The 71993-nt window shown below is 39.1% G+C and overlaps 2 protein-coding genes and 1 pseudogene across 3 annotated transcripts; 2 read left to right on the forward strand and 1 right to left on the reverse strand.

The window, feature by feature from the left end:
• The first annotated feature begins 8107 nt into the window (after positions 1–8107).
• Positions 8108–35229, forward strand: LOC148823629 (uncharacterized protein C1orf87-like). The gene is made up of 8 exons (XM_088927230.1): positions 8108–8163; positions 27983–28151; positions 28542–28604; positions 29999–30244; positions 30658–30806; positions 31041–31107; positions 31474–31654; positions 35069–35229. Exons 1-8 carry the CDS (start codon positions 8108–8110, stop codon positions 35227–35229), a joined length of 1092 nt encoding a protein of 363 aa, XP_088783356.1.
• Positions 35230–50678: 15449 nt separating this feature from the next.
• On the forward strand, positions 50679–56253 carry LOC148823630 (cytochrome P450 2J2-like; annotated as a pseudogene). The gene is made up of 5 exons (XR_016093779.1): positions 50679–50775; positions 52238–52362; positions 53065–53252; positions 54005–54141; positions 54294–56253. The product of XR_016093779.1 is annotated as a cytochrome P450 2J2-like (transcript).
• A 4701-nt stretch (positions 56254–60954) lies between these two features.
• Positions 60955–62786, reverse strand: LOC148823631 (cytochrome P450 2J2-like). Its single transcript, XM_088927417.1, has 3 exons — positions 62599–62786; positions 61502–61640; positions 60955–61130 (listed from the first exon to the last, which is right to left on the reverse strand). The coding sequence occupies exons 1-3, from the start codon at positions 62713–62715 to the stop codon at positions 60955–60957; spliced, it is 432 nt and encodes a 143-aa protein (XP_088783543.1). The 5' UTR covers positions 62716–62786.
• Between the last annotated feature and the right edge of the window lie 9207 nt (positions 62787–71993).

Raw genomic sequence — 71993 nt, forward strand, 5'->3', positions numbered from 1 at the left:
TTCAGCCAATCAATGAGCTGAAGTTCCTCCAGGTAAAAACAGGCAACACAGAGATTCAGTAAGAGATTCAGTAAGATTCTGTGGACTTCTGTGGACTGTTCTAAAGGGAATTCAAAGGAGAATTCCAGGGCAGGACGGCCCAGGAGCAGAAGGCTCCCAAGGGCAGGACATTCTCGCAGCGCGCCTCCTGACCATCCTGAGACTCAGCCCGGACAACCACGGAACGGCCAGTGTGTCCGAGTGCCAGAACTTTCCTTTGTTCTAAGAGTCTAGAGTGGAGGTTGCCAGAGAGTAACCAGCAGCAGGCCTCGTGAACAGGTCGGAACTGTGGAAAGCTGAATCACTATTCAGAACTAGCTCTTCATCAGGAACGAACCGGTCCTCTTCCTGACTTGCTGGGACTCACAGTCATCTTTTCTCCTGTGCACAAACTTTGCTAGTTAAAGCCAACACTAACTAGCCGGTCAGTGAGCATCAGCAGCTCACCGTCGCAAGCCGCACATCACAGCCTGGCACGGAGCCAGAGAGCGCGGATTGGACAGCAACAGCCTGCAGCTGATTGTTTGTGCCTGCAGGAGAGATGAATCCCCAGAGATTGGATGAGTATCCAACTTCAATGCATTACAGCTCGAGAATTCAATTGTTATCCCAACCAGTTGATATCAATTTAATTCCTAAGAGTTCTGTACTTGTTTTGAGTATCTAATGTAGAAGTTATAACCAAGTTCATTTATGAAACGGTCTAAATGAATGATATACTGAACGTATGTCCTCTTGATGTGTAACTCTTTGTAACTGAATGAATATATATCTTTTGTATTCTGATAACCCTCTCGATAAGATCTGTTAGGTTTATATGCATATTCTATGTATTAATAAATGTATCCTCGTGTATTAGTACCTGTGTGTGTGCGTTGTCTGAGTTATGTCGCATGGTTGGATTCTAAAGCCATCGCAAGAATCAATTTTGTGATTTACTGCTACAATTAATAATTGTCACAGTAAATGCCCAAACCCTACAGAACTGGTGCCTTCAGAGAGCCACTACATTTACATTTTGGCCGGCTATGATTACATATTTGGCGTCCCTGAACGGCTATGAAACATTACAGGTCTAATCACAGTCTTGTACATTTTGCACTTTAACTTTCTAGGAATTTTCCTGTCACAGATTATTCCAGTTATTTCTCTCCACTTGTTCCATCCAGCTTTCACTCTTTGTTTTACTGCCTCCAGTGTTTCTCCTCCCCTTACCAGTTTTGATCCAAGGTATTTAAAGCCATCAACCTGTTTCAGTTTTCCTCCATTTGTCTCCTCAACATTGGTCATAGTATCTCCTCTTCTCTTCATTACCATTATTTCAGATTTTTCTGCTTTCATTTTCAGTCCACCCTTTTCCAGACTCCTCTGCCATTTGAACACTTTCTCCTGTAGTTCTACTTCTGAATCTGCCATCAGTGCCACATCATCAGCAAAGATGAGTTCCCAAGGCACTTCTGTTCTTACCTCCTCTGACAGTGTGTCAATAATGTTTATAAAAAGGAAAGGACTTAGTGCTGATCCTTGGTGTACTCCAACTGTGATTTCAAACTCTTTTGTCTCTCCCCGTTGTGTGACCACCTTCGCAGTTGCATCTCTATAGGTTGCTTGAACTAACTTCACCATGCTTTCTGGTACTCCTTTCTTCCTCAAGCACCAATATACCACCTCTCTGGGCACACGGTCATATGCCTTCTCCAAGTCCAGAAAGGCCACATACAGCTTTTTCCCTTTCTCTAGTGTCTTCTCCTGTAACAAAAATGGCATCTGTTGTGCTTTTCCCCGCTGAGAATCCAAATTGTGAGTTGTGGATCCTGACTATCTTCCTGAGTCTCTTGTCCAGAATTTTTTCCAGGATTTTCAATCCATGTTCCAGAAGTTTTATTCCTCTATAGTTTTTACACTCCATTGGGTCTCCTTTCTCCTTGTAGATGGTAACCATACTGCTTTTTGTCCATTCTTCTGGAATTCTCTCTTCCTTTGCAATATTGTTTAGCAATCTCGTCAGCCACTGAATCCCCTCTTCATCGAAGTTCTTAAAGTGTTCTGCTGCTATTCCTGATGGTCCAGTTGCTTTGCCCACTTTCATCTCTTTGATAGCTTCTGTCACTTCCTTTACTGAAATTTCTTGGATTGGTCCACACACTACGTCTGCCTCCACTAGGTTCTCCCTCTCATTTTCTACATTTATCAGATTTTTGAAGTACTCCAGCCATCTATGCTTGATCTGTTCTTCTTTAATCAAGACTCTGCCTTCTCCATCCTTGAGTACTGCCACTTTTTTCTGTCTCGCTCTATGTTTAGCAATCTTGTAGATTTGGTCCTCTCCTTCCTTTGTTTCAAGTTTCTCATACCATTCTTTCCAGGCTCTTTCCTTTGCTCTTGCTACACTTCTTTTTGCTACCTTCTTTAGTCTCTTATATTCTTGTAATTCTCCAGTGCCATCTTTCAGTGCCTTGTATGCTTTTTTCATTTCCTTCAGTGTTTCCTGAACTTCCATATCCCACCACCACTCTTCATTTTCCCTCGGTCTGCCTCCTCTTGTCTTTCCACAAACCCTGGTAGCAGCCTCTTCTAGGATGTGACTCATCTCAGTCCACTCTTCTTCAGCTGAAGGCTCCTCTGTTTCCTCTGTGTTGTTTTTCATTTCTCTCACCAGCCTGTTGAAATCTACTTTGTTTTCTCTCAGTTTCCACACTTTTGTTCCTGCTGGGTGTTTTCTGCTTTATTCTTCGCTCCTTCAATATTGTGATGTCCATCACCAGTAGCCTGTGTTGTCTGGTAACAGCCTCATAGGGCAGGACTTTAGCATCTTGGACTTTCGCTCTATCAATTCTTCTCACTAATATGTAGTCTATTTGGGTATCATGGCCTCCACTCCTGTATGTCACCTTTTGCTCATAATTCTTCGTGAACCCTGTGTTCACTGCAAACAATTCAAGAGCTTGGAGTGTTTCTAGTAGCCTTCCTCCTTCTTCATTTCTCTCTCCTAGCCCTCTCTGACCATGTTCATCTGGATAATCTGGGCATTTCTCTCCTAAATGTGCATTGAAGTCTCCTCCAATTACCACCATTTCATTTCCTGGGATTCTGCTAACCACTTCTTCAAGATCTTCCAAGAAGCTATCCTTTTCCTCCTGTGGTCTTCCTACCTGTGGTGCATATACAGAGATGATATTCCACAACCCGCTCTCAAAAGCCACCTGTACATTGATAATCCTGTCTGAGTGTCTAACCACCCTCACTATCTTGTCTGCTAGGTCTTTGCACACTATCACACCCACTCCATTCATTTTTGTACTCTTTCCAGCATATAGAATCTTGTATCCCTCTCCTAGGTGTCTTGAGCTGTTTCCTTTCCACTTGGTTTCTTGCACACACAAGATCTCCACTTTTCTCCTTGCCATAGTTTCAACCCATTCTCTCCCTCTCCCTGTCATGGTACCAACATTCCAACTCCCCACTCTCATTGACTTAACATTCCTTCCAGGCCCCTTCACCTTGTTTCTTTTCTGTAGTCCCCACTCTACAGTTTTCCCCACAGTAGCATAATTTCCATTAGTACCCTGTTGGGACACAGCACTAATGGCAGCCGTTGTTAACCCGGGCCCCGACCGATCTGGTATGTGCTTTGTGTTCTTTGCAACCATGGTTTTGGCAAGATGGTTTTAAGTCGGATGCCCTTCCTGACGCAACCCTTTTAGTCGCCTCTTACGACAGGCAGGGATACCCAGGAGGTATTCTGATCCCCCTCCCGAGGGAAACAAAAATAAAAATAAATCCAAATAAGCAAGAGGGTTACTTTAGTTGCATGGCAGATTTACAAGTAAAGCAATTATTTACACAAACATGAAAAGTACAGCTCATTTCCCTAAATTTAATCTAAATCTCTTCAGTGCCCAAAACCCGTTAGGTTTCATTTTTAAGGAGGAATGTGTTAGGAATCCCTGGTGGGAAGATCCAAGGATCCTGTGCATTCGCAGGCAGGGGTAGTAGATGAGGCAGGCGAACAATCCAAAACGAGAGGTAAGGTCGTGGTCAATAGGCGTAAAGTAAATCGTAATCCAGGGAGAACACCGGTGGCAAACAGTCTGAGGCGAGAGGTGAGGTCCAAAGTCGAAAAGGCAGAAGGGGAGTCCAATATCCAGAATAAACGAGGTACGGGGAAAAACGCCAGGTAGAGCTCTCAAGGAGTAGACTCAATACTGAGCAGCGGGAAGCAGGTAAAGATGGTATAAATAGTACTGTGCACTGCACGGTGGAGTTGTTTGCAGGTGGTTTAACTCGTGCGGCGGCGTTTGTTAATAATCACCCGCTGCTGGTGCCGATTAGATCGCTTAAGAGTTGGTCTTGACTGCCTGGCTGTCGTGACAGTACCCCCCCCTTCACAGGCGGCTCTTGACACCCGAGACGGCCGATCGGGATAGTCCCTGTGGAAGTCTCTGATTAGCGTAGGGTCCAAAATATCCTTCTCCGGAACCCAAGATCTTTCTTCAGGGCCATAACCCTCCCAGTCGGCCAGATACTGAAGGGTACCGTGGTTCCATCTAGAATCGAGGATCTTGTGGACTGTATACGCCTGGTGCCCCTGAATGCAATGCGGGGGTGGCGGGCGACATTGGGGAGCCTCAAGAGGTGAGTGGTAGAAGGGTTTCAGGAGGGAGACATGGAAAGACGGGTGGATTTTGAGGGTGGGGGGAAGTGCAAGACGGAAGGTAACCGGGGTGATCCGGGAGAGTATCCTGAAGGGGCCGATATACCTAGGCCCGAGCTTCTTGGAAGGCAGGCGTAGAGGTAGGTTCCTTGTTGATAGCCAAACAAACTGTCCTCGGGGGGCTGGTCTGCGGTGTCGGTCTGCGAATTTGGCCTGGCGCTAGGTTGACTTGGCGAGAGCTGTCCTCACCATTCTCCAGGTCCTCCGCAGCTTGGAAATATATTGACGCACCGACGGCACAGCCGTGTCCGGAGGGGTGACAGGGATGAGAGTGGGTTGATAACCTAGTGAACAGAGGAAGGGAGAGAGACCTGTGGAGAAGGGGGTAAGAGAATTATGGGCATACTCTGCCCAGGGAAGTAGTAATGACCAGTCATCCTGCGAGTTGGAGGTGAAGGCTCTCAAAAAGGTAAGGAGGCTTTGGTTGGTCCATTCCACCTGACCATTGGCCTCAGGATGATAACCTGAAGTCAGAGATACATGGGTCCCTAAAGCTTGGCAGAACGCCTTCCAAAAGGCCGAGACAAATTGAGGTCCCCTGTCTGAGACCACATCGTCGGGCAACCCATGTATCCTAAAGACCTGTTGCACAAACAGTGATGCCATTTCCTGGGCTGTGGGCAATGCTGGGAGGGGGACAAAATGGGCTGCCTTGGAAAAACGATCGGAGATCACCAAGATTACCGTATGACCTTGACTGTTAGGAAGGTCCATAATGAAGTCAACAGCTATGTGGGACCAAGGGCGGTGTGAGATCGGAAGAGGGTGAAGGAGACCGGTCTTCTTAGCACATGGAGTCTTGATCCTAGCACAGACCGGGCAAGCTCGGACGTACTCTGCAGCATCTGATCACATGGACGGCCACCAGAAATCCCTGGTGAGTAGGTCCAGAGTGCGTCTGCACCCGGGATGGCCTGCAAACCGTAGAAGTGGTGCCGAACTGAAGAGTTGTTTTAAGCGTAAAAAAGCCTGGTTAGCCTCCGGGTTCCATTTACCCAAGCCTGGTCGATTGCGGGTTAGAGCTGTGATAAGCGCCACGACGGAGCTAAAGTTCCGGATGAAACGTCTATAGAAGTTGGCAAAACCTAGAAATCGTTGAATTTGCTTTAAATTACGAGGAGCTGGCCAGTCATTGATGGCCGCCACCTTAGCAGAGTCCATCTCTACACCAAGGGGGGAAATGATGTAAGCTAGAAAGTGAATCTTAGAGGCGTGAAAAACGCACTTCTCAAGCTTGGCATAGAGTTTGTGGTCAATGAGTCTAGTCAGGACCTCCTGAACGTGGTGGACATGATCCCTAGGGTTGGAAGAAAAGATGAGGATATCATCCAGGTAAACCAAAACAAAATTCCCCAATAATGTCCCTAAAGATGTCATTCATGAATGACTGGAAGACCGCCGGGGCATTAACAAGACCAAAAGGCATCACCTGATATTCATAATGTCCATGGGTGGTCATAAAGGCCATCTTCCACTTGTCCCCCTCACGTGTCCTGATTAGGTTGTAAGCCCCCCGTAAATTTTACTTAGAGAAGATGGAGGCTCCCCGTACAGACTCCAAAGCGGCTGGAATTAAAGGCAGGAGGTAACGATGTTTGACCGTAATGGAGTTCAGTCCTCTGTGATCAATACATGGCCGCAAGGAGCCATCCTTCTTCCAAATAAAGAAAAAACCCTCACAGGCTGGAGAAGAGGAGGGACGAATGAATCCTGACTCCAGAGCCTCCTTAATATAATCTTGTAAAGCCTGATTCTCTGCCTGAGTGAGAGGGTAGATCCATCCTTTGGGTGGAAGGGTTCCAGGGAGCAACTCTATAGCACAGTCACAGGTACGGTGAGGTGGAAGCGAAAGAGCCTTCTGCTTATCAAAGGCTTGTTTCAGGTGCCTGTATTGGGGCGGGATGGTAGAGTGCACCTCCATAGAGGTTACTGCAGCAGCAACCTTAACCGGCTGACGACAACAGTTGACATGACAGGAGTGGCTCCAGGCAATGAGCTCATTCTTGTCCCAGGAGATGTGGGGATCGTGCTTCTTGAGCCAGGGAAGACCCAGGATTATTGGGTAGGCAGGCGAGTCCAGGAGAAGGAGTGAAATTTCCTCAACATGAGTGGCACCAACTGTTAGAGAGAGAGGAACGGTCTGCCAGGTAATCCATCCAGGTGCAATCGGGGATCCATCCAGAGCTTGAATACAGATCGGGGGTGAGACCGGAGCCATGGGAATATCCCACTTCTTAGCAAAAGTGGCGTCTATAAAGTTCCCCGCTGACCCCGAGTCAACAAAGACCAAAAGGGGAAGGTGCAAGTCAGTCCAAGAAATTTCAGCTGGGAATAAAGGGCCAGACGAGGTTTGAGAAAAAACAGCACTACTGACTCTAACAGTCAGCTGCGGAAGGGTTCGAGAGGGATACGGGGGTCTCAAGGGACAAGCAGAGAGAAGGTGATCAGGTGCAGCGGAATAGAGACAGTCCCTCCCGACGGCGCCTTTCCTTTTCCTCCAAGGAAAGGGGTGCATGATGCAGAGTGGGCACCGTGGGGGTAGTACCTTCGGGACAGCCAGGACTGCTTCCAGCATGACTCTCTGCTCTCTGTAGCCGAATGCGGGTGTCCAGTTCAACCACCTGAGCGATCGCTGCCTCAAGAGAGCGGCTGTGACGTGGCGAGAGCACCAGGTGGTCCTTTAGATCATCAGAGAGACCCTTAGAAAAAAGGCAAATCAGGGCTTCAGGGTTCCAGTCGGACTCCGTGGCGAGGGCTTGGAATTCAGCCACATAATCATTCAGAGATCCATCACCCCGACGAAGCGAGGCGAGCCGGAGATGAGTCAGGTCCGGGTTGACTGGAGAAAAACGTGCCTGGAGCTGGTCAGCAAAAAGCTAGAAATCAGCAAACTGAAAGTCTCCCCTAGCAAGAAACACAGCTGCCCAGTCCAGAGCCTTGCCGGTGAGCAAGGAAAGGGCAAAACCGATCTGCTCCCGGGGAGAAAAAAACACTAAGGATGCAACTGGAAAGCCAAGGAGCATTGCGCAATAAAACCCCTACAGCCCGCGGCATTGCAGTCATATCTTTCCGTGAGAACAAACGGTGAGGTTACGGGAGTGTTGGGCGGGGTCACGGGGATCGGAGCAGTGGTTGGTGCTCGAGACGAAGAGACAGGGGAGGGCAGAAGGCTAGCGACGTGGTTGGAGAGAATGAGGAGCAAAGATTGAAGCTGGGTTAGAGCTTGGGAATGGCGATTGAAAAGTGAGCGAAAGGCTTGTGCGTCCGCGGGATCCATCTTAGGCTCGGGATTCTGTTAGGAATCCCTGGTGGGAAGATCCAAGGATCCTGTGCAGACGCAGGCACGGGTAGTAGATGAGGCAGGCGAACAATCCAAAAAGAGAGGCAAGATCGTGGTCAATAGGCGTAAGGTAAATCGTAATCCAGGGAGAACACCGGTGGCAAACAGTCCGAGGCGAGAGACGAGGTCCAAAGTCGAAAAGGCAGAAGGGGAGTCCAATATCCAGAATAAACGAGGTGGGGGGGGGGGAACGCCAGGTAGAGCTCTCAAGGAGTAGCCTCAATACCGAGCAGCGGGAAGCAGGTAAAGATGGTATAAATAGTACTGCGCACCGCACGGTGGAGTGTGTGCAGGTGGTTTAACTCGTGCGGCGGCATTTGTTAATAATCACCCGGTGCTAGTGCTGATTAGATCGCTTAAGAGTTGGTCTTGACTGCCTGGCGGTCGTGATAGAATGCAGTGGTGAAGATTGGTTGAAAAGCTATAATCTGGTCTCTCCTGTTTTGTTGCTTCTCCTTTCCTGCGATATACTGTTTTCTAATCCTCTGTTCCTCTGTGTCTGTCATTTTAAATACAAGGTTCATGACATGGGCTGGTTGGTGAGTAACTAGTGCAATTCAAGCTTCTTACGTTGTGGTGCCATCTTCACTCAGTTGAAATTATTAACAAGTTAGATGTCCCTAGTTTGTGGGATTCTTGAGTCTGAAAACATTTTTTTGTAGGAAAAAAAACAGTTACCATTGCTTTTCTATCTAATAATAGTCTGTGTTGAACTCAATCCATCAGTTGTAAACAATTTGGGATTCTATATCAGGGTTTACTATGATTTGTACAAGAATACCATAAGAGACACTGAAAACAATTAAAAGGATTGTGGTCATTAAACCTTTAGTTCTCAATAGCATTTACATCAAATTTGAAAAATTCCTTTGTTTGAGGTATTCTAACATTTTGATGATCACGTGATCGATTTGATCATCATTGTGTTTTTTATTTGTTGTAAAATATATTTTACCTTATTCAAAATATTGCACTGTCTTGTCTTGTGGATTTTGTAACTACTTTTTCTTGCTGGACAAAGATTCTTAATTTTCTCATTTGCTATTCCACCAACAGTGAATGAACAGTAGATAAAGTTTAAAAATAAGAAAAGGCCATTCAAGAAATTTAGTTGGTTCTGTTTTATTGATGGTTAATCAATGGTATCGGCTTTTGCAACATTTCTAGGTAGCTTGTTCCACACTCCCACAACACCTTGTGTTAATTAGTGACTAGGGAAAGCCATCATATTTCTACGTATTTCTATTTCTTTTAGCTTAGAAAAAAATAATCTACCTATGGTTTAAACAGTTAGAAAATGGCAAAGGATGTAAATGCTACACTTGACGGACAAAGACAATAAAACATTACTTAAAGTTGTTGACAGTTTTCCCCATTATTCTTTGGCTTTAAAAATACCCTTCAATTTTATAACAGTAGAGCTTGAGTGGCATTAGAAAATTAGATTTTATTACATTTTAGAATGTATTTGCATACATTAAAATGATAAAGACAGGATGAATGGTGCAGTACCTATCGTATTTTAGAATAATGACTACTGTATGTCTCAGATATACAGTATACTGGATAATAAGACTTTTTAAAACTCTAGCCTTGTTGAACTTAACCCTCTTTATCATTGCCATCACATCCAACTAGGTAATAAAGTTAAAATTATCCTATAATGTACTGTAATGTAATGTACTGCCTGAAGTGTATCTAAAGTGATTAAGGAGCAATGAATAGGGATTGTTATATAAACATCTCAGTGCGTGAAGCGTTACTTTGCAACTTAAAGTTCAATTTCTTCAGAAAGTCTTACATTAAGAAAAAAAACATATTTTATAGGAAGTTTAAATAGTCTTATTTCTGGATATCCCAGACCTTCAAGTATGGTAAGAGACATCATAATAGCTGTCTTTTCTACATTATTTTGCTTCTGTGAGTTGCAAGATGATCTGTCCACACTGCACTGGACATGGGCATATATTTTTGTGATGTGTGATTTCTGTCTCAGACTAGAATACTGTTAGTAAAAGAACAAAAATAAGAGATTTGCTTTTTTCTTAATGTTTACCATGTCTCTTACTAATATGGCTAAAGAAAAATGTGCTTATATTATTTCAAAAAACATCTCCAATGCAATCTGATTCTATCTGAATATTAAATAAAAACAATTTGTTTTGATACTTTTCATGAACTAAGCATCACATACCAGTAACAATCCAGCAAGCACTATTGCATCAAATTCTGATTATTATATTTAATCCATAGGCCAACTATCCTCATAATTTTATTTATTTAATTATCCAAATAGTGTCTTTCTTCTGTCTATCACCTCATAATCTTCTTTTATCTTATCATGTATCTGTGATCAACTTGATCAATCTGTTAGTAAGTGTTTGCAGTAATTGCTGTGAGCTGGCAATTTTGACAATCTGTGTTTTTACATTGTTTTTCATTCTGACGACATAAATGACTGAAGATCTGATAAGAATAAGATCACGATTAATTAATGATTAATGTCTTCTTAGGGCACATGCCGTCATTTCTTTCAACGAAAATACATTCTGCCCTTGCTAGATCAGTCTTACATCTATGTATCTTTAACACCAGCCCTAATTGCAATCTCTACTCTTCCCACAGAGTTCGTTCTTCGTTCCAGCTACAGCATAGCACTAAACCTAGTTCTAACCCTCGCCCTCACTTCACGACATATACAAACTGTAGGAGCTATGGCTATTTAGACATCCACTGCATATGAACCTGGATATCTTGTCCCAAGAGTTTAAGTGAACATCTCCTCTTGGAACAACATTTCCAGGTAGATCTGCAAAAAGCTAAGCAAGTTCTGACCTCAAAAGATACATATTAACCTCTGACAAGGCCATATACAGTAAGCTTGTAGCAGAAACCTGGGAAGTGTAATGTTTAGATTAAAGACATACCATTGGGAAATTGGAGGCAAGGGGTTGTTGGCTAAGGCGCCGATTTTAAACAATAAGATCACTTTATTAGCCATATGCAATTTCTTGCATTAGGAATTCGTCTTTTCACATACCCCAGCTTGCTCTCCATGAGACACACAGGCAGGGAGAGAGAAGAATGGGGTCAGAGCACAGGGTCAGCCATTTATACAGCACCCCTGGAGCAGTTAGGGTTGAGGGTCTTGCTCAGAGACCAAACAAAGGAGAATTCCTCTGCCAGTCATGGGATTTGAACTGGCAACCTTTGCAGGGGAAGTGCATATCCTTAGCCACAGCACCACCTCTCCACCCAATTGGGTGATATTAACTTTTACTCCTAACATAGAAACCCACCAGACCTTACTTTAGTACAACCATGTAAGCAAGTCCACTCTGTGAAAAGATCATAGGTCTATACAATAATTGCCCACCATAATCACCAGATAATCACAAAGAGGGGAAACTCTTTTATAATATAGACAAAAATAACAATATTCCTGTCAAATGCCTTCAGTACTACTGTGATGTGTTAAGAGTTAAAAGCCTGTGAAAGAGAATTAATTTTTGGTGATGTTTATTTGAAATACAAAAACATAACTGCCACATTATGATGCAAAACATCAATGGGCAGTACTTATACAGTACAAGGTATATTTTACATAAATTATCACTTTGTTTATGACTCAGCCTTATGAAGCAATTTTAACAGCCTACAGTATATTTATAGAGACTGGCATGATCCACATCAAAAAAGAGAGAACAAAACAAACTTCATTGCATTCAGAGAAGATGTCTGATGTCTTTTCAGATCAGAACAATTCTTTCTAAAAAGCTAATTTTTCTTGTGGTTGTTTTTTGTGGATGCTGGAAAGTAGCAGAGGATGATGCTATCATAGAGTAAAATCAGCCAGGCAGGCTTTTGTGTTGGCTGTTCCTTTTAGAAGGGAGGTCACTTTGAACACCACAGGTCTGCCATTCTGCAGACTGGGTCAGGAAAAGCAATTTGCATTTTAAGAGAGGCCTCTTGCAAGAAGAGCTTGCTGGAGATGTGCTTTGTTGTTCTAGCTTAGGGAGTCCCTGAAGGGCACACATTCTCAGAGTCTTTTTGACATTCATTTAATAGAAAAGCATCATTTGAACAGAGCCCAGTGGCTTAGCAAACTGGCTTTACTGTCTGCCATCTGATTATGAGTTTTTCGTTCAGAGGAATCAAAACTGATGAGATGCCGAGATTTAAGCGCTGATCTTTTATTCAAAGGACAAATATTAATTCTCTGATACATTTCTCAAATGATTTGCTACAGCAGTGTCCCCCTGCCATTCTGGTAGAAGTTTGTTCTTCTTGGGTGCCATGAATGTTAGATGCTTGATGTCATGCAATGACATTTCATACACTATTAACTGGAAAATGTTAAAAAGACTGAGAGCAAAGAAGCACACTATGTATAAGATTGCAAAGGAACAAGTAATACTGTAGGTTTATTCCATGCTGAAAAGAGAAGAGAGAAAACACAACGTTGCTCACACCCGAAGAAGTCTTCACAGCCCAAACATTGTGTTTTCTCTCTTCTCTTTCCAGCATGGAATAAACCTATTTGTTCCTTTGTAGACTACACATGCTGACGCAGCTAACCTACTATGTACTGTATAAGATTTCTTGTTTTGTGTCAGAAACCTGTTTTTTAATTTGTTTTACTGATATGATACAGGACTGATATGATTTCATTATCTGAGGAGAGTAACAAGATTGTATCAAATGGTATATCCCATAAGTGTTTTGTTTTAGAATAAGCACAGACTAGTCTTCTGCAAAAAAAATTGCAAGGGAGTTTGAAAACACAACAACATACAAGTTCAACTACATACTGTACATCCACAAGTGGTGGTTTCTGTTCTATAAACATATCATGGGTGTTTTAAGATGATTTTGAAAGCTCTACTGTGCAGCATGAAAAACAAAAAGTATGTATTAGGAACTGTATCATTGTTCATAATGTCTTAACTTTCCCTTTGTAGGACTGTGCACTTGTAGGACTGTTGCTTTTCATGAGATATTATCTTTGACTTTTTTAACTGTGCAACTCCAAGTTAAATGCAATTTCTAAAGTATATGCTAGCAAAAACGTGTCTCCTTAAAATGTAACTCTTTTACAAATAACTAATAATATACTGTATGGATGGAGACTTACTTACCTTTAAAATTAATCATGTAGTTGTTGTGCTTTTCAGAGACAAAAGTTTGGATAGAAAAAAAAAATGTTTTACCTTCCTAAACCAAAAGATACAAAAAAGATGCCTTGAGGGAAAATATATCTTATACCAAATGAACCAACTCCAGTGGGATCTGATTCTATAAGTTCACAGTGAGTTGTGAAGTGTTACTCAATTACAAAATATTTAATTAAAGGTGCAAGGAAATTTATTTTTTGCTTCCCATGAGAAATTAGCTTTGGCTTTTGTGAAAATTGTCACAGCTACCAAGGGACTTTAAAAATGTTTTTTAAAAATGTTGGTTGCTAGCAATATCTCTGCAATTTATCCCAGGGAAGAAAACTCCATATTATATTCATCAGAATAAAACCCCTTACGTGCTGCATATTGCCAGTTTCAGTTCCCTCTGCAGACATATCACCACCCCCTTCACCATCAATTCTTAGTCATATGATTCTACTGCAGTCTATTCTGTGAGCTGCCTGTGGCTATATGCTAAGCAGTGACAGGTGTCATTAGTTATTTAACAAAGTCTGAGTGCATCCTGTTCAATGAAAAAATAATTTATGAAAAGATTAAAAAATATTGTAGGTAAAAACTAATGTGTTTGTAACTTTTATCATCGATAGAAATTATGATTCAGTTTTATTCCAGGTTTGCATTTGTTTAATTTTCAGCTCTTAAATTATTGCATGCTCAGAGTTATTGGTGCAACTAGATGTACTGTAGCTGGAGTCTTTGTAAGATTTTTTAAATCACTTTAAATAGAAATGATAATGGTGGTAAATCAAATAATTGCATGAATTAGGTGAAGACTGAATAAAAAAAACGTAGAAAATGGCGCTCGCTCCCACCGACTGATAGAACATATGTAGCATCTTACTACACACATTGAAGGACCTGAGCCTCCTCAAGAAGTAAAGTCAGCTCTGACCCATCTTGTAGATGGCCTTAGTGTTCTTAGACCATTATATACTCAGTAAAGCAGGTAATCATAGCAAAACAGAAAAAGTGGGAAAAGAATAGCCTCAACAAACCTTTATGGTGTTCCAATTCACTCTATATGGAGTTATAGAATTCAGTTTGTTTTTATCATCTTCTTATAGATGCCATCTACAAGTATGTTTGTTTGTATTTCTATTATAAATGTGTTTTTCATCAGCATTGCTGTGTTTTATAATAGGAGAAAGCTTTATTATTCTGTTTCTCCATACCTGATCATTTATGGTTATCCAGAGGCCTATATAGAAAATAATATATATTAAAATACACTTGTAGAATTCCAAAGGGCTAACTGGCAAATAGCACTTAGCAGAGCTTCTCACTCCCTGTGGCTTCAGCTTTTTATTTTTCTTAATGTAGTGCATTGTAGTGTTTGTGATTACTTAGAAATTTGTTTTCAGATGAATTGCATTTGAAGGAGAACTGGAGGCACTTCTTTAGCCTAAATGTGTGAGTGCGGAAAAAGCCATCCACCTATGTTGTTGAAACTAATACCCTGACTTCTTTCAGGAAAAGGCTGTGTGAGATCCTTGAATCAACTGGCTACTAGCTACCAAACAAGCTAGATGAGTCAATGAGCTCCTCTTGTTTGAACTATTCATGCTCTTAGGATTGTGGAGAGCTTTAGTGAGGCCACCTAACTAGTCTTAAGATGTTTTACTAGACATCACTGCACCTGTAGAATTTCTATCAACTCATGACTTGCCTGTTTGATCAATGTGGCCTGCACTTCAATCTGTCAGGTGATTTACCATTCTTCATGTTGATATCTGTGTATTTAAACATGAACATATATTTTGTATGATGACAAAGGCACTTTATACACTATTGTGCCTTTCCTGCCTGCTGTACATAACCCTGACATGGCCAGACCATATTCTCCCAACTTGAATGTTGCAGACTTGAGTGTTCTGCCTCTGTAATTGCTGAAAGGATATCCTGAATGAGGATGACATTGCCTTTTGGATTAAATGCATGGGCTCTCTCTGATTCTACATCCATTATCTTTCTAGTGCAAACATGATCAAACCCTTCAACAGGCAAATTAGTTATTTAGTAATGGTGCACTCACATTGATGCATCAATTATGTAGTTTTTCCATATCCCCTGTCTCCTGTGCTTAATTGTGTGGCTAATCAATTAGACGCTCGCTTTCATTGCTTTGTGTCCAGCAGCATTAATGAAGTTCAAGAGATCAAGGAATTATTTGACAAATTGGGCATATGCATTTTGTTGAAAAGGTTTAATTAACATATTGAAGCAATAAGAGTCAGACTTCTCATGGCCCTTCAACAGACAGCATGTTTGGCTTTCTGCCCTTAGGGTTAATGAGTCAATCAAATGTCTCATATCAAAGATGATTGTATCCCCATGTGTGTACAACTCAGGGCAGCCCCAAGAGGAAGGACTGGAGGAGAGGGAGACTGATTTTCAAATCAGTAGCAGTTTTTAACAGGAAATGTGCATCTCCTTTACAGCTATGCAATACATAGCAGCATTATTAACCAAACAAAAAAAATACATGGACACAGTCTTTTCACAGCTAACCTGTAACAGACCTAATCTGAGAGTTATGGTTAAAGAAGGATTTGGCATTGCCTGTATCTGTCGCAGTTCAGAGTCTGATACATAGCAAAAAGAAAGTACCTCAGAATTTTGTAAAAACAAGCTGATCTTGGAGGAATATGGAGAAGAAAGCACTATAAACAAATGAGTTGATGTTCCACATCCTAAGCAGACAGAGAAAAGCCGATATAACAAAGTTCTGTGAAATATGTTTGCAGAAACTGCATTTTGCACCTTGAGGGACACAGCATTGCTTATAACTTTTAGTAGGGGTGTTACCCCGGCATCCTGGCCAAAATTCCCATTGGCCCTTACCAATCATGGCCTCCCCATCTATGAACTGGCTTCATCACTCTGTTCTCCCCCCCACTGATAGCTGATGTGTGGTGAGTGTTCTGGCGCACTATGGCTGCCGTCACATCATCCAGGTGGATACTGCACATTGGTGGTGGTGGAGGGGAGTCCCCATTACCTGTAAAACGCTTTGACTGGAGTGTCCAGAAAAGCGCTATATAAATGTAAGGAATTATTATTATAACTTACACCTACAAGAATATAATATATAATAAAGGATATAGGGACTGGAAAAAACATAATTATATGTGGTTAACTGCATTGCACATAGTTTCTATAATTACTGTTGTACTTGGTGTCTGTGTTTGTTCTTCTTGTCTTGTCTCTCTGTGTCTGCTGCAGTGTGGGGAGGGTGAGTGTGGTCACTGTGTGGTCAACACAGATGTCCTTGGATTTGGGCTTGCAGCTGTCAGGAAGCACCCATGAAGGAGATATCTCTCCAGCACACAGAAGCCTCTCTCTTTTCGGGAGTCAATGCCCCTGTTTGGGAAGATAAATATGGAAGGGATTCTCTTCTTTAGTAGTCCAGCTCTTATAGTGGCTGAGTGTGTGTATGTGCCTTGGAATAGATAAAGGAATAGTACAGGACCACTGTACTTCTTAATTTATATCACTGATCGAGATTCTAAGTAAATTTGCAACTGATACCAAAACAGGAGGATTACAAAATATTTTAGAAGCTCCAAAATTAATTCAAAAAGATAGATACAATTTAAAACTGGCAAAATACCTGGCAGATTACATTGAATGGAGATATGGAAGTGCAGAGTACTTCATACTGGCAGAACCATAAAATACAGATACAAAAAGAGAAGCACTGAGTTTAAAAGGTATACAGTAAAACAATATACAGTAAATACTTTAGGTATTTATATTGACACAACATTTACATGTCATAGAAAATGTGGAAAAGCAATAAAAAGATAAACAGACTGCTAGTAGATAAAATACAAAGTGTTTAAGGTAATTTTCTAAAGTTTTAAATTTAAATCAAGGGATTAAAATCCTAAAATGCACTAGTAAAACTTTATTTTGAATATTGTAAATGATTTTGGTCACTGTGTTATAAAAAATACATTTCTGCTCTGGAATCAGAGAAAAAGTTCAGCAGGACAGATTTCCTGTATATACTGACAGACTGAGAAAGTAAAACATATTATTTACCAAAGGGACAAGCTCCCCGTCCTTTTTCAACTACTCTGTCTGTTGTTCTCCTATACCTTATCTTTTGCTAATTTCCCTCTCTCCCTCACACCTGAAGAATACCCCACAGCCGAAACATTCTTTCCAGGCATGTTGTTGAAGCCTATACCCTGGCTTCTTTCAGAAAATGGCAGGATGAGACCTGTAGATCAATTTGCTACTCATTACCAAACAGACTACCTTTGCCAGTTGTCCTCCTTTCATAAGTTGTAAATTATCTTGTGCTTTTATGCTTTTAAACTCCTAAGCATAATATTTCCACAAAATCCCAAAAATGTCTAAAATTTTGTGTGATTGTATTTACAGTTAGGACATCAGTCAATGGCCGACTGTTTTTGTTTATATTACTTTGTTCATTACTTGTATATTAACTGTAAGAAAATAGTTTCACCATGCTCATGTTCGGTTGTTTGGTTAAAACCTAATGACAACAGAGAGACTAAAAACGGAATAAAACTGTGTCATGTATTGCCTAGCTGAGGGAATGCTCCCCAACCTCCCCCTCACTGGTCCAAGGAGTGAGCTAGGGAATTTGCAGCTAGGGTCTAGGTGGGACGTTGGGGTGTAGAAGGGATGCGAGAGAGATATGCAAAGGAAGTCCTGGGTGCAAGAATTATGTCACATAGGCAAGTGGAAGTGTGTGAGATTAGTATCTAAACTTCCACCTGCACTTCTATTGTAAACAGCATTAATCAATTACTACCACTGCAACATATACAATACAATGTTCAAAATACAATGCAAAATACAATGTATTTTTCCCACTTCTAATTGTGTTAATGCTACTTAAATTATATGCTATGTTGTCGTGCTTTGTGCATACTGATTCTGAGAAATTCCTTTCTATCTTTAATCACACAGATCTTGCCTGGGCACAGATGGGGAAAATTAAGTGAGAAGTAACACATGCTAGTAAGAGATCCTCTGATTGTTTTCAGGATTGGAAGTGAGAATTGTAAAAAACAGAGATTAAGGCATGATTCATCAACACCCTGTCACTGGCTTCAGAAATTGTTTCCCACACACAGCCTGGGCCTTGTATTTTTATTAGGATCTCCTCTACACAGAGTGAGGATTACAGATTGGAGGACATGCATCTAATTTTAGTCTGATTTCATGCTTCTCTAATGCACCAAGCTTCCCCTTTGAGGATTTTGGTGTCTGTAATCAACCCAATGCCACCCCTTTTGGAGGCCTTGCATGACATTTTTCCATAGTTTGTTTGATCATTAGAATAAAATGTACTTTTAGACTTTTGCATATTGATCTTATTAGATGCTGTTTTTTTGAGAATTTATATTATATACTACATATAGTATATTTCAGTTATACTTTTATATGCTTTTATGATATATGATATAGTATATATAATAAAAACTAATACTGTATATCAGTTGAATCTTCTTGCATTGCTTATCATATTGGACTTTCTCATATTGGACTCTTGTATTGCAAGCATGTGATAGGTTAAGAAATACTAACTAATGCATTTTTACAAATAAGGCAAAGTTTTTATCTGTCTGCACAATGGTTGGTGGTTGTTAGTGAGAGAATTTGTTGAGGAAAGGAAATCTGGTTTAGAATTTCATTCATATTGCATGCAGTGCATTTGAAAAAATACTCTAGGTTTGTACTGTATATATGAAATTGCTACAGTAGCAGTAAAAATGCTAATTTGTTGAGCTATAACGAATATTACTTCCAATGCAGGTTGTTGATCCTTCTGTTTAAAAATTCCATATTTACAATACCCATTGTTCACAGATCTTTCCCAACTGCACTTTAAATTCATGGTTTGAGTTAGTATTATAGTTAAGCTTGGGCTAACATTACAATTAGGGAATGAAGACTTCGGTAAGGGTGGGGACAAGGACTTGAGGATGTTTATAGACATACTGTATGTACTGTAGATATCAAAGAGCTGAATATAGTGTTCTCAAATAACTCTCAAATTATCTATAGATACAGTAGAGCAATGTTCTTTCAATACAGTGGAGAAAGTACCCCTAGATAATCTTTTCTAAATCTTCAGAATGGATTTAATGTGTACATACTGTATCAATAAAGCAAAAGTTCAATCAGAAGTAATTAACTTTAACCACTTTATCTATTCTTGGCCCAGGGTTTCTTATCAAGGAAAATAAATTAAATGAAAAGGATTTAAATTAAATAAATGATGTTATAAAAGTATAAAGTTAATTCTAATAAGTTTGATATACTGTATACCTTAGGTTCTGTTTACATCGAATCATGCTTTTACACTGCCACCTTAAGGAGATCCTACATTACTGTAGAAGCAAAAGGCCTAACCCATCCATTATAAAAAAAATTGCTAGGGATCGCAACAAGTCAGCGTTTATCCAAATACATCATGGTACTGCACTCTGGATGAATGCCAATCCATCACAACAAAGAAAAAATTACTGATGCTAGTAGTTTATATTACAACCTATTCCAATTCCTGTATGTTTCCTTTTTGTTTTAATCCGTTTTGCCTTAGTTTTGAATCAAGTGCATTTCCAGTTCTTTTTGTTACAGAATTTTACTTAAAAGATGGTCACCATGCCAATGAACCATATACAGTAGGTGACTCTAAAAGATCATGAGTATGTGTAATATATTGATCAATTAAAACAAGCAATTTGTTCAATTAAGGGAAGTCTGGTTCTTCAGGGCTAAAGGGTATTCTGATTTTTGTGCAAAATGTCCAAATGATCTCTAAATCAGTTAATTTAGAAGTTCACCTTTCCATTCACAACTGAGTTGTTCCTAGTGTTTAGAAATGGATATTTTAGAAGTTACCTAGAAAACATCTAGGACCATAGCTGGAAACTGCTATACTCAAAGGCACACTTGAGTACCTTTGCTAAATATTCATGTACAGTACAGTATATACAATAACATCTACTGTATACAGTAAGAGGAGGATTACTAGGTACTGATTATATTAATTTTTATGCAATCTGTACTTGCAGATTTGACCACATTTTCTGTAGCTTCTCAACAATTACATACTTAGAACACTTTATATTATGTGGAATTCTCTACTTTGTGTTCTAGTCTACCCTGTATAACGTTTACACAAATATTGCACAGTTTAGTCAGTTTTTTTTTCAATCTAAATTGCCCTGGATAAAGGCACTGTCACGATCGTAAACCCCTCCTCTTAAGGACGCTTCAGCCCTTCCTGGTTTATTCTTTATCTCCTGCACCTGCCTCCGCTTCCAACCCCGTCCTATAAAAGCCAGACATTCCTGCCAATCTGGGCTCAGCTTTGGAAGATGGAAGCCCACCTACCCGCGAGTCCGGGAGCGACTCGATGGCATAGGCTTCACAACGGCATCCTGACCATCTGGGTTCGCGACTGGGAGCGTCTGGTCTCGTTATCCCCCTTTTATTCCCCCGACCCTTTGCTGGATCCTGCTCCGGCTTTTAACCTTGCTTGTCTGTGTCAGGATGGATCACCTGGCTTTGGACATTGGCTTTCCCTGGATAATCTTACGGACTCCCGTGGACTTGTTTGCCCTGAACCCCCCCGAACACCAGTGCACCTTGGACACACCCCTGTTCTTCTTCCAGCCCCTAATCTAGTCTTTTTTCCCTGTGTTTGTCTCACTCCCTTCCGGATTGTGCTGTCTGAATAGGGTTCTGAAAGACGCTTCGTGGCAGGCATTCGCCAAATAATAAATTGCATGTAATTCTCACTTTAAAGTACTTAACCAAATTGATAATTATTTTTTTAGTAGTGAACACTTTAAAATGGTATGGTCAAAGACATGAATTGGGTGATATCACACTCAAATGGTAGAAAAACCACTCCATAATACAAAGGAGTGTCTGTTTGATTGATCCCTCCTCAGAATTGCTCTCTGTCACATCTGTCCAGTTATGCCATTTAATGTACAGTTTACCTACTTCATTGTATTATAATTGCATTGCCACTAGAAGGACAAAAAGCTACTGTTATGGTCAAGTTTATTTAAGCACATGATTACCTCTTGTGGGCAAATAAGGAATTACTACAGCATGTCACAGGCAGCTCTAAATGTTACAAAACCATCATGTTTCAAGTGGTACCAACAAAATGGTATTACAAAATACAGCCATTGAAGATTGTACAGAACTACCATATTTCAATATGTTAATTGTGTTATTGCTAAAAGGATAACTATCAGGTTCGGATTTAACCAGCCAAGCAGTCCTTCAACAGCTGCAGTTTGCATTGGATGCCACATTTCATCAAGCAGTTAATGACCTGCTGTGGACAAAATAAATACCACAACAAGGACTGTGGTCCAAATCAAAATAAACTTTTAGTCATTCCAAAACTCAATCAATGTAGTGGACAATAAAGAATAACAATGGCAGTCTAGTGACCAGCTTGGTTTATGCAGGTACCCCACAGTCATTTGTGGTCATCCTGCTGGTAGTAGTTACTCATGGAATTACTCAAGAACAGATCTTGAGCAGAAGCAATTCAGTTTATGTTTCTTAAAACTGTGTGTAACCTATTGTGGTCATGTACATTAGCCTAGCAGCTTTTCAGGTGTAAAGTTTACCATTCAATGCTTTACTTCCTGAAGTCTGGAAAGAGTTTATTCCATTCAAGGAGGGTTTCATAAAGTAATAAATTTGATAGTGTTTTTGAGTACATAGATCAGACTGCCATCCTGATGGGCCATTCCATTTTGTCTCTGTCCCTGTATACCAGGCCTGGAAGTCTAATGGTGTTATTAAACACAAGTTTGAGAAGAGATCAAATTCTCATTTTGCACTTGTGCTCCCCTACATATACTGTATATAAATACTCCTTGGTTGCCCACAGCTCTATAGGCATCTTTTCTAGCTCCCCTCCCTCCAACCCAAGCTTCACCATAGTAGCTGCCTCCCTGGGTCATTCCTTATAAGTAACAGGGGTTTGACAGCAACGATATATAGCCAGCACTATTATTTCCTCATCCAGGTGAGTTAATGCAAAAGTATTAAGTACCCTTTAAATTTGTTGTCTCATGTCATTATTAGAATTTGTCTAACCTATTGAAAAAAAGCATGCATGCAGAATGGATAAAATAATGACTAGCTGGCTAACATAAAGTGTCCTTTTCTGTTTATGAAATATTTTAGGCATAGCACCCTTACCCATAAAGAGTTGTGTTGAGTGTAAATTTAGAAATTTGATATTGAGTGCTGCTAAAATTAGGTACTGTATACAGCATGTCTAGCATTGCAAGGGAAGTCTGTTCAAATGTTTAACATTCGGAACCTATTGTTATAACTGCTAACAGGTAGTTTTTTTAATTTATTACGAAGTGGAAGAAAACTTTTGGTTACTTGTTTTAAAAATTACAGGTCAGCTGTAAAATTGGTACAAAAAGTTTGTGTACTCTTTTTCTTCCAGCACTTGCTCTGATACTATATTTTTTATTTCATTTTGAGTTCACTTGTCTTGGTGGTGAAGTATCAGTCACAGTTAGTTCTCTGTATTCTTAAATGCCATGGTTACTTCAGTCATTAACAGGACAGAAATGTATATATCAAACTAATTCTCTGACAGGAAATACACAGCTCCAACTAGACATCTTCTCTAGCTGCAAATGCAGTACTCTATCGTTGGGTAATTCACTAGGGCAGGTTTAATCAGGGTAACCATGGTGCAGAGAGAGTACACAGGGACGCGCTTTCATTAATTGGTCTACAGATATTTTTTCTCATCACCTCACAGAAACACTTCCACTGAAGCTGCTAAACATTTGATGTTCATTTTGTTTTCTATTATTTTTCTCATTGTACAGCACCTTGTTCTCTTTGGGTGGTTCTCTTGCACACGTAAGTACAACAAAGAATGAGGACCTGAAAGTATTTGTTTTAAGATTTCATGTTAGACCATTGTTTCTGTTGATTTAATTGAATGCAGGATTTTGCTTTGTCGGTCTCATTACTTACAGTACATGTAAAAAATCCTGCAAGTGCCTTGTATTATTTAGATAATACACTGGTGTATTACAACCATAACTTTAAAAACTCATTGTTCATTTGATATTTAGGTGGTAGATGTGTCAGAGACAGGAAGGCTAGCTGGGTATAAGAGTAACGTAACCTCTAATGAACCACCATTTAAGATTTCAGAAATGTGACAATGACAAAGCAAGTCAATGCTTCAATTATCTGCAGTTTTGTACCTAAAATTTGAATATTTGATTAATTTGACCTCAAAATTAACTTTTCTTTTTTTATTACTTAAGCTGCATACATAAAATAAGACACCTATTTAGACACCTGTAGACACCTACACCTATTAGCTAACTGCTGATTTTAGAGAATGGAACTAATAATACAAGTGCAAAATCTTAACTCTTTGGTATATACCCCAATTGGTCAGGCTTTGAAGACCTGACATGTATTCAGATAAGTAAAACAAACTTTCATTTTGTTAGTGAAACAATATCATGCCTAAAACATTTTTTCCCCAGACAACCGCTTCATTTGGAGAAAAAAGAAATGGCAGCAAGGAATGCTCCTTTTGGAACTGATTCAACCCCAGAATTAGTTGTGAAGATTGTCGGCAGCAAGCATGTCAAGTATTTTGTTGACAGGCCAAATAAGTAAGGTGGAATTTTTTTCTTAAAATAAATAAAACAAATAAAAAAGGATGTTAAATGAGCAGAAGCTTACCATTTCATTTTTCTCCTGAGTTACAAAGACATTCTCTTTTACCTACTGTATATTAGCATATCATGCTGATAGATATCTAAACATGTTCTCACATGACAGGCTGCACCCAGCTTAACCTCAAAGTAACACAAATCGGAAGATATGTAAATAATGACACAGAATGGTGTTTATGCTACATGGACCATTATTAACTTCTTCCTTCCACAGCAATTTTAGACTGCCTAGCGTCTGCTAACAGGAAAGACCCTTGATAAGACCTACTCTCATTTTCCAGTGTTTTCTCTAAGACATGTGCTGACATGCCTGGAGGCACGGCTCAGCTTGTTTTTCACTGAGTTGAAAAGCAAGAGGTCTGCAAACAGCTTGCAGCCTTTGGCAATGGGTTCACATATACTTCCTATGTATGTACAACAAACACTTCACTTCAGACACTTCACTTAATTCACTAGGAATAACAACACCAAAGAATTAGCTTATTGAAAGATATATAGAGTGTTTCAGTCAGGATAAATTTGACGTTATCTGCCTGGCTAAGGGCCGACCACTTGGCTATAGGATGAGGCTATGACCCTCATGCAGAGTGAAGAGTGACCAAGGGGGAGCTGCAAAGGTGAAGATGGGGTGGAGGAGGGATGCAAAATTCATATGCAAGGGAGAGAATAGAATTACATATAGTTTTTAGATTTTTTATGTAAGGAACTGAGTCAAGAATGATCACAAACCACTGATTGAGGCTCACTGTTGTTAATCCCTCCCAAATTTTCATTATAAACTTCATTACACTGTTTTCTCCTGGTAAGACAGGGAATCCTTTAGCTTATAGGTTTTAAACATCATGTTTAATGATTTGCTTTCAGCAAATGGTGATCTCTGACTACCCTTTAACACAGTTGTAAAGATGAAAGCTTAAAGTTTGAAGCTACTGCTAGTAATGCAAAGTGAATGCTTATTGGAGTTGGCAATTTCACACTAAATACAGTGAACTGTAGTAAATCATTGTTATAAAATGTCAAAAGTTAAACAATGCTTTTATTGTAGAAACACTACAGTACATGTGTTTATTTTGCATTATCTACAGTATATGCAGGTTTTACATTCAATAAAATCCTTGTTTAAATTATAATACATCACAATGAACCATCCACGTAAGAGTTCATGTGCAATTTTATTGCAGCAATTCTTTAGATTCATTATGTACTTAAATATATTAGTATTTCAGGTGGGTAGTTGCGTCAGCATGCACAGGCTGCAAAGGAACAAGTAATAGGTTTATTCCATGCTGACAAGAGAAGAAAGAAAACAGAACGTTTAGGCTGTGGAGCTTTCTTTGGGTGAGGCTCCACAGCCGAAACGTTGTTTTCTTTCTTCTCTTTTCACCATGGAATAAACCTATTACTTGTTCCTTAAATATAATATTTGCCTCAATTGTAATTCTATTCAGGAGAATAAATTATTTATTCAAATATTTTACTGAACAATGAGAACCCAGGCAGACATTAAAATGTTTTTTGTTCAATCTAAATTTCTTCATTAAAACCATTAAAAAAGAACTATTAAAGATTTCTTTCCCACCTTTTCTTTAAAATTATTTTCTAATTTACAAGATTTGACATTTTCAGCAGTTTACATTTTTACTAGTATTAATCAGCTTTGGATAGAATACAGATGAGAAGAGGCAGGCCTTTTGTTTCCTATTATCTTATTGATTTGACAATCACATCAGCTCATTTTAAAGGATTCTAAATTTGCTTGAACAGCATGGCTAGGTAGCTTGTTCCAGACATTATCAATCCTTTGTGTCATGACTGGTTTACAGTTCATTTAGGACCAAAAACGTCTGATATTCCATTTAGCTCATGAAGTGGGTCTCCAGGTTGGCCTTATCAATATCTCTGATACTTTTTGGAACCTTAAATATGTCCAGTCATACTCTCTTCTTATCATGATTCACAAAATTCTGTTCTTCTAATCTGCCTGAGTATGACATTTCTTTACAACGAGGAATTCACCTGGTCACTTCTCCTTGAATTGATTCCAGAGCAGCAATAGTGTTAATCAAAATTGTACACAATATTATAAAATATATTGGTAAGACATCACTTATAATGTTAATTTAATAGAGAAGAAGAGCTTGCAAGAAAATATAACACTGTAAAATAAATATGAAATGATGATGGACTGCTCTTGGAATGTAAGAAATCATTCCATCAATTTCTGATTATCAAGCAAAACATATGCATCTCATCATGTGGCAAATTCTTATGGTTTCTCAATAACAGTACAGTACCAGTCAAAAGTTTGAGTACTGTTGTACTGCAGGGCAGCAATTAGCAAGGGATTGACCCTATGCGGGCAGGATGTAATAAGACACTGAAGTAACAGGGAAATCCAAGGTCATGGTCAAAGACTAGCAAAAGGGTCAAGCAGCCAAAATACTAGGAGAAACGTAGCAAAAGGATTCCAAGACAAATATCAAAAATCATGGTCAAAAGGGTAGCCAAAAGTCCCAAACAAACCAAGAAGGATTCCAGAGAAGGTATTGCCATAGACAATCTGTAGCTCATAAAGTTTGAACCAATGCTGAGCACTGAATGAACAGGGAACAAGGTTTAAATAGGCTGGAGGGGAGGCGTGGTGATGAATTAATGAGGCGTGGCTAACCGACGCCTACGCAGAGGGGATGAAGTACTAGCTCTTAGTTGGGATGTCCTCTGGTAGTGGGATGTTGGAAGTGTAACAAGTACACCTGCTTAAAACCAGGTTTTTCATGATTATCTGTGCTTTAAACTGTATAAATTGTCTATAAACACTTAATATTCAATTACATGATATGTGTACTTATAATCTTATATAAACTTATATAAACTGCATTAAAAATGTTAATTTTTCATTTTCAATTAAATGAACACCCAGAGCAAGCGGATTTCAGTCTGAAGTCCAGGTTAGTTAAAAGTCAGAAATGTGTATGACGTGGTGTTAAAACACTAAATGAATTGTCCCAGATATAAAAGCTTAGCTCAATGCAACTAGAAGTACAGATGTTTCAACATCAAATGTTCAGAGGAGGTTACGTGAAGCTGGCCTACCAGAAAGAATTGCTGCAAAGAAACCATTGTTAAGAGTGCAGAATGAGAGGAAGAGACTTGCCTAGGCCAAAAAACACAGAAACTGGACCTTTGAGGCCAGCTTCACTTCCTCTGAACAGTTGATGTTGAAACATCTGTACTTCTAGTTGCTTCTGGTTTCGCAGACTTGTGACTCTAATGAACGTATTCACTGATTCTGAGGTCACCTTTGGCCTGCCTGACCTTTTTCGGTCCTTATGAGTGCCAGTTTCTTCATATCTTTTGATAGTCTTGGCCACAGCTCTTACTGACACTTGCAAAGTCCTTGCAATTTGCAATTTGTCTTAAAGATTGACCTTCATTTCCTTAAAGTAATTATAGACTGTCTTTTTTCCTTGCTTGCTGAGCAAATTTTGCCACGTTCATTCAGGAATTACAAACTTTTGCCCATGCTCCCTATATTTATAGTAATCGTGGACCCTCACCTGTTTATCAATTATTGGTGACAAAAGGTAAATGAGGTAACATGCAAGTTAACTGTGAGAAAATCAAATCTAACAACGACAATTTTAAACTTCTTTTAATGTTATAACACCATGTTATACACATTTCTGACTTTTAACTAACCTGGACTTCAGACTGAAATCTGCTTGCTTTGGGTGTTCATTTAATTGAAAATGAAAAATTAACATTTTTAATGCAGTTCACTTAAGATTATAAGTACACATATCATGTAATTAAATATTAAGTGTTTGTAGACAGGTTTATACAGTTTAAAGCACAGGTAATCATGAAAAACCTGGCTTCAAGCAGGTGTACTCAAACTTTTGACTGGTACTGTGCATACTGTACATATTTCCCATGGCTGTAGGGCTAAAGCTGTCAACAGCAACTCTCAGCAGCTGGTGTCTGAATTCCTACAGTACAGTGAAAGCGAAGTGACAAAGGTACCTCCAGATAAGCCTGTCCCAGCATTTCACCTGCTCACAGAACATATGGAGGCCCAGGAACTAATTCCCCAGCAAACAAAGAAAAAGCAGGTAAACAGTGAGACAAACTGTGTCTTTCATTATGTTTGGGAGAACTGAAGTGTATTATTTCAGAAGAAAATCAAAGTAGCACAAAATCTGTAAATGTAGTGTTCATGCTTAGATTTCTGAAATTGGGCTTAATTGATTTAATTTCAAAATTGTGACAATTATTAATCAGTAGTCAAGGTGGAGTTCTACAAAGATAAAATGAGGGTGATACTGTATTCCAGGAAAACAATTGCTATTGGTATTTGTTTTACAAACCTGCCTAAGGTGTTTTTTTTAGGAATGTAAATGTGTGAATCCATAGGCTTTGGACAGACTGGATGTTCACTTGACATAAGACAAGGTGTGACAGTCCCATCAGGGGATCACACCTTGTCTTATATTCATTGTCAGAAAGCAGGTATGCAGAGGAGCACTGGCCAGACTTCAGAGGAGGGTCACTCACATGAATTCCAGGTAAGTAGAGGAGACTTCCCAAGACACAGGTGTTTCCAGTTCAAGCTTGGATAGTGAACAGGCAACACTCAGCATTGCAGTAATATGAAGCACTCAGAGATTTTGTTTTCAGTGATAATGCAACATCATTTTTATAAAAAATACTGTATGAAAAAATCCATAAATGCACATATGAGAATGGATAATGTTTCAGTCATTCAGTTGTACTACATTACAGCGGTGATAAATTCGCAATGTATGTAAAAACGCATCATTATTCCCAGCATTTACTGTATTGCTGGGGAAGCTGCAAAGTTGTCGGAGCCTGAGGAACTGTGAAAAAGGGAGAGAATGTTTAATATGTGTTCCTCAGGTGCTGACGACTTTGCAGTGATGACATGGATTTCCAAAACCAAGCCCTGAAAATACACTCTTTTTTCATCAACAGAGGATACCCCACCCATATTATTGACAGGGCCCTCACCCGAGACAAAAACATCCCTCGGATCATCAACTCAATCAGGAACTCCTGGCCTTACAACTGCATTCTGTTGGTGCTTCCCTACCACCCTTACACACTTTTTATCCCCAGGACCATTAACGACAACTTCCCCATCTTACAGGATGATCCCTCCACTGGTACCCTTTTTTCTGACCGCCCCATCATCTCATATCACTGACCACCTAATCTGCGTAACCTTCTTGTTCACAGCTCCCTTGACTGCCCTCAGCAATCATCCACACCAGGCACCTTCCCCTGCAACAGAACTCGCTGAATATACAGTATATCTAATACCACACTCATTCAATGCCCCACTGGACAATTCCGGTTCACTCAGATGACATCTTGTACCTCCAACAACCTTGTTTACTGCATCTCTTGCAGAAAATGCTCAGCTATCTACAGTACATTGGGGAAACAGGAAGGAGACTGGGAAACCACTTCAGGGAACATGTCAGGGCTGTGATGATCAAAGATCTCTCCAAGCCCATAGTTTCTCATTTCACCTCTAAAGGCCATGATCACATTGATCTCTCTGTCTTCGTTCTCAAAGAAGGGTTTCTCAACTCCCATTGCAGAAAGATATCCGTAACCAAAATTATCCTGAAACTAGGATCACACCACCCTCCTTCTCTCAACGACAGACTCATTTCCTTCTAGTCCTCTCTATTCATTTGCAGGTCTCCACTTCACACCTATCTTTACCACACCACTACTGAGTGCCTGCTCTGCTTCTGTCCTGCTCCCACCTACTCTCCGCTCCCAGCTTTTGTTCTCCCATGCTTTATCAGCTGCTGACTTTCCTCTATTTCTCAAACCTGAAGAAGTCTCCACAGCTGAAATGTTGTGTTTCTTTTCTTCTCTTTTCAGCATGGAATAAACTTTTACTTTTCCTTTGCATATCTAACTTTAGTCTGCTATGGGAGTGCTCAGGGACCCAGGACCGCTCTCCACCATTGTGAGAAAGGAATTGCAGAGCTGGACATCAGTTGGCTTGGAGAGTGTAGAGGAGGAACTTAAACAGCTAGATCCAACATACTCTGGAATTGTCCACCAATCTCAGCTCCTTCTGGCCTTCTTACGGCAAGAAGCTCCGCTCCTGTTGTCAACGATGAGACTTCTCCTCAAGACCTTTGCTGACCCAACCAATCCAGAGCAGGTAAAAACTCAATGATGATGATAACAATCATTACTATAATTAAGAATAATATGAAATTGTATCTTAATTTTCAAAACTTTAAAATATTTACAATATTTAATAAAATATTTATTTTTAACTCTTTTGTCAGGTAATTTAATTTTTCATATAGGCTTTATTTGATAATATGTGTGATAAATCTCATCTGTGGAAATCACACATGCAGTAGCAGTAGTTCTTGTCAAGATTCTTCTGAAGTGATTTATTCTATTTCTCTAAACTATTTAAACATTAAATACAAGTGGCATGGAAATGTGAATCGAATACATGCATATACTATACACATCCAAAAGAAAACAGATATTGTATTGTCCTGCCTAAATATACAAATTCTGATGTGTAAATTGGTCATTTTTTCACAACACATACTGTAGGTGCACTATAGGCAGCTACTAGATCTGATTGCTGGAGCTGTGAAGACCGAAGGACAGAAAGTAAATATAGAGACACATCCTTCAAGAACTAGTGATGACAAAGTACTGTCAGCAGCTGTAACTCCAACTGAAATATCTGACATTGCAAGGTACGTGTATGTTTATTATTTTGTTTGTTACACATTTAACAGAAATTTTGGATTTTTTAATTTAAAAAATATATAATCCTACTTTTAAGGGGAAGTCTTGAACACCCCAAATCTTCTTTCCTATAAAATTAAGTAGTGCCTTTTAACAAGATTGGCAACTTCTGTAATAGATAAAATTGGTCAGACTCTACTGTTGAGCATATACTAAGTATACATTTTCTTGTTTTTATTAAGCAGAACAACTATAAAAAATGGGGAAGGCACACAATCAGTTTATCAACAAGTAACAAAGGATTATCAGGTAAACTTGGATGCAGTAAGATATGTTTCAAAAGAATCCCACACAAACTTGGCATGCACCCAGCACACATTGGACATAGTGTATTTTTTGTGTGTTTGACTAAGAATGATTAAATTAATCCCTTCATAGGTGAAACCCAGTTCTGACTGAAGATGTATTTTTTATTTCAAAAGTGTGCATTATTAGTAAATTATTAAAAAAAAACTTTACTGTTGTGATTTAATGGAAAGTAAGGATTCATTTGAAATGGTACAATTTTAAGAATACACTAGAATTGGGAAACACAAAGATTATTCAATCCAAAGACTTATGATTCAGGTATGTTAGTGCAATAATATTATCTCTTGTTTGTTTCTGGTTTTGCAGACCAATGATGAACAAGTATATGCAAAGAACAAGATTGTAAGGCCACAGATCCAGAGGTTTTCCAAGTCTACAGGCAGTGAGAGGCAGGGAGAGATGCAGCTCCCCACAGATGGAGAAACCTGGCTGCAAAGGTTCCAACGAATGGAAAAAGCCTTGCACATGTGCGACTACAAAAACACAGGTACTAAAAGACCAGAGTTCCAAACTAAGGTTTTTATACTAAAACTGATTTTCGGGCACCTATAAATATTTTATCATGCTCACCATTGCTATAAAGCATTTCAGAAAATTAAAACAGAAACTTTTCTCATCAACAAAAAAAGTTTTAAATATCACGAGCAATGAATCAGTGGATTAAAGATTTTGTTGCATTCTTCATTTATTTTCACGTGATGCTCAGTTCAGCATGATTCCTAGACTTAAAAACACACATTGTTGCACCACTGCTGCAAAGCTAGTTATAGCAGTTTACAATACGTCACTGACTCCAGCCACAAGCTCCATGACTGCTGTAAGTGATTGCAGCTGGGGAGCTGTATAACAAATACCACTCAACAGCAAGAGTCAATGGACTCACACGACACATAACAAGGATCATTCTGCAAGCTTTTTTGAAAAACTCTTGCTGAGATACTATTTATGTATATACTGTAGTATATACTGTACTGTACAGTATATCTTCTAAAACAGAGTCATAATGCTCCACATTAATGAATGAATGCTCAAGAGCATTAAATCCTGAGTCTGAGGCAGGTTATATATAAGAAAGAATGTTTAAAGCTTAGTAAAAATGTCTAAGATTTTACAACTCTTTGTTTTGATTGTTCTATGCTTAACCATGTGTATCTATGCCTATTTGTCTGGGTTTTGTCTTTCTTGTCAGGCAAGTGAAGTGAACTTGTATAGTAAGCATAGATTGCATTCTATGCTCAAGAAATTTCAGGAAAAATTTAATTAAATTAATAATTAAATTAAAACTTTTGAGCTTAAAAATAAAATGCTGTACAACAGCATAGGAAATTATTCTTTTCACCATTTAGCTGCAACATATACATTTGACCACATTCTTCCAGGGCACTGAGGTATCAGGTACAATCAGAGGTGTGACACAAAACCCAGTAAACTGTTTTAGAGGAATTCCAAGAAAATATTCATAGTTTGAAATCCATGCTTTCCTACACACATAATTCCTACTGCATATTTGTGTAACAGTGCCAGACAAATGAAACAAATTCCAGGTTTCATAAATATTTTATTGACTTGTTCAACAATAGGCAACCTTGACTTTTCCATTCTATTAATTGCAAGTCATTGTTGCAGATACAGTGGTGTGAAAAAGTGTTTGCCCCCTTCCTGATTTCTTATTTTTTTGCATGTTTGTCACACTGAAATGTTTCAGATCATCAAACAAATTGAAATATTAGACAAAGATAACACAAGTAAACACAAAATGCAGTTTTTAAATGAAGGTTTTTATTATTAAGGGAAAAAAAAATCCAAACCTACATGGCCCTGTGTGAAAAAGTGATTGACCCCTAAACCTAATAACTGGTTGGGCCACCCTTAGCAGCAACAACTGCAATCAAGGGTTTGCGATAACTGGCAATGAGTCTTTTACAGCGCTGTAAATTTTGGCCCACTCATCTTTGCAGAATTGTTGTAATTCAGCCACATTAGAGGGTTTTCGAGCCTTAACCGCTTTTTTAAGGTCATGCCACAACATCTCAATCGGATTCAGGTCAGGACTTTGACTAGGCCACTCCAAAGTCTTCATTTTAATTTTCTTAAGCCATTCAGAGGTGGACTTGCTGGTGTGTTTTGGATCATTGTCCTGCTGCAGAACCCAAGTGCGCTTCAGCTTGAGGTCACGAACAGATGGCCGGACATTCTCCTTCAGGATTTTTTGGTAGACAGCAGAATTCATGGTTCCATTTACCACAGCAAGTCTTCCAGGTCCTGAAGCAGCAAAACAGCCCCAGACCATCACACTACCACCACCATATTTTACTGTTGGTATGATGTTCCTTTTCTGAAATGCTGTGTTACTTTTACGCCAGATGTAATGGGACACACACCTTCCAAAAAGTTCAACTTTTGTCTCATCAGTCCACAGAGTATTTTCCCAAAAGTCTTGGGGATCATCAGGATGTTTTCTGGCAAAACTGAGCATGCCTTTATGTTTTTTTTGCTCAGCAGTGGTTTTCGTCTTGGAACTCTGCCATGCAGGCCATTTTTGCCCAGTCTCTTTCGTATGGTGGAGTCATGAACACTGACCTTAACTGAGGCAAGTGAAGCCTGCAGTTCTTTGGATGTTGTTGTGAGGTTTTTTCTGACCTCTTGGATGAGTCGTCGCTGTGCTCTTGGGGTAATTTTGGTCGGCCGGCCACTCCTGGGAAGGTTCACCACTGTTCCATGTTTTCGCCATTTGTGGATAATGGCTCTCACTGTGGTTCGCTGGAGTCCCAAAGCTTTAAAAATGGCTTTATAACCTTTGCCAGACTGATAAATCTCAATTACTCTGTTTCTCATTCGTTCCTGAATTTCTTTGGATCGCAGCATGATGTCTAGCTTTTGAGGATCTTTTGGTCTACTTCACTTTGTCAGGCAGGTCCTATTTAAGTGATTTCTTGATTGAGAACAGGTGTGGCAGTAATCAGGCCTGGGTGTGGCTAGAGAAATTGAACTCAGCTTTCCAAAGATGTGATAAACCACTGTTGATTTATGTTTTAACAGGGGGGGCAATCACTTTTTCACACAGCGCCATGTAGGTTTGGATTTTTTTTCCCTTAATAATAAAAACCTCCATTTAAAAACTGCATTTTGTGTTTACTTATGTTATCTTTGTCTAATATTTCAATTTGTTTGATGATCTGAAACATTTCAGTGTGACAAACATGCAAAAAAATAAGAAATCAGGAAGGGGGCAAACACTTTTTCACACCACTGTAGTCCTTAATTATGAAAGTGCTCTTTAGTACCTGGATCAACTAAAGAATGAGTATATTGGAAGGTTGAAAGTCCTGTAATGGCATGAAATAGAGGAGACATTCCAAGGGCCAAGAGATGAATGGAGCAATTCCTGGAGGGCCAAGTGTTGTCTGGGTTTTGTTCCATTCGCTTTCTCAGTTACATAGTAGGTCTAATAATTTAATTAGCTGCAAAACTGCTATCCTAACCAGGCTCCATGAAGATTTATAACTCTGTACCCTTAATGAAGTGAATGTCTTGTGTAATCAGCTTAGAGGACATAATGAAAAAATCTATGCATGTTTGAGAAAAGTACATTGATTGTTTGCCTGCCCAGGTGGGAACAAAATCTAGAAGGCCTTCCTAGAACTGTGTTTGTGGCTGTTGGAATGGAGAATTGACCAATTCTCAAAAAACAAAGGAGCCATGACATAACTACTACATAATCGAAGCACATCTGATCTACATTTGTAATTGTATTCAGATCACAATGCATAGCACAAATTATTCATCTGAATCGAATCGTTTCAAAAGTTCTCATACAGTACATTGGGTGATTTCCCAATTCATTTGGTAAATTATTATGCTTTATAACTCAATAATTTGAGGACTTTGCTTATGTTTACAGGCTACCTTGAGAAGGATGAAGCAAAACGTCTCATCCACAATTACAATCTCATTTTCAACTTGAATTTGAGTCCCTTGAAAATTAGTGAGGGACTTCATACTTTTCAATCTGAAGGGGGAGTCAACTTGGATTCATTGCTGCATTATCTTAAAGAATTGTAACACTTGTTGTGAACATACATAGAGCCACATTGTATATGATGAGTGGATTTTATTTATTTTTAAAAAACTCAAAGCTACAAGTTGTTGTACTTAGACTGGAGCTGATTATGTTTCTTAAAATATTATGAATCTCATTTCTGAAATCTGTTTTTAATCTATGTGCAGAGTAAACTGACACTGGGGTTACACCCCTACTCTTTTCAAGAAACACCCTGGAATTTTTAACAACCCCAGAAAGTAAAGACCTCAGTTTTACATCTCATCTGAAGAATGGAGCCTTTTACAGTATAGTATAGTCACTCTATTGGGGCATCAGGACCCACACAGACTCCAGAGACTACAGGGTGAGCACCCCCTACTAGCCCCACTAACACCTCTTCCAGCAGCAACCTTAGTTTTTCCCAGGAGGTCTCCCATCCAAGTACTGATCAGGCTTACACCTTTTTAGCTTCAGTGGGTTGCCAGTTGTGAATTGCAGGGTGATATGGCTGCTGGCTATTATTATCTGAATTATCTGAATTTGATGTTGATGTTTGCTCTAAATTCATGTTTAGTCAGTTAATAAATACAGCAAATACAGCAAAGAAATGTGATGGCTTTGTGAATAGTGTAAATCATCAAGTGTTATAAAAAGGTTTGGAAAAATCTACAAATCCAGCTTTTGAAGCTTACAATTATGCTGAAGATATGTAATTATATTTATAAATTTGTGGATGATCTGCCAATTAATATAGTAATGTTTATGTTGCGCCCTCGCCTGGTGTTGCGGCCGAAGAGCGCCCGGTTGGGGTGCACGGCAGGGGCAGGACGGGAGTAGTAGTGGCCAGGGCGGGGACTAGGAGCGGGGACAGTCGCGAGATCACCCGGACTCATGTACTGTAAATAGTTTCCCTGGTTTTGCACCCCTTTTATACATGTACCCAATTACCACCCTATACCTGTGTAAGCGTGTGTTATACCGTGTTTGTCTCTTTTTCTCACTCGCCTCCTATTGTGGTGGTTGTGTGTTAAACATACAGAAGAAGAGACTTCTTTTTCAGGTGAATGCTGCACATTGGTGGTGGTGGAGAGTCCACATCAACTATAAAGCGCTTTGAGTGGAGTGTCCAGAAAAGCCCTATATAAGTGTAAGAGATTATTATTATTATTATTATTATTATTGTAACGCTTACGGCCGTCAGTGGTGTGTAAGAACCAGTTTACCAGAGCGGTGACGTCACCCCCCCTTCCCTGTAGTAGAAGGACTACAGCTAGTGGGCTGTACCAAGATCTCTCTTTAGCTTAACAAGCTGGGTCCCTGTTGATTGACGCGAGAGTCTCGGGTTCGAGCCCCCGATGGTACGGGGCCGACCTAATGCGGCAAGGGTGCCCACCTGAACCCCGTTGCGTTACATTCTTATTATTATGCAAATAGTCGTGAAATTATGGAGCAAACTAACCGTTTTTTAAAGAAACAAATGGACAAAATTCTGGGATAAATTTCCTACAATAGTACAAATGAAATATTATATAGTTTTGCTAAACAGCTTCTACCGGGGTAAAGTTAGCTTGAAGTTCGAAAACGATTTTGGCACGCCTGTAGCGCTTTCACGAAATCTCTTAGAGTTACAAAAACACTTGCTTTGTGTATAAAATACATTGTGGATGATTTCTCAGCCTTTACTTTTTCGGTTTTATGACATTTTTTTGACCAAGCACGAATATTCTTTTGTCCATATCTCCGCAATGGAAGCACAGAACGCCTTCAAACCAAAAGCATTTTAAAGACCACGACTTGTGGATATTTCCACACCCTTTACATCAAACTATCAGTGAGCTAATTATCTTTTTTTAAACCTCCGGTTTTTCATCGATGCGTAATTACGCACGAACTGGAACCCGGGGGACCGCTGTGTGCACACGTTCACAACGCGAGAAATACTGTTCAATACGGCTTCATGCGAAAAACCCGTATATGACCATAGGAAGCAGAACAGCGCAGTCTCCCATTACCCAGACTGTAAGCACGGGAATAAAGCTTTGTTTGTTTTCTGAAACCCTTCCTTTACATCCTGTTTTCATTCAGGTAAGGGTCAACTATATTCACAATACTACTGACAGCAGGAAGATTAAAATATTCTTTTCTCAGCAGCTTATTAAAAACAGCTCCCATGATGTTCAAACCGACGTTTTACACAGAACACTGACACAGCTTTGTGTTCTGAATCTCTTTTTCTCGTGCTTTTATTTAATGTGGCACAATGCACTGGGATAGGGGTATTCTGTTCACAAACCAATAGCATTTAAACCACAGCACCCATAATGCTGCAAGTGTTTTGCACACTAAGCAGCTCCTCTGACTTTTCCCAGCTTTGTTTTGGGTTGTGGAACCTTTCTTTATATTTTTTAGGATTTTCTGAAGATAACACTACAAGTAATACACTGGGATAGGTGGGTCGTCTTCATGGCTCAATAGCATTTCAAATACAGCACCCACACTGCTGTACCCAAGTGTTTTACACACCAGACAGGCCCCCGAACCTTGTACAACCTTGCTGTGGCTGTGGCCCCTTTCCTTAATTTTTTATGATTTTCTGAAGATTACAGTACAGCTAATACACTGGGATAGGTGGGTCGTCTTCATGGCTCAATAGCATTTCAAATACAGCACCCACACTGCTGTACCCAAGTGTTTTACACACCAGACAGGCCCCCGAACCTCGTACAACCTTGCTGTGGCTGTGGCCCCTTTCTTTAATTTTTTATGATTTTCTGAAGATTACACTACAGCTAATACACTGGGATAGGTGGGTCGTCTTCATGGCTCAATAGCATTTCAAATACAGCACCCACACTGCTGTACCCAAGTGTTTTACACACCAGACAGGCCCCCGAACCTCGTACAACCTTGCTGTGGCTGTGGCCCCTTTCTTTATTTTGTAATAATTTTCTGAAGATAACACTACAGGTAATATAGTGCCATAGGTGTGTCGACTTCATGGCTCAATAGCATTTCAAATACAACAGCCACACTGCTGAAACCAAGTGTTTTACACACCAGACAGGCCCCCTAACTTTATATAACCTTGCTGTGGCTGTGGCCCCTTTCTTTATTTTTTTATGATTTTCTGAAGATAACACTACAGGTAATATAGTGCCATAGGTGGGTCGACTTCATGGCTCAATAGCATTTCAAATACAACAGCCACACTGCTGAAACCAAGTGTTTTACACACCAGACAGGCCCCCTAACTTTATATTACCTTGCTGTGGCTGTGGCCCCTTTCTTTAATTTTTTATGATTTTCTGAAGATTACACTACAGCTAATACACTGGGATAGGTGGGTCGTCTTCATGGCTCAATAGCATTTCAAATAAAGCACCCACACTGCTGTACCCAAGTGTTTTACACACCAGACAGGCCCCTGAACCTCGTACAACCTTGCTGTGGCTGTGGCCCCTTTCTTTATTTTGTAATGATTTTCTGAAGATAACACTACAGGTAATATAGTGCCATAGGTGTGTCGACTTAATGGCTCAATAGCATTTCAAATACAACAGCCACACTGCTGAAACCAAGTGTTTTACACACCAGACAGGCCCCCTAACTTTATATAACCTTGCTGTGGCTGTGGCCCCTTTCTTTATTTTTTTATGATTTTCTGAAGATAACACTACAGCTAATATAGTGCCATAGGTGGGTCGACTTCATGGCTCAATAGCATTTCAAATACAACAGCCACACTGCTGAAACCAAGTGTTTTACACACCAGACAGGCCCCCTAACTTTATATTACCTTGCTGTGGCTGTGGCCCCTTTCTTTATTTTTTTATGATTTTCTGAAGATAACGCTACAGGTAATATAGTGCCATAGGTGGGTCGACTTCATGGCTCAATAGCATTTCAAATACAACAGCCACACTGCTGAAACCAAGTGTTTTACACACCAGACAGGCCCCCTAACTTTATATTACCTTGCTGTGGCTGTGGCCCCTTTCTTTATTTTTTTATGATTTTCTGAAGATAACGCTACAGGTAATATAGTGCCATAGGTGGGTCGACTTCATGGCTCAATAGCATTTCAAATACAACAGCCACACTGCTGAAACCAAGTGTTTTACACACCACACAGGTCCCTTAACCTTATACAACCTTTCTGTGGTTGTGGCTCCTTTATTTATTTTTTTAATAAGAATTTTAGTTTTTCAATATGGCACCATTAGACAGGCGGTACATGGGGATTGGGGGGTGCTATTCATGAGTCAATAGCTCTTCAAGCACAACAGCCACAGTGCTGCAACCAGGTGTTTTACACCAGACATTTCCCCTAACCTTATACAACCTCGCTTTGAGTTGTGGAACATTTCTTTATTTTTTAATGTTTTTTTTTTACTGTAATCAAGTGTTGTGCTCACTAGGCAGGCCTCCTGACCTTTCACAGTCATGCTTTGTTGTGTGCAACTTTAATTATCTTTTTAAGATTTTTTGAACATGGCAACTTCCACCGAGACGGGTGGGGGGTGTGGGGGTGCTCTTCAATAGCTTTTTCATCTATACACACAAACGGATGTAACCAAGACACTCAGAACCTGTCACGCAGGGGCTGACTGCTGAGGATAGGGATCCAATGTGGTGCCCTTGGTAGGGTTGGCGCGAGACGCAGGCGTAGTCGGAGTAAACAGGCAGGGGCCCGAGTCCGGGAAGGCGTAGTACAGGCGTAGGCACAGAATCGACAGGCGAAGGCGTAGTCGAGGGACTGGCAGGGGTCGGAGTCCGGGAAGGCGTAGAAGTTGCGTCGGTAGGCAGAGGCGTAAACGAAGAGACAGGCTGGGGTCAGGATCCGAGAAAGCGTAAAACAGGCGAAGGTACAAAATCGAGTGGCTAAAGCGGTTGTCGGAAAAGCGGGGTCGAGGTCCAGGGGAGAAGTCATAGTAAGGCAAAGGCGTAGTTAGTAGGTAAGCTCCGGGAGAGAATCTCAATCGTGAGCAATGACCGGGGGACAGATGAGGGTTTAAGTAGAGGACTGATTGACATGTGCACGTTTGGTATGGGGAGAGCTCAAGGGAATGCGGGAGCGCTTGCCTGCGTGAGGGAGATTCATGACAGAACCAACAGAATCAACCTGAACTCATAGAAAAACAAGAATGCCCCCGAGACACCTGCATCCCCCTCCTGGACCACTCTGGTATCAACACCCCCAAACCCATCCATACCAGCTAACAAGACTCAGAATCGGTGCAACCCTCCAACCTGGACCAAGAGCAGGATGGGACAAGACCCTGCACCACACTACGTACACAGGTTTGTATTTTTGGCTGAAGATGAAAATGTCTAACATAGATTGTTTTGGTTCTAGCAAACAATAAAAATAGTTGTTAAAATCCAAACACACATAATGAGATCACTCTCTGTCAGTATGTGTAACATTCTGGGTTTGGGCTCCTCTGTATTTGGGCTAAAGAGAGTTCAACAACATTATTAAATGCACTGACATCATAATCTGACAAGATCCATTGTTTAGGGGAGACTTGACCACCCACTGTCCCCCTGGTATCGTGAAGCTCATTGTCCTTTAGCTTTCCAAAACCAGAATCACTTGGGACTCCGGGGGGATCGGTGTATGCAAAATATGAATTCCTTATGCAAGAAATTGTATATGGTCAATATAGCGATCATATCTTATCAGCAGATGGTAATCTCCAAGGAACAAGTAATAGGTTTATTCCACGCTGAAAAATGATCAAATGATTGATGAACCCAAGTGATTTGAAAGAAATGTTAAACAACTCAAAGCGAGGTTGTATAAGGTTAGGGGAGCTGTCTGGTGTGTAAAACACCTGGTTGCAGCACTGTGGCTGTTGTGCTTGAAGAGCTATTGACTCGTGAAGAGCACCCCCTATCCCCATGTACCGCCTGTCTAATGGTGCCATATTGAAAAACTCATAAAAAAATAAAGATGAATAGATGAAAAAGCTATTGAAGAGCACCCCCATACCCCCCACCCGTCTCGGTGGAAGTTGCCATGTTCAAAAAATCCTAAAAAGATAATTAAAGTTGCACACAACAAAGCATGACTGTGAAAGGTCAGGAGGCCTGCCTAGTGAGCACAACACTTGATTACAGTAAAAAAAAACATTAAAAAATAAAGAAATGTTCCACAACTCAAAGCGAGGTTGTATAAGGTTAGGGGAAATGTCTGGTGTAAAACACCTGGTTGCAGCACTGTGGCTGTTGTGCTTGAAGAGCTATTGACTCATGAATAGCACCCCCCAATCCCCATGTACCGCCTGTGTTATGATCCCTGCCTCCCGGCAACGGAGGAGGCAGAAGTAGGCGTAGCCCCTATCTATCAGTTCACCTATCAGTTTTCCCATTCACCACCACACCCCCGTCTCATCCTACTTAAACACCTGTCCTTCCCTACCTCGTTGCTCAGTATTGGTTTTCCCTTTCGAGCTTCCTGGTTGCGCTTCTTCTACTCTGTGTTCGTCTTGGCTTTCGGTTTGCGGTTTTTCCCTTTGGACTTCGGCTTTTCGGATCTCGGCTTGGATTGGTTACTTTCGCTCTGTTTTGGATTACTGGCTACCCCTGGATTCTCGGATTGCTCTACGGACTACGACCTCGGATCTCGCTTCGGCTTCGGTACTCGTTCCCCTTCGGATTTCTGGCTTCCCCTGGACACTCGGCTCGTTCCTACGATTACGGTTTGCTTTCGGATTACGACTTGGTTTTGTTTGCTCCTGCAAGTGGGTTCACTCACTGGTTCGGTCCCTGTTACCGAACTCATAACAGCCTGTCTAATGGTGCCATATTGAAAAACTAAAATTCTTATTAAAAAAATAAATAAAGGGGCCACAACCACAGAAAGGTTGTATAAGGTTAAGGGACCTGTGTGGTGTGTAAAACACTTGGTTTCAGCAGTGTGGCTGTTGTATTTGAAATGCTATTGAGCCATGAAGTCGACCCACCTATGGCACTATATTACCTGTAGTGTTATCTTCAGAAAATCATTAAAAAATAAAGAAAGGGGCCACAGCCACAGCAAGGTTATATAAAGTTAGGGGGCCTGTCTGGTGTGTAAAACACTTGGTTTTAGCAGTGTGGCTGTTGTATTTGAAATGCTATTGAGCCATGAAGACGACCCACCTATCCCAGTGTATTAGCTGTAGTGTAATCTTCAGAAAATCATAAAAAATTAAAGAAAGGGGCCACAGCCACAGCAAGGTTGTACGAGGTTCGGGGGCCTGTCTGGTGTGTAAAACACTTGGGTACAGCAGTGTGGGTGCTGTATTTGAAATGCTATTGAGCCATGAAGACGACCCACCTATCCCAGTGTATTAGCTGTAGTGTAATCTTCAGAAAATCATAAAAAATTAAAGAAAGGGGCCACAGCCACAGCAAGGTTGTACGAGGTTCGGGGGCCTGTCTGGTGTGTAAAACACTTGGGTACAGCAGTGTGGGTGCTGTATTTGAAATGCTATTGAGCCATGAAGACGACCCACAACAAAGCTGGGAAAAGTCAGAGGAGCTGCATAGTGTGCAAAACACTTGCAGCATTGTGGGTGCTGTGGTTTAAATGCTATTGGTTTGTGAACAGAATACCCCTATCCCAGTGCATTGTGCCATATTAAATAAAAGCATGAGAAAAAGAGATTCAGAATGCAAAGCTGTGTCAGTGTTCTGTGTAAAAAATCGGTTTGAACATCATGGGAGCTGTTTTTAATAAGCTGCTGAGTAAAGAATATTTTAATCTTCCTGCTGTCAGTAGTATTTTCAATATAGTTGACCCTTACCTGAATGAAAACAGGGCGTAAAGGAGGGGTTTCAGAAATCAAACAAAGCTTTATTCCCGTGCTTACAGTCTGGGTAATGGGAGACTGCGCTGTTCTGCTTCCTATGGTCATATACGGGTTTTTCGCATGAAGCCGTATTGAACAGTATTTCCCGCGTTGTGAACGTGTGCACACAGCGGTCCCCCGGGTTCCAGTTCGTGCGTAATTACGCATCGATGAAAAACCGGAGGTTTAAAAAAAGATAATTAGCTCACTGATAGTTTGATGTAAAGGGTGTGGAAATATCCACAAGTCGTGGTCTTTAAAATGCATTTGCTTTGACGGCGTTCTGTGCTTCCATTGCGGAGATATGGACAAAAGAATATTCGTGCTTGGTCAAAAAAATGTCATAAAAACGAAAAAGTAAAGGCTGAGAAAGCATCCACAATGTATTTTATACACAAAACAAGCATTCTCGCAACTCTAAGAGGTTTCGTGAAAGCGCTACAGGCGTGCCAAAATCGTTTTCGAACTTCGAGCTAACTTTACCCCGGTACAGCTTCTTATTATGGAAGCCCGTTTCCGCCAGGGAGTAAAAAAAAACGCGCTATGGTATCTCAGAATTGCGACTTCATATCTAAGAATTGCGACTTAAAAACTCAGAATTATGACTTTATATCTCGCAATTGCGGCTAAGAAATAGCCCACATTTCATTGTCTGTCCTTTTGTTATTGTAACGGATTCGGGTTCTAGGGCTTGTGCCCTCGCTGCTCCCACCCTAGTTCGTGCCTCACTGTATTGGCTCGAACCCAGGTCTTGCCAGCTGAGTTTAGACCGTCTTTTTTAAGTAAAAAAGGACATACAATGGAGATGAAAAAAGTTTCAGCTTTTACAACTGTGAATTCCTCTGAATGTGAAATGTCTATTTCTGTATCTTTTTTTTCATATTCTGTCTCCGTTTTTGTATTTCTGGTGTTTAAATAAAAACTTTTTTTAAGAGCCCACCGTCCACTATTCACTCCGGGTACTATGGAAGCCTCACTGGCGGAAATGGGATTCCATAAAAATTAGTGTAATTAATTTGATTTTTATCAGGGCACTGTATAAGACAAGTCTTCAGGCCTATAGATCCTATGATCCTATACGATTTATGAATATAGTGTAACGGACCAGCCAACATACAGGTTGTACGATCTGGTTGCAGTGTGGTGACAGCACCGCCCTCCCCTGCGCATAACAGGGATGCTGGCCGCCGTGGCTAAAGAAAGTGTTCTTTAGCTCAGCTGGCAAGACCTGGGTTCGAACCAATGCAGTGAGGCACGAACTAGGGTGGGAGCGGCGAGGACACAAGCCCTGGCACCCGCATCCGTTACAATAACAAAAGGACAGACAATGAAATGTGGGCTATTTCGAAGTCGCAAATGTGAGATAAAAAGTCGCAATTGCGGGATATAAAGTCGGAATTCTGAGTTTTTAAGTCGCAATTCTGAGATATAAAGTCGCAATTGCGGGATATAAAGTCGGAATTTTGAGTTTTTAAGTCGCAATTCTGAGATATAAAGTCGCAATTGCGAGATACCATAGTGCGTTTTTTTTTACTCCCTGGTGGAAAAATAAGGGCTTTCATATCTTATCGTTTGCAAACATTATTTTTGTAAGAAAAAATAAGGCCATTGGGCAGTCACCCAAGCTTAACTCTAATGGTGTCTGTCCCTGATAACTTCTTAGCTAGCCCAACAAGTCTGAAATTGTGGATTACTACCAAACAGTAAACTAAAGCCTTCCCGTTGGGGATGCCGTTTTCTCTAAGATACGGACCTTTATACAGATTCTCTGGTGCGTAACAGGACATTTAATAACGTCGTCATGGATGTGTTGACTGTGTCCCAGTTAAGTTTCAAAACAATTCACAAAGATCATTATGTATGCTACGCCTCAGCGTACTTTGGTCAGCAAGTGGTATTGCAACAGAAGTGCACAGTAAACTTTAAGTCATAGCGCAGAGCAAACCTAGTGTAACTTTACACACTTCACTTTCGGATATTTTATCTATTTATAATGGTGTGTCTTCGCATTTTCTTTCATTACTTCTGGGGATGGTTGGACGTTTGAAGTATTTTGAATTACTTTCCACCGGGTCCCATGGTCTACATTTCCTCGGAAATATCTGGGATTTTGATGCCGAGAAAGCTCATCTGTATATGGCTAAGGTACACTGTATATGTGTTTAAGGTTTTGTAACCAGAGACTGAACACGGGTAAGATAATACTACGTGAAACGAAAAAAAAACCCACACCTGATTTTGCAGCGTCTGTGCGGAGTTGTTTAGTACATTAGCTCCTTCAGCACTTTCAAGCCTGACTTCAGTTTCATTCGTTTACCACTTGCATTTTTATTACTCATTTTCTCTGTAATATTATTAGAATTATTGTTAACGTTCCTCTGTTTTGAGATTGTTATGTGAGGGTCCTTTAAAACGTGTTTCTGGACGTTTGGTTTCGGTTAATAACACTAAAATGAAGTTTATGACGACAATCTGGAAGGTATGTCAACAACCAAGTTCAATTAACCTCAGCAGTCAGTAATTTTTAACCATTCCTGATGTAATTTCCTCACATAAAAAACAACAAACAACAATAATAATATGCATAACCCTCTTATTTCTCTCTAAAACTACTTTTGCGACCCTCCCCCATCGTGTATCCACCTTTGCAGCTGCCATTTGGCCACTCCTCATGGGAGTCGTAGCCCCCTCGTCCTATGGCCAGGAGGTTTGCCCTCAGCCAAGCTGGTTATGTCAATTTATTTATTGTGACTAAAACATTTTTAGTTTTAAAACGTTTCAATACGCTTAACTGCTTAATTTTAGAGTGTTGTTATTCCTAGTGAACTGCTATTATGAAATAAAGCAACCTACTTTTCACTACACCTCAAGTACAGTACTGTTTTATTTTGCCACATCTCTATGTATACTGTGGTAATCACAAGTATATATTTATATATATTATATATTTAAAATAAATGTGGTAAATGATTATTAGAAACATACAATACTGAGAGGACAGTGGTTGGTAATTTGAGTAGGACAATAATGCAATACGTGCAAAATGTCTTTTGAAGGGTCTGTGGTTGTTAAAAGTGAAATTTACATAGTGTATCATGATGCAGTAATGTAGTAATAACCAGTCAGCTGTGGTACTGTAGTATTTGTACATTGTGGAGTTTAAAACAAGATAAGATCACTTTATTGGCCATATACAATTTCTTGTATTAGGAATTTGTCTTTTTGCATACCCCAACTTGCTCTCAAGCAGGTACTGTAGCTCCAGGTTGCTGCTGCTTCAGGGTCAGTGCAGCACCTTCTCAGTTACAGTATTATAGCTTGAATCCTTGATAAAATGCCTAACAGCCTGAGATGGGCATCCATTGGGGCAGGACCCCCAGAGGATTATTTTCTCCCCATTGGAGTTTTTGTTTTCCTCTCCACAGTGCCCACGTGGTCATATTCCTACACTAGTTCAGATGGGTACTAGTGTAGCCACTTCTTTTTTTCAGCATGGAATAAACCTATTACTTGTTCCATATTCCTACACTGTCAACTACTCAACTGTTTGATATGCATTCAGTCTTATTTCATAGTCCATAGGAAATAGTGTCAGTCCCTACACTTAACTCTGTGCAACACCATGAATTTGCAAAGTCAACAGGTTAATATGCCTCAGCTTGCTTTTCAGTAAGCAAACGCAAAAATGTTCAAGAGGTCTGCAAGCAGCTTGCAGTCTTTGGCAGTTTGTTCATTTTTTCTTCCTACTGAATGAACAACAAAAAGAAAGATGTTCTTACATTCAGACACTTCACATACCATAATTCACTAGGAACAAAAACACCAAAGAATTAAAAAGATATATTGAAAGATTTACAGTACAGAGTGTTTCAGTCACAGTAAATTTGGCTGAGGACCAACCTCCTGTCTATATGATGAGGCTATGACCCCCATGCTGAGGGAGAGGTGACCAAGGGGGAGCTACAAAAGTGGAGATGGGGTAAAAGTGGAATGCAAAATCCAAAAATTAAGTGTATTGAAGGGATTCTTAAATCAAAATTTAACTTAGCCCACTTGGCTGAGGGCTAAACTCCTTGCCATTGGATGAGGAGGCTAGGACCCCCAAAAAGAACCAGGCAGCACCTCGAACCACCAATGCAGAAATATGGAAAGCATAGAGAAGGTGAGATGCTTGAACTATGGGTCATCTCAGCAGTTGGATAGAAAGGTGAATGAGTGCTTGTTTAAGGGTATCTGTATGGGTTTACTCTAAGCAAGTGAGGTAGGCCTAGCAGATATAGAAGTTTGTTATGTGCAAAACTTAAAGACATAAAGGTGGAAAGATAAAATGGGATGCAGTCATGAGGCAGAGAGTGCAAGATCAGTGGAAATATTATGAGGATGTGGGAGATCTGGCATGATAATAGGGATTACTGTTGTGAGTTGAGTGTGTCATTCTGGGGTTTAAACAGGTATTGCGATTTAGTAGAAGTTAACTGTAGTGAAGGAACCATGTAGCATAAACACCATTCGGATCCTCAGATTTGTGTTACCTTGAGGTTAAGCTGGGTGCAGTCATATGAGATGTTTAGATATCTATCAACATAAAATGTAGGTAAAAGATAAAGGCTGAATAACTCAGGAGAAAATAACTTCCTCTCATTTAACATCATTTGTTTTATTTATTTTAAGAAAATAAATCCACCGTACTTCTTTGGCCTGTCAACAAAGTATTTGACATGCTTACTGCCGATTCATAACTAATTCTGGGATTGAATCAGTTCTAAAAGGAGCAATCCTTGCTGCCATTTGTTTTTTTCTCCAGATAAAGCAGTTGTCTGGAGAAAAATGTTTTAGGCATGATACTGTTCCACTAACAAAATGAAAGTTTTGTTTTACTTATCTGAAGACATGTCTTCAAAGATTGACCGACTGGGGTGTAGACTAAAGAGTTAAGATCTTGCGCCTGTATAAGTTCCATTCTCTAAAATCATGAGATAGCAAGAGAAATAGGTGTCTTATTTTATGTGTGCAGCTCAAGTAATAAAAAAGAAAAGGGAATTTTGATGTTTCAAACTTGCCTCCTCATAGAACTATGTTCCCATAATACATTGCACTTGTGCAGCTCACAGATTTTCTGGTAACAACACCAGAAGAGTGGTCAGAAAAAGTCAAAATTATTGGCAATTATAGTAAGTGTGTTAAAATAGACACTACTCTCTAATCAAACCATCACCAAATATTCACAACTCTGCATGGGGGTCCTAATCCTCTTCCTATGATCTTAGCTCTCACCAAGAGGGTTAAGCCAAATTTTGAATAAACACTTGACAATCCTTTCAGTACACTTAGTTTTTAGGTGTTGTTTTTCTTAGTGAATCACAAGTATAATATTTAAAATAAATGTGGTAAATGATTTAGAGCTAAAAGCATTTACAGCTCTCCTCAAATATGGTACTATGGTACAAATATGGCACTCTTTCTTTTAACTGTTAGAACATTTAAATTGAATATCTGATTTACTTCACATGCAATATTTATACAATACAATACTATATTTCCACTTTTCAATTTAGAAAATCAGCTTATAAGCTCTAAAGTTCAACCATTTTTCAATTATTGAGGTTATATAACATATGAATGACGTCTCCCTTGATTTAAAATTGCTTTTCCATTCAGCTTGCAGAAAAATATGGAGATGTGTTTACCATCCGTTTGGGAAGACGCTTTGTTATTGTAAACGACTATAAACTGGTAAAAGAAGTTTTGGTATATACTCTACTTTGCTGAGCCTTTTTCTTGTAAAAAGGAGCAGGTGGAGGTTAATTATGTGCTTACAAGTATAAAGAAGAAAAAAACACAGTGTTCTAACTGTGAGTGTGAAGAAGTCTCATTTTGGAAAAAGTACTTTATCAATGTTGGGTGTTATTAGGATCATGATTATGAAGTGCTAGTGGTATACATTTTCAATTTTCAAAAAGCAGTTGTATTGTATATATTTGTGTGTACTATAGATGTAAGTTCATTTTCTTAAACAAATGCATGTTTCATTGGATTATGAAAGATATTAGATACATTTCTAAAAAATTCAAATTATCGCTTTTTAATCTCTTTGGACACAAATGTTACATTGGTGCAGGCCCTATTTATTAATCTATAATGTACAACATGCAGGGTTGGTATTATCCAATAGTTACTTAAGGATGCAGCAGAGAAGATTTTCCCTTATGACTTCAAGGAATTTCGGTGTGGGCAAGAAAAGCCTGGAACATACCATTGTTAAGGAGTGCAGGTTCCTGAATGAGGCCATGGCGGATAAGCAAGATATCTGTTACTGACCCAACTGAAATTGTCCATGATCTGTGTGAATGTCTTGTAATGTTATACCAAAGGTGAACTGTTATGTTACTTTGCACAGGGCTGTTATTTCTCCAATGAGCTACTGTATGTTGTCAGTGTCATTTTTCTACTCATATCCATATTTTTTTCACTATAACGTATGTACCATATAAATAACTTTTATAGTTAAACACTTCTTTTAAGTATTTAAATGAAGGGCTAAAGGATTGTGCCATTTTGTGAGTCTAGAATAAACTATCACCCCATGCTCTTGCATCTAATATTCTGGATTACTTCAAGAAATAGCTGGATTAGATCCTTGGATTAATTAATTACTACAAACTGAACACCACAGATGATCCGAAAGACTCTCCTATTGTTTGGAACATTTCCTTTGTTCTTTTGATTCTTTATCTCAAACCAGCATGGGAATATTTGTGATCAAACTTTACTGTAGTTTGCAGTTTGTACTATTACTGTACACTGATGTGTCATTTTTATGTGCCATTTTAGGGAAGCCCTTTGATCCCCAGTTCATCATTCACAATGCCGTATCTAACATAATCTGCTCTGTAGTGTTTGGAAACCAGTATGAGTACACAGACAGACACTTTCAGGAGCTGCTGCATTTGATTGACGTAACATTAAAAATGCAGGTTACCATGTGGGCCTAGGTGAAAACAGCATGTTTTTCTTTTCCTTGATGTAACTATGAGAAGATTCAAGTAACCTTATATTTGTTGATTCATAGACATTCATTTTTCTACATTTCCATGAAAGTCTTTGGCTTTCCAATCAAGTGTTTAGATACTGTACCTGGTTTGTGTTCTCAGTAATGTGTTTTATGTATGTGAGCTAAAAAGGCCTGCATAACGCACTCCCTGAATTGTTAAATTGAAGTTCAAGAGACAGACAAACTTCTCTGGCCAGAATGTTCCTAAGACATCAGTTCCCTTGAAAACCTATGCAGTTCAATCCAGCATACCACGGCCATCATCATAATTTAATCTGTCATCAGAAGGCTGTGAATTTAAAATTAGTTGTGTATTTTATAAAGCTATCACATTCATAGCAGACCATAAGAAATGTGTAGATGCTGAGGAACATAAAAACATTGCTGTAACTTTTTACCACAATTAAAAGTAGGTTCATCAGATGGAAACACAATTAAAAAAATACATGGTGATTTATGATGCATAAATGTTAGTGTCATAATGGTTCTCTCTTGTGCAGTTGTATAATGCATTCCCTACAATAATGAAGATAGTTCCTGGGCCTCATTACACTATCTTTTCAAATTGGAAGAATGTGATTTCATTTGTGAAATCAGAGATCCGGGCTCACAAAGAAGACTGGAATCCATCCTGCCCCAGAGATTACATTGACTGCTATCCGGATGAGATTGAAAAGGTAAACCAAAGCCATATTCCAGTCATATCAGGTAGTTGAGCAGTTGGCTAGAAATTCACTGCTTTTCCATGAATGGATACTCTCTACAGTTTATCTTAAAAAATGAGGAACCTCAAGTCAAAGTGATTGTTTATTGGAGTTGATAATGAAAATTAGGGAGAAAGGGATTCTAATTCTCGGTATACCCTAGTGTAGTTTATCCCATCCCAGTGTTCATTGTACAAGCAATCATCCAGTCAACCCATCAGCTAAACACCATCATCTTGCTTGCTAACAGTTCTCAGTTTCCTTATACATGTCACTGGCTGCTATTGATCCCTACTGCTAGTTAATACTCCAGACCTTTAGCAAAGTTTCAACTATAGCCATCTGCACCTGATATCTTGATACCCTACAGAACTGCTTATACAATGTTTCAGATACTATTCTTTTAAATGCAATCATCTTAACTGCTGCTTCCTTGATATATGACAGCTGTGACATAATCATTTCATTATTCTGGATCGGTTTTGAAGTCTTCCATGTCATCTTTAGTGTATTAATTTCTTAGGTGTTACAGTTATTCAGTGAACAAGTGTAATGACTTTTCACCTCACGTAATGTTTCAACACTTAATATTCTAGCTCTGATTAATTGCTACATATGCTTCAATTGCTAAAATGTTTTTGTCTAACAGAGGTGGAACCAAATGCTTACCAAGCTAAGATAGATATTCTTATTTGCTTTTAAGTAAGCTTTTAAGCGCTTTGAGAAGTCACCTTTAAGGGCGCTATATAAAATAAAGTTTATTATTTTTGTTGTTATTATTATTATTATTATTATTATTAAGTAATGTCTCTTTGCTGCTATTCTTATAAAGTGGCCATTTTCTCAGATTCCTCATTTATGTCTGATAATGCTGGTTTAATTATTTTCCTGTCTTTTCTGGTATTTCTAGGGCCCAACTTTTTTACTTATGTTACTGGAAAAAAATAGGAATAAGACTGCAGAACTTAGAAATTGAATAACTTGTTTTAGTTACTGCAGTTCCTGGCTTATGTCCACACAATTCATGAATCTCAATTTTTATTATTTGCAAGTATCAGTGTTGGTTTAATCATGTTTGTTCTTAAAGCTTAGCTTAGTCATCCTTAAGGTCTTATTAGAGAATCTTCCTTTTATTTTCCCCATTTAATGGAAGGCAAATAATGCTTCCCAGATTTTGTTAACAGTTTACTATTTATAGCCATATATATTGATACAGTATATCCATATACTTCCTATTAGAATATTTTCCACAATATATTACACAACTTAAATGCAATAAATTCCAAGGGATATACAGTATAGAATATTCTTCTGAATGTTCCCAGGATGTCCACAAAAATATTTACTAAAACTGAGGAATGTCCAAATGTTTCATTTTTGAGTACTTTGAAACGTAAGATATTTTAGCAAACAGGATTTGTTTTTCCACTTTCAGAGCAAAATTTGATGAGGAAAACCTACGTTTCTGTGTTCTTGATCTGTCTGTGGCTAGGACAGAAACAACAGCAACCACACTATGCTGGGCTCTCCTCTTCATGACCAAATACCCAGAGATACAGAGTAAGTCAAGTGCGATGATCTTTTTGTCTACATTACATATTGATAATTGACATTTTCATATCTTGGCCCCTGAGTCTTCAGTGCAAGGTTAATTCAGTGCAGGCTCTTCTTTCAGGAAAGCATATTTTATCACCCATGGAGTAGAATGTCATAAACATTTATGGGCTGTTCAAGGTACAACAGATACACAAAACAGATGTGATACAGAGTTAAAGCTCTTTAGGTTACAGTGTGAGGAGAAATAAACTGACACCACAAAAATCAAACAAAACAAAAGCCTAGCTCTCTTTGTACAGATTTGTACAACTGTATAACTAAGCTATGTACCAGCAACAAAACCAAGTCTGTTCTGGGACTCTTCCAAAACTCAAGTGTCAAAACACTGCAAAAGGTCAACCATTCTCTCTCTCCCTCTGGCGTTACTTGCATACATGTAACAGAGGATCTGCCCTCTATCTCTATCGATGGCAAGTATAATTGAGACAAGAATCTGAACTTGTCTCATTCCACTGCCCTCTCAGTTGGCTATATAAGTTCATAGTATAAACAGTACATTAAGTCTAATGAAGATCTTTCACTTGGGCTCATGTTGTGCTTAATAGATAAATCTGTCTATACATCAAAATAATTATAGGTACTGCTAAAACCTAGATGACTATACATGAAAGATTTCCTCTTTACTTACTCTGTTGATTTTTACAGAGAAGGTCCAGGATGAGATAGACAGAGTCATTGGACAGGGATGGCAGCACTCCATGGCAGACCGTGCTAACATGCCCTACACTGATGCTGTGATCCATGAAGTCCAGAGGATGGGCAATATTGTTCCTCTGAACCTGCCCAGGATGGCAACAAAAGATATCACTGTATGAAGTTATGTTCTTCCAAAGGTAAGACTAATGGAGTATATAATGAAAGTTTGGGAGGGATGACAGCAGCTAGTTTCAGTCAACCTCAGCTGTCAGTCATTTGTAATCATTCCTGACATAATTTCCTCACATAAAAACAATAAATCTCCATTATTCCTTCGCAAATGTCTTTTGTAATGCCTCCTCCTCCCCATTTCCACCTTTGCAGCTGCCCCTTGGACACTTATAACTCCACATGGGGGTCGTAGCCTTGTTGTCCTATGCTCAGAGGTTGGCCTTCAGCCAAGCAGGCTGAGAAAACTTTACTGTGACTAAAACACTATATAAATTCACTATACTTAACTCTTGGATGTTATTATTCCAAGTGAAATAAACTTTAATGTTAAAATACATGTATTTTAACAGAATGCATGCTGCTTATTCTAAGTAGGTCATAAATCATACAATGAAACTGTTGTACTAAAGTTCAGCTAATAAATAGGTCAATACATTGAATAGGGAAATGTTTTTTAAGTAGTTAAAATAAAGTCGCAAGAAATAAATCACTCTAGATGAATCTTGAACTTTCTTTACTTATAAAAAGAGATTGCATAATGGCTTTGCTTATAATGATGTCATATACTGACATGGAATTTAAATTAGCAAGATTCCTTTCCTTTCTGGACATTTTAATCAGATATCATTTCCTTTTCAGTGCTGTATGTTATTGTTAAGAGTGTTTTGAGTACTGTTGTTAAAGTTGATAAATATATAAAGTTATAATTTTTTTTTAGGGTACACAGATCTTTTGAAATTTAATTTGTGCTTTTTGACAAGAATGAGTGGGAAACACACAATTTTAATCCTGAACACTTTCTAGAGGAAAATGGGACGTTTGTCAGAAGGGATGCATTTATGCCACTCTCTGCAGGTAAACATTAGTGTAACCTAATACAGTATACGCTGTTCATTTTATTCATAAGAATAATACATCTAGATATTTTAAGTAGATACATTTTCCATGCTGTAAAATTTAAAATGAAAAAACCTTTAAAAGTCCTTAACTACCTTTTGTTCCTCTAGGAAAGAGGGTGTGTCTGGGGGAGCAACTGGCTCGGATGGAGTTGTTCCTATTCTTCACTTCTTTTCTTCAGAGTTTCACCATTTCCCCACCACCTGGCGTGGAGCCCAGCCTGGAATTTAAGATGGGATCCGCACTTTACCCTAAAGAGTTGAAAATATGTGCTGTCTCTCGTTAGAAGAGAAAACTTTGCAGTTAAAGCAGGTTATTAACTAATTTCTGGAGCATCTCAAAAGGTCAGTTTGATTCAAGTATTTCAAGTCTTTCAAGGCATTGATAAAGTCACTCCAGTGGACTTCCTCAGAGTCAACAGTGAAACCCTAACAGAGAACACAAATTGACATTATTGGGAAATGCATTTAAAACTGAGAGTAGGAAACACTTTTTTACACATAAGGGCTGTGGGGGTCTGGAACAAGCTGCCTAGTGATGTTGATGAAACTGATACCATTTTAAGAAATGGTTGAATAAGATCCTTAGATCAGATATGTACTTGAAAACATCAGCTTAGATGGACTGAATGGCCTCTTTTGATTTGTGACATTTCTTGACATTACATGTTGGACAACAACACTGGCCAGAAATCACTCAGAGGGGGATTGTCTAATTAGCTCAACCCCTGCATTATGACAGCTCTTACTACTTGAGGCTGAGAATCACAACATAAAAAGGATGCAACAAACACAGATCTTTTTTGAGACCTGATTGTGGGTTATAGGTTTTATTTTCAATGCAGTCTTGTTTGGAAGAGTGACTGGTGGTGGAAAAAAGGTACTGTAATACAGAAATGTATGTGTAATCTGAGAAGGGTTCTGAAAAGGCTCTTTTACAGGTAGGTAATTTGATTACCTCCTAACCCCAGTTCTTTAGAGATGCCTTTGATCCACGGGTTTATTGTAAGCTCCAAAAAGAGAGCTAGCTATAAGCCTGTTTTGCTTTACACTCCTAACATGTGATGACAAAACTAAAATAGCCTAACTGTTGAAACCAGAAGTAAAAAAATGCCTTCCTAACAATTGCATTTCCCCAGCAATTTTATCATCACAAATGCATTACCTTTCCTTACACTTTAGTCCATCAAGTTTTATCTTGGAGAATACCCTGGGACACCCACAACAGGTCGTTCCAAAGGATCAAAGGACCCTTTTTTACAGTATAGTGTCCTCATCACTATACTAGGGCATTAGGATGCAAACAGACCACAGAGAGCCCCCTACTTGTCCTACTAACACTTCTTTCAGCAGCAACCTTAACTTTCCCAGGAGGTCTCCCATGCAGGTACTAACCAGGCTCACACCTGCTTAGCTTCAGTGGGTTATTAGTTGTGAGTTGCAGGGTGATATACTGTAGCTACTGGTTATGAGTAATGATGATTAAATGACTTGTTTTAACTAATGACTTGTTACATCTGAACATCATTAACTCTTCATATACAGTATTTAGCATGAATTCAGTTATACTGCTCAGGGTTACACGGTCACCTTGAGGAGTCTTTCTATAGACTCCTATGAAGAAGGTATGGCTTGAAGCGTGTGGGATGGTTGGGGTAAAAGAACTGAGGGAATTAACTAAAAGTCCTTACTAGAAGTTTGTATTATATCTTGTTAACTTTGTATCTTTTTACTTATATTTTACTAAATCTGTCTCAGGATATCGGGTCTCAAAAGATAACATAGCCACATGATGTCTTTATGCACAGCTGACATAGTTCTCAGGGAAATGACCGAGTGACCTCTCCTGGAACAAATGGTCTATTCGGCAGAAGGGGCTGCTTGTCACGCAAGGCCGGCAGTAAAGGATATACTGTATATGTAATGGTCAGCCTTTTAGAATTACCATATATAGCCACAATGCAAGTAGAGAGTCATGTGGGAGTGTACTGTATCTTGTATCGTTTGTTTCACTGTATAAAAGAGCATTGTAAGCATTGTCTTTGAAGTCGTGTGCCACACGACGGAAGACTTCCATATGCATATGAATAAAGATGACTTTCAACACACAAACGCTCAGGTGATGCCGTTTTTTCTGGCACAATAGAACAAACTCCATCTGTCGTGTTTTCCAATAATCCAGAGGTGACCTTGCCTGTCAGCAGTTAGCCTGTGCGCTTTATCTTTCCATCAGTTCAATTTGAAACAAAGATCCAGACATGCAGCTAGCTTTGCAAGGCATCTCTAAGGATGACTGCTTCAATAGCACCATCTTGTCATTGTAGGTTCCAATGGTGTATGCATATGATATGAGCATCAGACATGTTTACAGTATATACCGTATAGAGATGACTGTCAATATCTTGTCTCCCTGGACCTTCTTGATAAATTTTGTAAAGGGTTTGTATGATTATAAGGGCAATTTATGAAGTTTGTTTTATAAGACTTGTGAGTGTTACATTTGTCTCATTTTAAAATAGTGCTTGGCTCTGATTTTAACATGGTTATGGACCCCTCTATGGATTATTCCAGCTCCACAAAAACCAGTGCCCAGTCACATGCAACTGCAGACTTAAAGCACTGCATATTGGATATACAGTAGGTTTACCTACTGTTTCAAGTATTCAGTCCTACAATCTCAGGGAATACACCTACAGTACCTGTATTTCTCTCATAGGCACAGATTGTATTCCAGGATTCCAGATAGAGCAAACAGGAGTGCAGAAAGTGCACAGCCCTGGCAAGTCTGGCTGGAGATGGAAAATTGTGTTGAAATTAATTACATTCGCTGACAGATTGACATATAAGACTGTAATCATATCTACTTAATCTTTGCCCAGTCCAAAGTGATACAATACAGCCCCAGAGATATTCCCATTCCAAGCAAACAAAAGACTTAAGATTATTATATGATCAGTTATATGAAGGGGCCGTTGGATATTATCTGAGGCCAATCTTTGGTCTTGATGTATCAAGCTAGTCATGAACATCTTAATGTATTGGGCAAGAACGTTTACAGTATGTAAGTACTGTATGAAGTTAGCTATTAATTAAGGAAAGGGGACGAAAATTTTTGCAATTACCTAGGCCCTTCTCTTTCTTTAATAAGAGTATGTTTGCCGAATTTACATATCTACAAAAGCTGCATTTACTCACAGTATTCCTAATCATGACCTCACCAGTTTGTCTCAGCAGTAAAGTGGAAGCTCTGGCTGTATCCCTTCAAGGCCAGGGGACCAGTCTTTTGGCATAGACTGTAGAGATGCTTTACACTCCTCCAGACAGAGGAGCACCAAGTATTGTTGCTTCAACCTGGTTGAGTCTGGGAAGCTTATGGCTTGTCAAAAATCTTGAATATTTTTCTCAGTCAAATTGGCCATGGGGGTGTGTAAAGTTTGATAAAAATAATGGAATTCAGAATTTATTTGGTGAGGATCAGACAGCGGAGTACCATTACTGGATTTAATTTAAAGATAATGCCCACCAGCTTTTTACTGCACAATTTGAGCACTCATAAGGGACTTGGTCTTACATAATATCTACAATATGCATATTCCAATAGTAAAGCTGGTGGGTTTTACAAATTAAGAATTCAGCTCATTGATTAAGTTCTGTTCACTTTTAACTAGATGAAGTTCTTTGACAGTAAAGTCTGAGAATTTAGACTGTTGGGTATGTTCTAATATTTTTATTTTCAAGATCTGAAATTTTTTAAGCCTGTTCTTGTTTAAATGGGATGGAAATTTAGTTGGAAAATCCCTGAAAAACCCTCTCAGTGTATCCCCTAATATACAGGGATACTTGACTGAGCCCTTATTGAATACAATAAATTCAAGAAATCATGTTTGAAATTCAAACTTAAATCTGTGTTATATCATAGAGACATGTTGAAATACCATCTGGGGGCAGGAGATGAGGACTGGCTGCACAAGAATGATCTGAAATTCTGTTTTGCATTATCTCACAGCCCTGCATAAAATGCTTAAATGATGTACCAAATCTCCTGTCTTTCTAACTATGTCTAATTAACCTACTGTATTCCATTTTCTTTATGGAAGAATAGAGGCATGCACACTTCAATGATATAATTGAACATACAGTAATACTCTGCTTACATTTGAGGACCTCAAATTAAAGTATACATTTCAAGGTACCTCTTCCTTTTTGTATCTGCATTAGTGCTCTGCAATTCATGCTTACAGAGGGCCTTGGGGGATACAGTTATCATTACACGAGTTGCAGGAATTTTTTAAAAAATATTGATAAAAAGAAAAACATACAGTAATTCCAAATAATACATTTTCTTTTCTTGAAGGCAAGATAGAAATTAACTGTTCACTATACGTGGGCTAGATTTCTGCAGATGACATTACATGGACAAAGTTGACATACATTATGCCTCCAGAAATCCTAATCATCAGTTTATACATTCAATCTCATCCACAGATCTCATTTTATCTGAAAAAAAAGATATCTAGTGAAATTGGCACCATTGAAACTTTGCTGTGTTCTTGGGATGCTGTGGGCACTTTTATGCATATGTTTTAGGACTGTTGGGAGGTGAAATGTTTCTTGCTGAAACAGCCAAGACACCTACTGTATATTACTTCATGGCAAACACAAAATATTTGAACGATTAAAAAAAAATCTTTCTTTTGTGTCTCCCCTTGTGTTTCATAAATTAAAGAGAGGGAGAGGAGGGAATGAGGAAGGGGAAAGGAGAAGATAGGGGAGAGGGAGGAACGTCACTGGGTTTTATCTTCTTATTTTTGACATACAATTCCTTTGCATTCACTTCACACCATATATATACTGTACATACTTTGATATTGTTATCTCCCTGCAAAAGTTAATAAATTATTGGTCACAAAAAATAAATATTATAATACAAAAGCACAGTAAATGTTACAGTATATGGAAATAGCTGGATTATAAAGGAATAGAAAAATCAGGTCAAATAAAGCAAACATAAAATAACAGTTCAGGAAGTTCAGTTGAAAAAGAACCTGGAGTGGTAATATGCTGGTCAAATATGCTGGTGATGTGTCAGGAATTAGAAATAAAATGTTGGACCTGAACATTATTGAAGAAAGTCCATGATTGTGCAAATTCCTAAACCACATAGTATACGGCTCTTTTGTAAAGACTAGAGCTGGACAGCTTTTTAGCATACCTGTTCATTTGATTCAGTTCAGTTAAATGAATCAATTCAAAATATTCTTTAATTTCATTCATTTGATTCACTAAGCCACCAGAATGGAAAAGCACCACTGAATAGAATCTGTATCAGTAAATGAAATAGTGCTGCTGAATCTAGTCTGTCTAAGAACAACTCAATGCTACCAAATACCATATTCAAATAAATAAATATTTAAATGAGGCTTACTCATTTACAAAGCTAAATGGAAAATAAGACATAATGACATTTGAGGAATGAATATTTTTGTGAAAATACTAGAGTAAGTATTATGTACAGTATAGACAGTTAAGTTTATGAGAGCTTTGCCTGTTTGCCACATACAGTTGCTGCTTACAGGTTAAAAGGTAGCAAAATATAAGTGAAAATAATGCCAAACTATACACATTTTATTACACTGAATTACCACAATTCTGTTATAATATTAGATTAGGTAATGAAAAAGTGTCACATCAAATGTATTTTTATTTAAAAAAAATAAGTGCAAAATTAATAACGGAGAACTTAGAAAATTACAAAAAAGAAACGACAAGTTTTTCATCATTTTATAACCCATCAAATTAAGGTTAGTTAAATCTTTAACAGTGGAATTATAATGGAAATAATTTTTACATAAAACACAGTATGATTGCTTAATGTTCATTATTTTGCATTGAACTTGAGTTTCTTTGTTCCTAGAAATTCATATATTCAGAGATTTAGTTTTCTGTGGGATCTTATACCTGAAAAATACACCAGCCTTTTATTTGCATTATATTTGTATTTATTTTCTTTAATAAATTTGTAATGTTTGTAATGTTTACAACAAAATTAATTAGGCATTTAAAAAAATAAATCAATTTGGAATATTCGTACATATTTATTTAACAATTTACATATGTATTTAAGAACTAAGTCGCATTTCTTAAATGTTTAATTTGTTCATCATTATTTAATTATTTAATCATTATTTAATCACTGAACTCAGTTACCGAAAATTCACAGATAAGTTTGGCATTCATACGAAGCACTAAAGTTACACCAGTCTGTGTTGTTGTAATGCATAAATAATATGAGTAGAGGTTGAAAAAAGTCACAGAGCAGTTCAGCGAAGGCTTGAAATGAGTTTTAATTTGTTACCAAAAAGGAGATTTTCTGGAGAACACCCATAAATACAAACACACAGTGTATTCATGGTGGTGCTCTGAATTCAAGCGGTTTTCAATCAAGTTTTATAGTCTAAGTACAGACCTGGCCACTCTCTAATGTTGCTATTAAATGGATAATTTTTAGAAGTGTGCATTGCATATGCATTAGAACCTATAAAAAATAGTTTCACGGAATAATGCCTTTTTCTGATAAGGTTATAACTGCCTTTCAATTATTGCTGTTCCATACAGTATAAAACAGGTGTCTGTCTCTCTCTGCAAAGAATACATTTAGAATGCATTCAGATCAGGTCAGGAATGAAAACAGGCGAGATTAGATTCTACAATTAGGCTCTTTGACTAAAGTAAAGTATATGAATGCCAGTTCTACTGTATCTGTAAAATTCTTTCAGCGAGGGACTGCACAGAGCCTGAATTGCTTTGGTCTCAGTGTTGTTCCCATACTGAACTCCAGACTGGGATCCTCTCCAGGAGGAGGAGAGAATCTGAATCTCTGAAGAAGGGAAGTGAAGAACAGAAACAGCTCCATCCATGCCAGCTGTTCCCCCAGACACACTCTCTTCCCTGAAAGAAATAAAATGGCAGTAAATATTATGGAGATTTACAAAAGAACAAGTTGTAAAATAAAAATTACAGTGCCCCATAATATCTGTATGTTGCTAAATACACACACACTCACACCAGGGCCAATTTTGCCCAGAAGCCAATTAACCTTCCTAACTGTAGGTCTTTAAACTGTGGGCAGAAACCCACGTGAACACAGAAAACATACAAACTCTACACTGACAGGATCCCAGAAATTGAACCCAAGGACCCAGTACTCTGAGGAAACGATGCTTACCACTGTGCCTAATTTTGCCTTTCAGATATGTACACTAATTATCCACAACACTTCATGAAAGAGATAGACATTCACATTAAAATCAAATAAATACCAGCTGAGAATGGCATGAATGCATCTCTTCTTATAAACGTCCCATATTTTAGAAAGTGTCCTAGATTGAATGTATCTGGTGTTGCCCACTCCCTTCTGTCAAACAGCACTGAGGTTATGTTTGGTGTCACAGGGGTTCCCTACAGGAGCAGAGAAAACATAAAATATTAACTTTTACCACTGTAGACTTTGTGTTTACTTTAGTGAGTATACATACCTGAGATACTGGACTCATACATTTCTAAATAGGTAGGTCCCTTTTTTCAGCCCAAAAAGGCCCATGGAGAATGGGGGCAAGGGCACTGGATGTGGAGGTGATGTGGTCTATTACACCTGGAAGGATTAACCCCCTGTACTCATTTGGAAAGTAGGCTGAGACATTTCTCAATACAATACAATCAAATCCAATGTCAGCAGCCATATTACTCTGAAACTCACAACTGGCAACTCACTGAAGCTAAGTGGGTGTGATTCTGGTCAGTACTTGGATGGGAGACCTCCTGGGAAAAACTAAGGTTGCTGCTGGAAGAGGTGTTAGTGGGGCCAGTAGGGGGCGCTCACCCTGTGGTCTGTGTGGGTTCTAATGGCCCAGTATAGTGACGGGGATACTATACTGTAAACAGGCGCCGTCCTTCGGATGAGCCATAAAACCGAGGCCCTGACTCTCTGTGGTCATTAAAATTCCCAGGGCGTTTCCCGAAAAGAGTAGGGGTGTAACCCCGGCATCCTGGCCAAATTTCCCATTGGCCTTACCAATCATGGCCTCCTAATAATCCCCATCTATGAATGGGCTTCATTGCGCTGCTCTCCTCCCCACTGATAGCTGATGGGGGGTGAGTGTTCTGGCACACTATGGCTGCCGTTGCATCATCCAGGTGGATGCTGCACATTGATGGTGGTGGTGGAGGGGAGTCCCCATTACCTGTAAAGCACTTTGAGTGGAGTGTCCAGAAAAGCACTATATAAGTGTAAGCAATTATTATTATTAATACAAATTTTCAGATACATGTCAAAATGTTTGTGACACAAGAAAATATACAATAATACAGTTGAAAAGATATACAGATTAACTTGTATTTGGTATTCATCATCTCTCACCTTCGGAATTAAATACCCTCCTATGGTTATGTCACTAGAAGCGATCCTGGGTAGGTTCAAGGGTACAATGTTCCTCATCCTTAGGACTTCATGGATTACAGCATCAGTGTAGGGCATGTTGGGTCTGTCTGCTATGGAGGGCTGTTGTCCCTGTACAACTACTTTGTCTATCTCTGCCAGGACCTTCTCTATGCAAAGACACAAACTTCTTTCTATGCTGCAGGGTAGGTATGGATCCTGTACACTAAGTTGTTGTAAGAAGTTTTTTTGTCACAGTCAAATCAATTTTCAATCAAATCCATCATGGTATTCCATAACTTAATGCATGATTTGTATAGCTGCATTAGACACCTACAGTAACTTGTTAGTAAAGCCGTTAAAGCAGTGATCCTATTTAACTAAAAGCCTATTAATTTTTTTTTTATTTTGAAAACCACAAACCTGCTAGATTTAACTTAAGATGAACTCTTTAGTCAACTGAATCCTTAAAAGAAACCAAGAAGTTGCTCAGCTGGAGCCTTTGCAATATTTTGTTTTCTACTCAGAGTTTGAAGATCTTTGAAGAGTTTGAAGGTTAAATAACAGTCTCAAAATATGTTTAGGAACTGAAAACAAAGAGTTCAACTTAAGCCAATTACAAGCTCTATTTAGGTTTCAATTATTTAATTGAGTGTTAGGGTGAAACAAAGATCAACAGGAGTGTGGATCCCCAGGACCAGAACTGGGAACACCTGTTCTGCACAACACTAGTGATGAAAATAGTCACCTTGCATTTCTGGGTATTTAATCATATAGAGAAGAGCCCAGAGCAGAGTGGTTGCTGTGGTTTCTGTTCCAGCAACAAATAAATCCAAAGTGCAATAGCATGTTTTCTTCAGCAAAATCTGCTTCAGTATCATTATTGTGCTACAAATTAAAAACAGAAAATCGGAATGTCTTAGCAAAGTGTCTACTGTCCAGAATATTCCAAGCATGATACAGTATGTCAATTAATAATAATCAAATAATAGAATATGAATGTACTGTAGCTAATTTGAAATGACAAAACCATAGCAATCTCTTGTGTTTTTTTAACTTTTATACTGTTGGTTTATCTTAATTAAATAAATTATTGAATTTTTTCATAATCCAACAACATGGATTGTGACAAGTAAATTAATTACACCTGGCAGTCTGTAATCTTTTCAATACCATTTTTTCAGAAAATGTTGTGACCCCTTAAGAGATCTGTTTGAATCTTCAGCTAATTAAAAAAAAAATTGGCAAACATACTTTGTAAGTCAGGTTATTTTGTTAGTCCAACAGTTAATCAGATACAGTACTTCTATATGAAATGATATTCTTACAAATCTACAAATCAAAATGCCTTCATATTGTAACAACTCATCAGCTACTACTCTACTCTTGTATATTTACCTATACTGTATATATACTGTATACCTGCCTGTGACTCAGAAATACTCCACTCTTTTACCTTTTCCATCTCACCCAGGTAGCAGTCAATGTAGTCCCTGGGGGCTGAAGGGTCCCAGTTCTTTCTGTGTTTGTCAATCTTAGATTTTATAAGATATCACAGCATTCCAGCATGAGAAGTTTTTCCTGTGGGGCCCAGGAATTCTTCTCATTATCCAGGGGAACAAATTATAAATCTATATTTTAAAATAAAGACAAAGGCCAAGCTTAAGTTTCAAGGTAGGAAATTATGTATGTATAGTACAGTCCTAAACAGTAATCTATCCACAGGAGCTGTTTCTGCTGTTTACTCCACATGGAAATTTTAGAAATTATATGAAGCAGAAAAGCTGTACTTGCATGTGTCCAAATGCTCCCATCTAAAAAGACGACTTCATCAATTAACCTCAGCAACTCCTGAAAGCCACTGTCCCTGTACTCAAACCTGTCCCCAAACACCAAACAGCAGATAATGTTTGAGACAGCATTGTTTATGGTGAAATGGGGATCAAATGGTAGTCCTGAAATAATAAAAAGATGTATAGAGAGTATTACACTTTCTGTGTATTAATAAGTATTAATACTTTCTTTAAATATGAAATTGTTTTAAAGCTTTGAATTAATCCTCAATGGATTTGGTAGTCTTAGAAAATGACCTAAGAAACAGAATTTGCTTACTTATCTAAGGACATAAGGAAATGTGAATTCCTTATTCCACACCTACCCCAAACCCTGATCTTCATCTTACCCCGCTCATTTGCAAATGCCACATTCAGGAACCTACACTCCACCTGGATGGAAGATGCCAGATTCTTCTTACCAACTCCAAAGTTCTTTAATGTAGTCAGAGCAAACCTTCTCTGCTGCTTGCATGAATATCCATTAGATCCCACCAAGCCTGCATATACAGTTATAACCAATTCAATGAAGAAATCAGTAAAGTTTACCTTTTAGGTACATTTATGTTGGGCCACAACTTAATGCAGCATTTAATCTCATTTAAGCTTTCTTTATAAAAAACAGCAATGTATCATAATTATCTTTCTGTTATACTGTTGAAAGACTTGGAAAGGACAATGGGAATGAAAGGCACATTTTAAAATTGTTTTTTAAACTAGTTTTAAAATTATTTTATAGTGCACTATTTGATGATGGGCAACATCTCAAAATGCTCCACAAATTCTCCCCATATTGCATTAAAGGATTTCAGTACCACATAACCGTAATATCATGTTTACGGTTAACGGTCATGTCAAAGTCTCCCATCCCCTCTATGTCATGCTTGTGAGAATGAAGAGCATGTTAAGCAATAGGCTGATAGTACTGTGAGAAACTCTATAATCCATTTTTTACTTTTTACTGCACTTCACACTTACTGTACTGACTGTATTGTATGTATTTTATTTTTGTATTATTGTATCATTTCATTACACTGTGCTGTGTTGAATGTGCTAAGCTGCTGTTGGACTGCAATTTCCTTCACGGGATCGATGAAGTATCTTTCTTACCTTTGTTGTTAAAGAGATCCACAAACAAGGGAATTTGAGGATGATTGGTAAAGATATCTACATGTTTGACTAAAGCCTCTTTAATGATTTTATAGCCATTCAAAATAGATCTTTCTCCAATCCGTATGCTAAAAACATTTCCATATTGTTTAGCGAGCTGATGAAAATAATTGACAAAAATCCATTCCATGTAAGCAACATCATAACTAATACAGACAGTGGCGAGAGGCAATTAGGGCTAAATATAAACATGATATTTTTAGAAAGATTTTAATTGTATTTTTGTTTGGTTTAGTTCAGAAGTGCAGTTGTGTATAAACTTGTATTTCTATATGTGCAAAGTTATGTTTTACTGTTAAATACAACAGCCATGTTGAAGTGTAGCCTTACAGATGTTACCCGTTAGCTCTTGGGCTCTTGGGCACATCTGCCACAACGCAACTTCAGTATGAGTTCTGAGAGAGATTCTGACACTTTTTTAATACTTTCTCTTACCTACTAGCAGTCTAATGTGATAAGAATAACAATACTTTTTTAATACTTTCTCTTACCTACTAGCAGTCTAATGTGATAAGAATAACAATACTTGCACTAATAAAAATAAGCCCAATCATTTTCCTGTATTACGCAGACTATAAAGTAGTATCAATTACAGGTATAATCAATTTGCATGACCTTTTAAAATATATACAGCACTTCATTGGGATTGTTTTAATTTTAAATTGTATTAGATTAAAGTTTCATTCTGCAACTACATTAATTTTAAATTTCAGGTACTGTAGGAACTAAAGGATAAAAGAAAGTCTTCTCTCTCTGTTATGTATGCTTCCATTTTGATTTCCATTTTGATGAGGTACAGTAAGTGAGGTCACTTGATTCATTGTACTGAATCAAGCAAACCGCGAAATGAAGTTAAACACAATTCAACGTATAAAAACAAGCAATGCCACAGCCACAGCTCTATTTTTTTTCTGAAACACTAACCTTTGTAACATACACATGAAGCTTATCTGTACCAAAAGTCAATATTTTCACTAAGAAAGGCAGAGACCAGGGACCAGGGGGGAAGTTCTTTGCTGCTTTGTTTCTAGACAGATCCAGCAGAATCAGAAATACAAACGAAAAAAGCTAAACATTCCATGTATTGAGACAGTCCCATAAAAAAACAAATGAAATGCACAGAAGAGTCATTTCAATTTTTATTTTGAGTTAATGCAACTTTCGGGCTAAATAACCTGAAATTTAAAAACTTAAACCCCTCCCACTTTCTCTACAGACGTTGAACAACAGTCGACCTTTAGAACATGGAGTAGTCCTGCAGTAGTCTCGCCCCTGTTTTTCACCTTCAGAACGTCATAAAATATTGTTTTTCTACATCTGGGCAAAGTCTCGCAGTTTTGCAGCTACTCGATTTTATTTCGTGGCTTTTTGCTGACCCTGCAACTGGCTGTCTTTCTACGGCTCTGTAGTTTCGCTAATATGAGAAAACGAACCTGTAGTTTCTAATCGCTACCCTTGAGAACACTAACTCCATGACCGGATACCCAGCCTTCACACATGGTGTTATGGTGAGAAGTGTTAAAACCAGAAACCAAACAACTGTGAACTATAGACAAATACCGTTAAACCAATAAGCTTTTATGATCACACACCAAACAGTAACTCTGACAACACACCTCCACAAGCACAACCATCACTTTATAGATATTGTATAACCATTTTCCTGCAAATACAATCATGTGACCATGAATCAATCTGAAACATTTCACTACCAGGTGTTTTCTTCTCAGTGCATTGTCTGTTATTCTTATTAATCCCCTTTTTGGTAACCATGTTTACTATGTTTGGTAACCTCTCAGTAACCTGTTGAGGCCAGGGCTGCATTCCCCTAGGCCACCAAACCAGAGAGTGCTAATGTACATAATACCACTTCACGGACCCACTGCGGGATCCCAAAACCTTTGCTTGCCGATTTGGGGCTGATGGGATCCCTAACATCTAACATCTAACATCTGACATCTAACATCTGCCATGCTGCCACGCTGCATATTTAGGCAACAGGAATGAATTAACCACACACAATGTGTGTTCACTCATGGGTGAACTTCCTGTGTGTTACCTTTCATATCACTTTTCAACCATTTTTAAAGAGTGCACACTCAAATGTGCACACCCTCTCTACTAACCAATTAAACCTAGATGTCAACTAAACTTGTAGGACTTGACTCAAAATGACAGCAGCTTTGTTACATCAGCCTAACATAAAATTTCATTTTATATTAATTATAAACCATTGTTGTCTTATGTCTGCGACAGCTACTTATGGTATTATATGTACTAGTAGACCATCAAAATATAAGTATACAAAAGCATTTATTGCTATGTTCTTTCAAGGAGCACCTGGCAAGATCACTTTATTGGCCATATAAAATTTCTTGTATTAGGAATTTTTGCATACCTCAGCTTGCTCTCTGTGAGACACACAGACAGGGAGAGAAGCTTGGGGTCAAAGCGGCCTGGTCAGCCATTTATACAGCACCCCTGGAGCAGTTGGGGTTAAGGGCCTTACTTAGGGGCCCAACGGGGTAGGATTCCTCTGCCAGCCACAGGATACAAACCAGCAACCTTCCAGTCACAGGCACAGATCCTTAGCCACAGAACCACTGCCCTGCCCAGCCTTGGAAACAACCAAGGTCCCAATATAGTTCAAGCACAGAAAATTTAGAGTGGAAGTCTTTGTTTCTCTTATGGGTTGGAATGACAGAGAATCCTACTTGTTACTGTGGTTGTGGTGAGAGGAAATTTGTTGTGGTGAGAGAAACAGACAAAAACAACGGTACCACCTTACAGGATCACAACAGCCAAAGTCCACAAATATAATAATGTAGCGAGTTCAGGTTCTTTGGCTTGTGCCCTCACCGCTCCCGCCCCAGTTTATCCCTCACCCCATGGGCACGAATTCAGTTGTCTGGCATCACTCAACAGGGGTATTGCCAGCTAAGCTAAAGAAGACCTTCCTCAGCCTGGGCGGCCAACATCCCTATTATGTGCAGGGGTGTATACATTACAGGTATCTATTTACCAGAGAATTCTTAGTCTCTGAGTTGGTGTGCATAATGCAATGCACTATCTGGGTCCATTTAATTACTGTAGCCTTGAAGGACTCATTTCAAGCCATCATAGGTTTGATAAAAATTCAGGTCCTGCATTTACCAAGATGACAGACTGACCAAAATATTCAAAAAACCATTAAAGAACCACTTCCTTCAACAGCCTCAAAAGCTTGCTCAAAAGCTTTGCAAAGTTTTCAATGGAAAAGTTGCTACATTCATTTTTGCACCTGTAACCAGTCATGAGTCATGTCAAGAAACACAGCCTATCTAGCAATTAGAGACTTTTTTGCTCATTGTCAGTGCTCTAGGGCAGGAAAATACTATATAGTTATCTGTTCTATGACCACCAAAACATAGTGATTCCTATCTTTAGTCTAAAGAACTAGAACAAGAATGTCCTCTCCTCTGCTTGTTCCAGGAGACTGAGAGTCCCTATTACAGTTGTGCAAAAAAGTTTGTGAACCCTTTGGAATTAATTGGATTTCTGCGTGAATGGCTCCCAAAAATGTGATCTGATCTTCATCTAAGTCATAATAATAAATAAAGACAGTCTTATTTAACGAACAACACACACAACATTTTACATTGTCATATCTTTATTGAACAAATGGTTTAGACAATCAAGGTCATTGATGGATAAAGTATGTGAACCTCTAGGATAATGAAACTTTGAAAAGAGGGTAATTGGAGTTAGGTATTCCAATCAATGAGTGAGGTGTTCTAATCAATTCAGGTGTACTGTAGGTTTGACCTGCCCTGCCGTATAAAAAATCCCACAATTTTTGTTACCTGCTCTTCACAATAGAATTCTGTTGAATTACAATATAGCCCTATCAAAAGAGATTTCAGAGGATCTCAGAAGAAGAGTTGTTGAAGCTCATAAGACTGGAAAGGGTTACAAAAGGATTTCTAAAGACTTGGGCCTTCATCAGCCCACAGTCAGGTGGTTTACAAATGGAAGAAATTCAGCATCGTTGCTACTCTCCCTAGAAGTGGGCGTCCTACAAAGATCAGTGCAAAAGCACACCGTACAATCCTCAAACAGGTGACAAAGAACACTAGGGTGACAGCTAAGGATTTGCAGGCATCTCTTGCACTTGATAACATCTGTGTTCATGAGTCTACCATAAGAAAAACACTGAACAAGAGTGGTGTTCATGGGAGGTTACCACAGAGGAAACCACTGCTCTCCAAAAAACACATTGCTGCCTGTCTTAAGTTTGCTAAAGACCACCTGGATGTTCCACAGCACAGTTGGAACAATGTTCTGTGGACAGATGAGACAAAAGTTTAACTTTTTGGTAAATGTTCAGATCGTTATGTTTGGAGAAAAAACACTGCATACGAACACCAAAACCTCATCCCAACCATGAAGCATGGTGGAGGGAGTATAATGGTGTGGGGCTGCTTTGCTGACTCAGGGCCTGGACTGCTTGCAATCATTGAGGGACCAATGAATTCCAAGTTGTATCAGGAAATTCTACAGCAGAATGCCAGGGTGTCTGTCTAAAACTAAAAAGAAATGGGGTCATGTAACATGTCAATGATCCAAAACACAGGAGTAAATCAATACCAGAGTGGCTCAAAAAGAAGAAATTCCATATTTTAGAATGGCCAAGTCAGAGTCCTGACCTCAATCCCCAGGCTGTTCGAGTTCAAGTTGAAGTTTATTGTCATTATACTCATATACAGGTATATGGTATAACAAAATGGTATTTAGCTAGCTCTCGGACATAAGTAGCACAAAGAAAAAAAACAAAACAAATAACAACAACAACAATACAATTGTATAACAAAAGAAAGACAGAGACAACAGGCAGTGTGCAAAAAAAACAACAACAGGCAGTGTGCAAAAAAACAAACAACAACAGGCGATATGCAAAACAACAGGCAATGTGCAAAAAAAACAACAACAGGCAATGTGCAAAACAGCAAAAAGGTAACAGGTTATGTGCAAAAACATGCATCAGCAGAATTAAATAAAGGGATAGAAATTATGGGGAGTGAACTTTTGACATGTATGGTAGAGGTAGATTTTCAATGTGTGTTTGGGTTTTTGGTAAGAAAGAAAGAAGGCACTGTGAGGTTCAGATCATAGGTGAGAGGTGAGGTGAGAGTGAGAGAGGCTGGGAGTTTAATAGTTAAATAGTGCGGGGGTAAAAACTGTCTCTGAGTCTGGTAGTCCGGGCCTGAATGCTCCGGTACCGTTTTCCAGATGGTAGCAGATCATAAAGTCTGTAGTTGGGGTGTGTGGGGTCTTTGATGATGCTTAGAGCTTTCCTCAAGCACCGTCTGTCATAAATGTCCTGTATAGATGGGAGGGCAACCCCAGTGATGGACTGGGCAGTTTTCACCACCCGCAGTTGCCATACCACACTGTGATGCAGCCTGTCAGTGTGCTTTCTGTAGTGCATCTGTAAAAGTTAGTGAGGATCTGGGGACATAACTTAGCCTTCTTCAACCATCTTAGGAAATACAGGCGCTGTTGCGCTTTCTTGATCAGACAGGTGGTGTTGAGAGACCATGTGAGGTCCTCGGTGATATGGACGCCAAGGAATTTGAAGTTACTGACCCTTTCCACTTCAGTCCCGTTGATGTGGATAGGGGCATGTCCGGTTTGCTGTTTCCTGAAATCAACGATCAGCTCTTTGATTTTGCTGACGTTGAGGGTGAGGTTGTTGTCATCACACCACGTTGTAAGGAGATTGACCTCCTCCCTGTAGGCCCTCTCATCATTGTCTGTGATCAGACCTACAACTGTGGTGTCATCGGCAAACTTGATGATGGAGTTGGTGTTGTGTTTGGCCTTACAGTCGTGGGTATAGAGGGAGTAGAGCAATGGACTAAGCACACACCCCTGGGGGACCCCAGTGTTCAGAGTTAGTGTGCCGGAGGTGTGGTTTCCAAGCCTGACAGCCTGAGGTCTGCCTGTCAGAAAGTCCCAAATCCAGTTGCAGAGGGTGGTGTTGAGACCCAGTGCACTGAGTTTCTTGACTAGTTTCTCTGGGATGATAGTGTTAAAAGCTGAGCTGAAGTTGATGAATAGAAGTCTTGCGTATGTGTTCTTTTTGTCCAGATGGGATAGGGCAGTGTGTATGGCAAAGGAGATTGTGTCATCTGTGGATCTGTTGGACAGGTAGGCAAAGTGGTACGGGTCCACAGTGTTTGGAATGGTGTCTTTAATGTGCTTCATGACCAGCTTCTCGAAGCACTTCATGATGACAGGTATTAGTGCCACTGGTCGGTAGTCATTAAGACATGTCACTGTGGTTTTCTTTGGTATTGGGATGATGGTGGTTGTCTTGAAGCAGGTGGGGACTGC

Source organism: Atractosteus spatula, chromosome 11 (assembly GCF_055471065.1).
Source record: "Atractosteus spatula isolate fAtrSpa1 chromosome 11, fAtrSpa1.hap1, whole genome shotgun sequence".
NCBI lineage: Eukaryota > Metazoa > Chordata > Actinopteri > Semionotiformes > Lepisosteidae > Atractosteus > Atractosteus spatula.

Excerpts from the sequence above, each read along its gene's own strand:
- LOC148823629 (XM_088927230.1), top strand. The coding sequence starts at position 8,108 with ATGAGGCAGGCGAACAATCCAAAAAGAGAGGCAAGATCGTGGTCAATA. Across the intron at positions 8,164-27,982 it reads TCGTGGTCAATAGGCGTAAG|GGCTAAAGCTGTCAACAGCA; the intron begins GTAAATCGTAAT and ends CCATGGCTGTAG. Across the intron at positions 28,152-28,541 it reads AGCAAACAAAGAAAAAGCAG|AAAGCAGGTATGCAGAGGAG; the intron begins GTAAACAGTGAG and ends ATTCATTGTCAG.
- LOC148823631 (XM_088927417.1), bottom strand. The coding sequence starts at position 62,715 with ATGCCCTACACTGATGCTGTAATCCATGAAGTCCTAAGGATGAGGAAC. Across the intron at positions 61,641-62,598 it reads GAGGGTATTTAATTCCGAAG|GGAACCCCTGTGACACCAAA; the intron begins GTGAGAGATGAT and ends CTGCTCCTGTAG. Across the intron at positions 61,131-61,501 it reads ATTCATGCCATTCTCAGCTG|GGAAGAGAGTGTGTCTGGGG; the intron begins GTATTTATTTGA and ends TATTTCTTTCAG.